Source organism: Mus musculus, chromosome 5 (assembly GCF_000001635.26).
Source record: "Mus musculus strain C57BL/6J chromosome 5, GRCm38.p6 C57BL/6J".
Classification (NCBI taxonomy): Eukaryota; Metazoa; Chordata; class Mammalia; order Rodentia; family Muridae; genus Mus; species Mus musculus.
The window spans coordinates 105,010,921-105,075,813 of NC_000071.6; the positions used below are offsets into that span (position 1 = coordinate 105,010,921).

The 64,893-nt window shown below is 41.8% G+C and overlaps 1 protein-coding gene across 8 annotated transcripts; it reads right to left on the bottom strand.

The window, feature by feature from the left end:
* Positions 1-1,592: 1,592 nt before the first annotated feature.
* On the bottom strand, positions 1,593-42,689 carry Gbp8 (guanylate-binding protein 8). 8 transcript variants are annotated; one of them, XM_011249593.1, is made up of 12 exons: positions 42,581-42,689; positions 39,944-40,151; positions 30,933-31,060; positions 20,290-20,399; positions 19,909-20,105; positions 17,609-17,678; positions 11,001-11,179; positions 7,642-7,922; positions 6,759-6,965; positions 5,626-5,728; positions 5,107-5,300; positions 1,593-4,202 (listed from the first exon to the last, which is right to left on the bottom strand). In XM_011249593.1, the coding sequence occupies exons 2-12, from the start codon at positions 40,125-40,127 to the stop codon at positions 4,029-4,031; spliced, it is 1,827 nt and encodes a 608-aa protein (XP_011247895.1). In that variant the 5' UTR covers positions 40,128-40,151; positions 42,581-42,689; the 3' UTR covers positions 1,593-4,028. The 8 variants fall into 8 exon arrangements, 7 of the variants coding, with proteins under 7 accessions (XP_011247895.1, XP_006535344.1, XP_017176629.1 ...); XR_389295.4 differs by lacking the exons at positions 11,001-11,179; positions 17,609-17,678 and having other exon boundaries at positions 6,784-6,965; XM_006535281.4 differs by lacking the exons at positions 11,001-11,179; positions 17,609-17,678 and having other exon boundaries at positions 39,944-40,133; positions 42,581-42,678.
* Between the last annotated feature and the right edge of the window lie 22,204 nt (positions 42,690-64,893).

The following is a 64,893-nucleotide window of genomic DNA, read 5'->3' on the forward strand; positions in this document are numbered from 1 at the left end:
AAAAGACTGACCAGGCACAGACTAAACTTGAGAAAAAGTATCTAAATCTGAGAGGAGGGAGAGCCTCAGGCTTCTCCCACTAGCTAGAGCTCACTGGAGCTTCAGCACTCCAGCTTCTGCTGCTACTCCTGTTGTCGATAGACAAGAACTCACTTAAAGATCCAGACCTCCTGCATCAGAGACAAGGATGCAATCACACTTCTCAGAGTGGCACTGGATCTTTGCTAACAGCCACGAGTCTCAAGAGTTCAAATCCACTCCCAATGAATTGTTGGATGCCTGTGGCAATCAGTTTTATTTCATTTAAAGTTGTTAAACCTGAATTAGTAAACAAACACCTTTGTTAGACTACGAGTCTTGAGGTGAGGACACTATCATCTCCTGTAGCATAACTCAGTTTAATGTATACATATATCTCATGCTCTCTGTAATCACTGGCCAGGTAGGACATCCTCAAATGCATTCAGTAGCAGTTATGTCTTGAGGTGGCAACAGATGTTTAATTGGATTTAATGTCTACTGAATTCTAACAAAATAAAGAAAAATTCGCTTTCCGATCTGCCAACCTCATTCTTAGAGAAGTCTGCTGAGACTCAGTAGGAGATATTCTCTGCTTACCACACCAACAGGTCAGGTCAGGAATAGTGTGTGTGTGTGTGTGTGTGTGTGTGTGTGTGTGTGTGTGTGTGCGTGCGTGACTGACTGACTGACTTAGATGTGGAGAATATATGTTTAAGAGCTGGTGACATATCAGTGGATACACTGGGGTTCACAATGTGTCCACTTCCTGTGTTTTAAAGACTGATGAGTTGGAAGTCAGGATAGAACTTTCACAATTGCCTTCTCTGCATTTGGGGAAATACTCACCACCAGCACACTTCTTTCTTGTAGACTTGGGCACAATAGAAACTTCTGCTTTCCTTGGTGGTTTTACTTTCTGAAAATTATCTAAAACAGACCCTGGAAATTCTACCTTCCTTCCATCTAAACACGTGGTTGGAGCTTCCACGTTCTGTTTTCTCAGCTCACATTCTTCTCCTTTCCCCCTTGAAGTGTCTCAGTCATCGTAGATATTCATTCTTCTTCTTCATGTTATCCTCAGCAAAGCCACTGTTCTTCTGTTCCTTGTTGGTGATATATATTTGACTTGTCCCATTTTTCCTCCCATAACTATTATTGACATTTACAGTGGCTTCAATGTCCATGTATTGACCAACACAACACACTGTTTCAGCCCTTGTAGTTTCACTCTTCCAAAACCATTTTTAGGCACTAGACTAAAATCCCACATATCAACAAAGCCTGATGTTTAATTTCGCATTAGTGAGGACCACATCTCACATTATATTTGGTCAAAGTTTCGTTTTGTTTTGTTTTGTTTTGCTTTTTCTTTTTCTGAATGTTCCTGTGTCTGCAACTCTCTTTCCCCATCAAGGGATCTACCTTTGACACGACATGTTTCTGGCCACCTCAACAAAGTCACTACCAAAATTAAAGGCTGTTCTTGTCCCTTTAACCCAAAGTCAAGCAGCCTCTGAATGAGGAGTGAGGATGATTCAAGGAAAGTCAGAAAGAAGACTCAGAAACAAAACTTAGAATTGGGAAGGCTGCGGGTGAATACGACATCAGCCTCGAGTTTATTTTATTAGCCTTCTTATATTCCTTAGTACCATGGGAAACAAAGTCACAAGGTAGCAGAAACAATGGGTGATGTACACACAGGACATCTGTTCCCATCCAGAGACTTCCCTGTTTCTTACACCAAGATTCATAGAATGTTCAACCCCTTGACTTGAAACTCAAGTGTATTTCCTCTTATTGTTCCATGAGTCAGCAGGCCAGGAAATCTGATAGCAGACCCTGACCTGCCTTGACTGTGCCTGGCAGGCAGAAGCAAACAAAATGGCTCCCAATAAAACAGCACCAAGATTTCTCCTTTACACAGTTCATCCTTTTGAACCTCCCATCTTACAAGAGATGAAGAGAGAGGAATTAAGCTTCTCCAAGATTCCAGAAATCATAGGAATGTCTATACTTTAATTTTGAAGTAATAAATTTAAGTACTTTTAAAAACAGATCATATTGTTCTAAAATAATATTTTTTTTGGATATGACGGGGCTATGACAGTAGTTATGATTGTTGGAACAAGATACACACGATCAAGCCAGTCAACATCCAGTATGGAGAAGCAGTGAGCTCTTGAGACCCCAACCCTAGCTGAGGAACTACTAGCAGTTGATATCTGGTGACTGGGAAAGGGAGAATGGGTTTTCTATGGGGGTGTGGGTCATAATAAATTGTCCATGGTCTGGTAGATGGTGTCTAATGTCAGGGACATGAGGCCAGCATTAATTTATTCAGAGTAAAAAGAAAGAGGAAGAGGTGCAGGATGAGAAGACATGAAGGTGGGAAGGGAACTGGAGGATGACTTAGAGTAGCTGGGGGTGTGTACACTCTAATTACATTATATTCATTAGTGCACTAATAAGGGTCCTTGTGTCTCTTTACTCATATGGTCCATTATCAATGTTAACAGTATATTCCTTTAAATCTTACTTGTAAGTATGTATATGTGTAAGCTGGGGACATGTGATGGAAGTACCAGGGGACCTTGAGTTTGAGAAAAGGAAGTCACATCCCTTGGAATTAGATTTACAGGTAGTTTTTACCTGCCCCTGGAACTGAGCTACCCTGGATGAGCATTCTGCATTCTTGACCCTGAGCCATCTCTGAGCTGTCCACCTCCCATGTGCCCCATGGATTCTCTTATAAGCTATGCATAAATTGTATTGCCTGCTTCTGGAAATAATATTGTGATATATTGGTTTACATAAAAAGCATTATTTCAATTATTTTTAAAATAGGAAAGCCTCAAAGGAAAACAACTTCAAGCTACAAATGTTATGCTTCCTGGTACTCAAGTCTTGGTCTTGGGGTGACTTCTCTTGGCTTCTCCCATTCCTAGAAGCAGAGATTTCATCGTGCAGTGGTGAGTTTTAATTTACTGTCACTATCTTAACTTTTAAATTCCCTTTTCTGGCACTCTTCATGAAACATGTAAGACTGAGATGTCCTGGAATGCATGCACACCTTCAACTTTTGATTCCAACTTATTCTCCCTAGATGAAGCCAGTAGATCGGGCTTTTTATTAATCTTTCAGAGGGCATTTCATTTGTGTTCTTGTATGTTTGCATGGCATAGTAGCATTTCTAATAATAATCACACAGTTGTATAGTGTTTTGACTTTATTTTTAAGATATATTTTAGCTCAATTTAGATCACTATACAGATAGTTTGACTGACATTTGTTTCTTGACTATACAGTACTCCAAGAACAAGTCATATTAAAATTTATTGCCAATCTAACTCAGGGATGATTAAGTAGTTTCCAGGATTATCACTATTATGATATCAGTGACTTTTCCTCTTGCTGTGATGAAATACCCTCACAAAACCAACTTAATGAATGGTTTGTTGAGCTCCATGTATCATGATGATACATTCGGTCAAGGCTGGATAATGCATTCTGAGAGAAGTCAAGGCTGGCTTGTTGTATGGCATCCACAGTTGAAGCCACAAGTGGTAGGGAGATTGCTTTCATCTTTCTACTGTGTCTTCAGTCCACAGGAATGGTGCTGCCCACACTTAGGATGGGTTTCCTACCATATTAACCTGAGAGAATCCCGTACAACCTATCCTGGGCTACATGGTCCTCATAGGAGTACAGATTCTATATGCAGATTCTATATGTAGTTAAATTGGCCAGCAGTGATCACATCTGATGACTAAATGCATAGCTTTCATAGGAATGGTTTCAAAATATGTTCTCTAAAGGCAAGCATTGTCTGTGCAGACATGTAGGAGCTGTTCTATGTCTTCTGTGTGGGGCACAGATGCCCTCTAATCAGCACTTTTTATGTTTAAACTTCTCTGCGGAGTGAAAATGGAAAACAGGCAGCGTCAAAGTAACACAAAGTGTATATCACAGTCTATCATTTTTACTAAAAAAGGGACCTTATACCCTTTTCAATCATTGAAATGGGAGAAAAAATAAATGAAGCAACTTCTCTTATAATAGTATCGAAAATGGAACCACTGTTTTTTTTTCATATCCTCGATGTTATGTTTCAGTTGCTGTATCTCTCCGTCCATTTCTTCAGCTTTCTTCTTAAATCCTTCCTCAAGCAAAGCCTTTTGTTCCTAAAACAGTGAACATGACAGAGAAGTAAGTATTGTCAAGTGCTAACATTGTACGACTTAAAGTTTCAAAACTTCATCAAGGAATCCTTAGTGTATTTCTAAAAGCTTTCCCTTACCATGAAGAAGATGAACCAAAGTTAGACCTACATGTTATAAGGAAGCAGGGTTGAAACTTCATTAATCTTGATCCACTATGTTTGTTTCAGCTGTGACACTAGCAAAGCTGTGAAGATGTGATCATGCTCATGCCCCAAAAATGCCACTGGCCTGATTGCAGAAAGCTCAATCCATGGAGACTGTATGACAACTACATCATGCAGACAGTGGCAACTCATTGGATGATGAAGAAGCTGATTACAATTTTACTTGCAGGAGGACAATGAGAACCACTCCAATGTCCTGTGCTTCTTCAAGGAGGCTGTCTTTCCTGGGGACAGATGCAGAACCTGCAGAAACTGCCAGTTCACTGTGCCTTTCAGACTGGACATTTCCTTCAGTTTAATATCATCATAGATCATCTTGGGGAGGTTGGGGTGGGGCCAGCAGGGTTGTGGAGGCACTCAGGTGCCTGATGATCTGGACAACCCAGACTGACCAGATTCTGGCATTATTACACTACCTGGCTGGGAAGTTTGTTTAGTTAACCCTAATTATATCATTTTTAAATATCCCAAGTCTATCAGCCAAACTACTGTAGTCATTAAAACCATGAAAGAGCAACAGAAAACCTGATGTCTCCAGAGTCTACCTAACGAGCAAAATTCAGTCTACATGAAACATAACACATTTTGTTGAGAGACTCTAAGCAATAATATATTATGATCATATTCCTCCCATGACCTGGCTGAATACTTTATTCCACTGCCTGGGATATGAGAAACACCAAGAGAATGAGGGGCCCTACCTTCAGCTTCTTCTCCACCATCATGTTATGGTCTTTGATGAGCTGCTCTCTCTCCTGCTCCAGCTTCCTTCTCAGTTGCTCTATGTTTTCCTTGTTCCTTTTCTCTTGAGCCTCCATATACTCCTGCTGCTCCTTCTGCTTCTGTCTTAGCAGATCCTGCTCCTTCTCAGCTGCCTCCTTCTTGGTGCGCTCCTCTGACCCAGGAAGATTCAGGAGAGAAGAAAGTGATGGGTCAAGTAAAATGTCAACATTCCAGAACCCAGAGAGCAATTCAATAATCTGTAAGGAAGCATAGGAAACCAGACTTCCCCTTGGCCCACACCTGGAGAGCATGTTTCTGAGGGTATGGAGAAGACCCTGCCCATGTGGCTGACACACAGCCAGAACTGCCTGTGGCTTCCAACTTTGGCGTTCACAGAAATACAGAAAGCTACTGATCTTGGCATAGATTTACTCTGGCTTCTATCAGAAAGCCAGGAGTCTGACCTCTGCTGAGAGCCAAGAGACATGTTCCTGTACCTGCAATGGCCTTCTGCCCAGCAGTGAGGGCTGTGTCTGCCTGCAGGATGGAACTCTCAATGATGGCCTGCGACTGAAGAAAGCTCTGGAAGACTTCTCTTGCCTGTAGGACCAAGAGGGAGCAAAGAACCCTGATAAATCCTCAGAGGATACCCTTGAGACTCAGTAGAGTCCTCAATGTGCCTCATTGTTAAATGCCATAGTTAAGCATGCAGATGGCCCAAGATCTTTAGTGGCCCTGAATACTTCCTGATCTGTGGTTCCCTCCTGTAACCTCTGCTAGAGACACCTGCATCCACTCAAATGCAGCCTGTCTATATCATGTGCAGCTGTGCATGCTGCAACCTATGATGCCTTCAGATATTTTATTCCACTGAAAAATACTGCATGATTGCATATAAGCCACTTCCTTCTGCTCTTGCTTGGTGTATTCATAGGCAAATCACTTTAGCTGCCCAGGTCTTCTAGTAGAGATGCGTGACTGTGCACAGTAGTGGGGGGCATTTCTTAGTGCATTTAAATAACTAAAGGTCTAGAAGAAGTACTTACAACTGTATCACTGGCAATAGCAGAGTAATATTTTAGCCATGTTACTACACTCACTACTCCATAGGTAGATCATCCTGACAGACTTATAGAGTTATCACTCAGAATACTTTGTGAGAATATTTCTAAGAATTCATAGTAAAAAGGAGCCATTTTGCACCAAACATGCTCCTGGTAAAGCACTTGCATTGCAAAGCAAAGCCCTGGCTTTGGTCACTAACACCAACATAGAGCTAAAGGTGTCAGGCTATATCTTCATGCTTTTTATTCCTCTTAAGCAGTATTGTGTGTTCATGTTTTATGACATGCCCTTCCCTCTGCACTAAGCTTCCGTTTTCCCTTCTCCTCATCTTCCCCATGTTCCCATGTTCCCTGCTCATCTTCACCCCATTCCCAGCATGGGAATGTTCCCAGCTCCTCACCTGCACTTCATCCCTATGCTCCCTGCTCCTAATCTTCATCCCATTCCTGTGCTACTTGTTCCTTACCTTCACCCCTTTCCTACGCTCCTTGCTTCTCACCTTCACCCCTTTCCTACGCTCCTTGCTTCTCACCTTCACCCCTTTCCTATGCTCCCTGCTCCTCACCTTCACCCCTTTCCTGGGAACTTGCCAGTAATCATGCTCAATCTTCTCTCTCATGTCCATGTAGAGCCTGTGTCCCCCAGGAACAGAAAATGTTGAGATATTGTCCATCAAATCCTTTGAAAGTCGATCCAGTTCTTCCTGGCAGTATTTATCAGATGCCTCTTCATTCTTCAACAGGAAAAGCACTTTCGCCTCACCTATTAATTCCTACAAAGGAAGTGTACAGAGATCTGACATAATTGAAGGAAAAGAAGGAATAAAATTCCAAGAAACATTATAAAAGGGCCAACCTATTCCTCATGAGAAAGCATTCCAATGTAATAAGAACTCATGGGAATGTGAAGTGCTAAAACCTGAACTCAGATGCTGAAAAAGCTGTGGAAGACCACAGTAAATGTTCTTGGTGTTCCTGGTCTTCAAGACCTTCTGCAAAGAGATGGGGTACATCCAACCATCTCTGGTTCTTTGTAGGTGTCACATCCTGGAATTCTATCTTCAAGGACACAATGATATAACAAGGGGCAATAGAAGAACACTGGGCTGTAGTGAGACTCCAGTGAGAAACAGTTTCTTAGGAACAGAAGATTATAGCAGGTTCAAGGATGCACTATAGATGCCCTGGGCAGGATCACAGTCCACAAACATTAACTGGGTAAAGGATTTAGGACACTATATACTCATTATTCCATCTGTTAGACATTACTAGACTGAAAGCACCTGAAATTTTTGGAAGGGGACATGTAGTCATTCATAACTGTATTATTCATGATACTCTGAAACACATATCTTTGAATAATAAATGCACATATGGCCAATGAAGGCTCATCAATACTACAGTCTTGAAGGGGTAGAGCCATGATAGTTAATGCCATCAACAGATTACCACCAGCTTCTTCAGGAATTGCTGATTTTCGTCCTTGAAGGAATGCTCCATGAAGACAGCCATGGCTTCCTTCTCGCAGGCTGCATGCACATCCAGCAGCTCCTGGAGCGTGTCTGTGGGAAGGCTCAGTCGCTGGACCATCTGCTCACTGTAGTGGTCAGCTGCCCTCTGCACAGCTACTGAGTTCTCACGCTGGGCCAGAGTTGTCACAGCATCATCCACACAAGGCACTGCTCCACTGTTGATGGCATCTACATAGGTTGTCACTAGAATCCCCAATCCTTTGTGAACCAGAAGTTTTAAGGGATAAATAATAGGTTATAAGTGAATGGGGTCCAAGATGTCAAATCTATATTTCCAAATCTCTCACAACAACACATGCACACTCATAAACACACACACACACACACACACACACACACACACACACACACGTACATACACACACCAAAACCTTCAGCAAGCTATCCGATTCTTATTCGTATTGTCACTTTATTTATTTGGTTTTATAGTTCAGAATGTTAAAAAAAATGAATATCCATTTTACCTAATAAATTCAACTATCTATGAAAAGATAATTCTGCATTTAATACTTTGAAGGAAAACAAATGCATGAAATAACAAGTCTCTGAAGAACGAAATCAAGCCGGGCGGTGGTGGCACACGCCTTTAATGCCAGCACTTGGGAGGCAGAGGCAGGCAGATTTCTGAGTTCAAGGCCAGCCTGGTCTACAAAGTGAGTTCCAGGACAGCCAGGGCTGTACAAAGAGACCCTGTCTCAAAAACAAACAAACAAACAAACAAACAACAAAAGGAAAAAGAAAAGAAAGAAAGAAATCAAAGAAGATCTCAGAAGATGGAACAATCTCCCATTCTCCTGGATTGGCAGGATCAATATAATGGTTATCTTGCCAAAAGCAATGGACAGATTCAATGCAATCCCCATCAAAATGCCCACTCAATTCTTCAACTAATTAGAAAGGATAATTTGCAAATTCATCTGGAATAACAAAAAACCTAGGATAGCAAAAACTATTCTCAATGATAAAAGAACCTCTGGTGGAATCACCATGCCTGACCTCACGTTGTACTACAGAGCAATTGTGATAAAAACTGCATGGTACTGGTACAGCAACAGACAGGTAGATCAATGGAATAGAATTGAAGACCCAGAAATGAACCCACACACCTATGGTCACTTGATCTTTGACAAGAGAGCTAAAACCATCCAATGGAAAAAAGAGAGCATTTTTAACAAATGGTGCTGGCACAACTGGCGGTTATCATGTAGAAGAATGTGAATTGATCCATTCTTATCTCCTTGTACTAAGGTCAAATCTAAGTAGATCAAGGAACTCCACATAAAACTAGAGACACTGAAACTTATAGAGAAGAAAGTGGGGAGAAGTCACAAAGATATGGGCACAGGAGAAAATTTTCTGAACAGAATAGCAATGGCTTGTGCTGTAAGATCAAGAATTGACAAATGGGAACTCATGAAATTTCAAAGCTTCTCTAAGGCAAAAGACACTGTCAAGAAGACAAAAAGGTCACCAACAAATTGGGAAAGGATCTTTACCAATCCTGAATCAGATAGGGGACTAATATCCAATATATATAAAGAAATCAAGAAGATGGACTCCAGAAAATCATATAACCCTATTAAAAATGGGTTACAGAGCTAAACAAAGAATTCTCAACTGAGGAATATCGAAGGGCTGAGAAGCACCTGAAAAAATGTTCAACATCCTTAATCATCAGGGAAATGCAGATCAAAACAACCCTGTGATTCCACCTCAGACCAGTAAAAATGGCTAAAATCAAAAATTCTGGTGACAGCAGATGTGGGCGAGGATGTGGAGAAAGAGGAACACTCCTCCATTGTTGGTGGGATTGCAAGCTTGTACAACCACTCTGGAAATCAGTCTGGCAGTTCCTCAGAAAATTGGACATAGTACTACTGGAAGATCCAGCAATACCTCTCCTGGGCATATATCCAGAAGATGTTCCAACTTATAATTAGGGCATATGCTCCACTCTGTTCATAACAGCCTTATTTATAATAACCAGAAGCTGGAAAGAACCCAGATGTCCCTAAACAGAGGAATGAATACAGAATATGTGGTAAATTTGCACAATGGAGTACTACCCACCTATTAAAAACAATAAATTCATGAAATTCTTAGGCAAATGGATGGATCTGGAGGATATCATCCTGAGTGAGGTAACCCAATCCCAAAAGAACACACATGATATGCACTCACTGATAAGCAGATATTAGCACAGAAACTTAGAATATCCAAGATACAATTTGCAATACACATGAAACTCAAGAAGAAGGAAGACCAAAGTGTGGATACTTTGTTCCCCCTTTGAATGGGGAACAAAACACCCATGGAAGGAGTTACAGAGACAAAGTTCAGAGCTAAGATAGAAGGAAAGACTATCCAGAGACTGCCCCACCCGGGGATCCATCCCATATACAACTACCAAACCCAGATACTACTGCATATGCCAGAAAGATTTTTCTGACAGGACCCTGACATAGCTCTCTTGTGAGTCTATGCCAAGGCCTGACAAATAAAGAAGTGGATGCTCACAGTCATCTCTTGGATGGAACACAGGGCCCCTAATGAAGGAGCTAGAGGAAGTACCCAAGGAGCTAAAGGGGTCTGCAACCCTATAGGAGGAACAACGATATTAACTAACCAGTACCCCCTGAGCTGCCCTAGTCGGTCATCAGTGGGAGGAGAGGCCTTTGGTATTGCGAAGATCGTATGCACCAGTACAGGGGAATGCCAGGGCCAGGAAGCAGAAGTGGGTGGGTTGGGGAACAGGGTGGGGGGAGTGTATAGGGGGCTGTGTGGATAGCTTTTGAAATGTAAAGGAAGAAAAATATCTAATAAAAAAGAAATAAGAAGGAAAGGTGTATCTCATTGTTTCTATGGCTAATTCTAAAAAGTATAGGTTTGTTTAAAAACGAGTATTTATATTGGAACTATTTAAATATTCAAATTACATTTCACATTTGTCATTCCAAAATGTAACATACAACACATCTGCTATAAAAGTAGGTGTCAGCTTTAGTGATTTAAACACAAATTCTATAATAGATTAAGTACCTTTTTACTGGTGATTTTGTTATCATTTGAGAATTTTATACAGGTATGGTGCATCTATAGATACTAATGATGTGGTCTGCATTTTAAAGATTTCTAAACTAAAGTTATAAAATATATGCATTTTAGAGTTGGGATACATTCATACTACCATTGTATATATAATTAAAAACATACATGCTAATAAGTTCAACATATACTACTCTATACAGAAGTGTGATTTAAAAATAAAAAACTCACCATTCCCAGTGACCTTAATTCCCTCTTTGAGGGTCTTAATCTTGGCATAATTGAAGATGTAAGAAACAAAAGCGTTTGTTTCTTCCCGGAACTTAAGATCCAGTTGGTCTTCTGAAATAGTCTCAAGTTTTTGTAAGAGTTCTCTGTCATGAGTTGGCCGGTCAAAGACAAAACACGATCTTGGTCCGGGACCCGCCGAACTTAGGAAATTAGTCTGAACAGGTGAGAGGGTGCGCCAGAGAACCTGACAGCTTCTGGAACAGGCAGAAGCACAGAGGCGCTGAGGCAGCACCCTGTGTGGGCCGGGGACAGCCGGCCACCTTCCGGACCGGAGGACAGGTGCCCGCCCGGCTGGGGAGGTGACCTAAGCCACAGCAGCAGCGGTCGCCATCTTGGTCCGGGACCCGCCGAACTTAGGAAATTAGTCTGAACAGGTGAGAGGGTGCGCCAGAGAACCTGACAGCTTCTGGAACAGGCAGAAGCACAGAGGCGCTGAGGCAGCACCCTGTGTGGGCCGGGGACAGCCGGCCACCTTCCGGACCGGAGGACAGGTGCCCACCCGGCAGGGGAGGCGGCCTAAGCCACAGCAGCAGCTGTGGTCCCGGGACTCCAAGGAACTTAGGAATTTAGTCTGCTTAGGTGAGAGTCTGTACCACCTGGGAACTGCCAAAGCAACACAGTGTCTGAGAAAGGTCCTGTTTTGGGCCTTCTTCTTCGGCCAGGAGGAGGTCCAAATACAAGATATCTGCGCACCTTCCCTGTAAGAGAGCTTGCCAGCAGAGAGTGCTCTGAGCACTGAAACTCAGAGGAGAGAATCTGTCTCCCAGGTCTGCTGATAGACGGTAACAGAATCACCAGAAGAACAATCTCTAAACAGAGTCAACTATAACTACTAACTCCAGAGATTACCAGATGGCGAAAGGTAAACGGAGGAATCTTACTAACAGGAACCAAGACCACTCACCATCACCAGAACCCAGCACACCCACTTCGCCCAGTCCAGGGAACCCCAACACACCTGAGAACCTAGACCTAGATTTAAAAGCATATCTCATGATGATGGTAGAGGGCATCAAGAAGGACTTTAATAAATCACTTAAAGAAATACAGGAGAACACTGCTAAAGAGTTACAAGTCCTTAAAGAAAAACAGGAAAACACAATCAAACAGGTAGAAGTCCTTACAGAAAAAGAGGAAAAAACATACAAACAGGTGATGGAAATGAACAAAACCATACTAGACCTAAAAAGGGAAGTAGACACAATAAAGAAAACTCAAAGCGAGGCAACACTAGAGATAGAAACCCTAGGAAAGAAATCTGGAACCATAGATTTGAGCATCAGCAACAGAATACAAGAGATGGAAGAGAGAATCTCAGGTGCAGAAGATTCCATAGAGAACATCGGCACAACAATCAAAGAAAATGGAAAATGCAAAAAGATCCTAACTCAAAATATCCAGGAAATCCAGGACACAATAAGAAGACCAAACGTACGGATAATAGGAGTGGATGAGAATGAAGATTTTCAACTCAAAGGTCCAGCAAACATCTTCAACAAAATTATTGAAGAAAACTTCCCAAATCTAAAGAATGAGATGCATATGAACATACAAGAAGCCTACAGAACTCCAAATAGACTGGACCAGAAAAGAAATTCCTCCCGACACATAATAATCAGAACATCAAATGCACTAAATAAAGATAGAATACTAAAAGCAGTAAGGGAAAAAGGTCAAGTAACATATAAAGGCAAGCCTATCAGAATTACACCAGATTTTTCACCAGAGACTATGAAAGCCAGAAGAGCCTGGACAGATGTTATACAGACACTAAGAGAACACAAACTGCAGCCCAGGCTACTATACCCAGCCAAACTCTCAATTATCATAGAGGGAGAAACCAAAGTATTCCACGACAAAACCAAATTCACGCATTATCTCTCCACGAATCCAGCCCTTCAAAGGATAATAACAGAAAAAAACCAATACAAGAACGGGAACAACGCCCTAGAAAAAACAAGAAGGTAATCCCTCAACAAACCTAAAAGAAGACAGCCACAAGAACAGAATGCCACCTTTAACAACTAAAATAACAGGAAGCAACAATTACTTTTCCTTAATATCTCTTAACATCAATGGTCTCAACTCGCCAATAAAAAGACATAGACTAACAAACTGGCTACACAAACAAGACCCAACATTTTGCAGCTTACAGGAAACTCATCTCAGAGAAAAAGATAGACACTACCTCAGAATGAAAGGCTGGAAAACAATTTTCCAAGCAAATGGTATGAAGAAACAAGCAGGAGTAGCCATCCTAATATCTGATAAGATTGACTTCCAACCCAAAGTCATCAAAAAAGACAAGGAGGGACACTTCATTCTCATCAAAGGTAAAATCCTCCAAGAGGAACTCTCAATTCTGAATATCTATGCTCCAAATACAAGAGCAGCCACATTCACTAAAGAAACTTTAGTAAAGCTCAAAGCACACATTGCGCCTCACACAATAATAGTGGGAGACTTCAACACACCACTTTCACCAATGGACAGATCATGGAAACAGAAACTAAACAGGGACACACTGAAACTAACAGAAGTGATGAAACAAATGGATCTGACAGATATCTACAGAACATTTTACCCTAAAACAAAAGGATATACCTTCTTCTCAGCACCTCATGGTACCTTCTCCAAAATTGACCACATAATAGGTCACAAATCAGGCCTCAACAGATTCAAAAATATTGAAATTGTCCCATGTATCCTATCAGATCACCATGCACTAAGGCTGATCTTCAATAACAAAATAAATAACAGAAAGCCAACATTCACATGGAAACTGAACAACACTCTTCTCAATGATACCTTGGTCAAGGAAGGAATAAAGAAAGAAATTAAAGACTTTTTAGAGTTTAATGAAAATGAAACCACAACGTACCCAAACCTTTGGGACACAATGAAAGCATTTCTAAGAGGGAAACTCATAGCTATGAGTGCCTTCAAGAAAAAACGGGAGAGAGCACATACTAGCAGCTTGACAACACATCTAAAAGCTCTAGAAAAAAAGGAAGCAAATTCACCCAAGAGGAGTAGACGGCAGGAAATAATCAAACTCAGGGGTGAAATCAACCAAGTGGAAACAAGAAGAACTATTCAAAGAATTAACCAAACGAGGAGTTGGTTCTTTGAGAAAATCAACAAGATAGATAAACCCTTAGCTAGACTCACTAAAGGGCACAGGGACAAAATCCTAATTAACAAAATCAGAAATGAAAAGGGAGACATAACAACAGATCCTGAAGAAATCCAAAACACCATCAGATCCTTCTACAAAAGGCTATACTCAACAAAACTGGAAAACCTGAACGAAATGGACAAATTTCTGGACAGATACCAGGTACCAAAGTTGAATCAGGATCAAGTTGACCTTCTAAACAGTCCCATATCCCCTAAAGAAATAGAAGCAGTTATTAATAGTCTCCCAGCCAAAAAAAGCCCTGGACCAGACGGGTTTAGTGCAGAGTTCTATCAGACCTTCAAAGAAGATCTAACTCCAGTTCTGCACAAACTTTTTCACAAGATAGAAGTAGAAGGTATTCTACCCAACTCATTTTATGAAGCCACTATTACTCTGATACCTAAACCACAGAAAGATCCAACAAAGATAGAGAACTTCAGACCAATTTCTCTTATGAACATCGATGCAAAAATCCTTAATAAAATTCTCGCTAACCGAATCCAAGAACACATTAAAGCAATCATCCATCCTGACCAAGTAGGTTTTATTCCAGGGATGCAGGGATGGTTTAATATACGAAAATCCATCAATGTAATCCATTATATAAACAAACTCAAAGACAAAAACCACATGATCATCTCGTTAGATGCAGAAAAAGCATTTGACAAGATCCAACACCCATTCATGATAAAAGTTCTGGAAAGATCAGGAATTCAAGGCCAATACCTAAACATGATAAAAGCAATCTACAACAAACCAGTAGCCAACATCAAAGTAAATGGAGAGAAGCTGGAAGCAATCCCACTAAAATCAGGGACTAGACAAGGCTGCCCACTTTCTCCCTACCTTTTCAACATAGTACTTGAAGTATTAGCCAGAGCAATTCGACAACAAAAGGAGATCAAGGGGATACAAATTGGAAAAGAGGAAGTCAAAATATCACTTTTTGCAGATGATATGATAGTATATATAAGTGACCCTAAAAATTCCAACAGAGAACTCCTAAACCTGATAAACAGCTTCGGTGAAGTAGCTGGATATAAAATTAACTCAAACAAGTCAATGGCCTTTCTCTACACAAAGAATAAACAGGCTGAGAAAGAAATTAGGGAAACAACACCCTTCTCAATAGCCACAAATAATATAAAATATCTCGGCGTGACTCTAACGAAGGAAGTGAAAGATCTGTATGATAAAAACTTCAAGTCCCTGAAGAAAGAAATTAAAGAAGATCTCAGAAGATGGAAAGATCTCCCATGCTCATGGATTGGCAGGACCAACATTGTAAAAATGGCTATCTTGCCAAAAGCAATCTACAGATTCAATGCAATCCCCATTAAAATTCCAACTCAATTCTTCAACGAATTAGAAGGAGCAATTTGCAAATTCATCTGGAATAACAAAAAACCGAGGATAGCAAAAACTCTTCTCAAGGATAAAAGAACCTCTGGTGGAATCACCATGCCTGACCTAAAGCTTTACTACAGAGCAATTGTGATAAAAACTGCATGGTACTGGTATAGAGACAGACAAGTGGACCAATGGAATAGAATTGAAGACCCAGAAATGAACCCACACACCTATGGTCACTTGATCTTCGACAAGGGAGCCAAAACCATCCAGTGGAAGAAAGACAGCATTTTCAACAATTGGTGCTGGCACAACTGGTTGTTATCATGTAGAAGAATGCGAATCGATCCATACTTATCTCCTTGTACTAAGGTCAAATCTAAGTGGATCAAGGAACTTCACATAAAACCAGAGACACTGAAACTTATAGAGGAGAAAGTGGGGAAAAGCCTTGAAGATATGGGCACAGGGGAAAAATTCCTGAACAGAACAGCAATGGCTTGTGCTGTAAGATCGAGAATTGACAAATGGGACCTAATGAAACTCCAAAGTTTCTGCAAGGCAAAAGACACTGTCTATAAGACAAAAAGACCACCAACAGACTGGGAAAGGATCTTTACCTATCCTAAATCAGATAGGGGACTAATATCCAACATATATAAAGAACTCAAGAAGGTGGACCTCAGAAAATCAAATAACCCCCTTAAAAAAAGGGGCTCAGAACTGAACAAAGAATTCTCACCTGAGGAATACCGAATGGCAGAGAAGCACCTGAAAAAATGTTCAACATCCTTAATCATCAGGGAAATGCAAATCAAAACAACCCTGAGATTCCACCTCACACCAGTGAGAATGGCTAAGATCAAAAATTCAGGTGACAGCAGATGCTGGCGAGGATGTGGAGAAAGAGGAACACTCCTCCATTGTTGGTGGGATTGCAGGCTTGTACAACCACTCTGGAAATCAGTCTGGCGGTTCCTCAGAAAATTGGACATAGTACTACCAGAGGATCCAGCAATACCTCTCCTGGGCATATATCCAGAAGAAGCCCCAACTGGTAAGAAGGACACATGCTCCACTATGTTCATAGCAGCCTTATTTATAATAGCCAGAAACTGGAAAGAACCCAGATGCCCCTCAACAGAGGAATGGATACAGAAAATGTGGTACATCTACACAATGGAGTACTACTCAGCTATTAAAAAGAATGAATTTATGAAATTCCTAGCCAAATGGATGGACCTGGAGAGCATCATCCTGAGTGAGGTAACACAATCACAAAGGAACTCACACAATATGTACTCACTGATAAGTGGATACTAGCCCAAAACCTAGGATACCCACGATATAAGATACAATTTCCTAAACACATGAAACTCAAGAAAAATGAAGACTGAAGTGTGGACACTATGCCCCTCCTTAGAAGTGGGAACAAAACACCCATGGAAGGAGTTACAGAAACAAAGTTTGGAGCTGAGATGAAAGGATGGACCATGTAGAGACTGCCATATCCAGGGATCCACCCCATAATCAGCATCCAAACGCTGACACCATTGCATATACTAGCAAGATTTTATCGAAAGGACCCAGATGTAGCTGTCTCTTGTGAGACTATGCCGGGGCCTAGCAAACACAGAAGTGGATGCTCACAGTCAGCTAATGGATGGATCACAGGGCTCCCAATGGAGGAGCTAGAGAAAGTACCCAAGGAGCTAAAGGGATCTGCAACCCTATAGGTGGAACAACATTATGAACTAACCAGTACCCCTGAGCTCTTGACTCTAGCTGCATATGTATCAAAAGATGGCCTAGTCGGCCATCACTGGAAAGAGAGGCCCATTGGACACGCAGACTTTGTGTGCCCCGGTACAGGGGAACGCCAGGGCCAAAGGGGGGGAGTGGGTGGGTAGGGGAGTGGGGGTGGGTGGGTAAGGGGGACTTTTGGTATAGCATTGGAAATGTAAATGAGCTAAATACCTAATAAAAAATGAAAAAAAAAAAAAAAAAGACAAAACACTTCCGGTTAGGAAAGAAACATCTGATGCATTCCCTGGCTGAATTGGATGCTTGCACTCTGGGATTGTAACCTGGTGTTGGAGAAAACACAAAACAACTGGAGTCTTAGCACAGAGAACAGATGAAGGAGGCCCTGTTCTATGTGAAAAGTTCTGCACTTACAGACTCTTTACCATATAATATGCAACATTTCTTTGCCTGTCAAAGGTATAACAAGTCTGTACTTGGTAGAAGTCTGATGAAATATTTCAGGAGTTATTTGATTCAGTGGAGAAGCCTATGGCTGAAATCCACAGACCTGAACATGGTGTCAAGCATACTGTAGCTGTGGTGTCCTGTTCACTGAACAACAAGAGGCTAATGGTGATTTCTGGCTTAATCACTGCTTGTAAAACAAGAGTTGTTAGGGGGAAAAAATCCACAAATAAAGGGTAATCAAGTATTAAGAATAACAACATTGGCAAATCTAAGACCAATTCCACGATTATTGAAGGAGAACAACTTTAAGGCTAAACAGAATTCATTTTTATAAAAGTCAAATATACACTCATAGAAAGTAAAAGTGAGGAGGAAAGGAGGGGCTATGGACACACGTAGGATACATAAGTCTAGAGAGCTAATGAGTAACATTAAGACAGAACTTCATGAAACTGTATATGTATGTGTTGTGTATGTGTGTGTTGTGTATGTGTGTGTTGTGTATGTATGCATATCTGCTTGTGTGGGAGTGCATGTGGAAAGAGTCATTCTCCATCATATTGGTGAAGGGTCTCTTAGGTGAAGTGGAACTCTCTAATACAGCCAGTCTGGCTACCCATCATGCTCCAGAGCTCTCCTGTGTCCTCAGCCTGTGCACTGGATTGAAGGTAGACCATCATATCCACCCAGCATTGAAGTAATTCTGGAGATCTCACCTCCAGTCCTCACACTTGGCTGACAGTGCTTTAAGCATGGAGGCATCTCCCAGCCCATATATTTGGGATTTTTTTTCTGAATCAATTTTAGTTGTTAGCAGAAAGTTAGCAATGTGAGGTGATAGATGTATCATTTGCTCTACTGAGCAACCATTGCCTTAGTATCTACATGTGTTCTATAGTATCCAGTTACAAAGCACAAGTTCAACAAGGAAGTGTTTTCTGAAAATTGTATAGAGTGCTGTTAACTTTTCATAAAAAATTATGAGGATCTCTACAATTTTGAGGCTACCCTGTTCTACATAGTGTATTCCAAGTTAGCAAAGTCTATACTGTGAGATATTGCCTTCCAAAAATGAAAGAAAAAAAGAAAAAAGGAAGGAAGGAAGGAAGGAAGGAAGGAAGGAAAGCTAGTAGTTTGTGGGACACATCTTTAATCCTGATACATAGGAGGAAGAGGAAAGAGATATGCTGTGAGCTCCAGGCCAGCCCATCTGGTCTACATAGAAATTAACAACGAGCTAGGGCTACACAGTGACATAGTGTTTGAAACTAAAGAATAGTTTAATTGTTGAATTGAAGATCATATGTAAATTGTAAGATTCTGCCTACTCCAAAAATGTTCCACAATGAATAATTGCTCTGATTTCACGGGCTGCTCTCTACCAACTACATGTCCAATGTTTAGAGAAAGCAGACAGAAAATGAGAGCAGCAAGCATTCCTGAATTGGTTTGACTCACAAGGCTCCATCAGCTTCATACTCAGGCTGACAATTCCCATGGAAATGGTTTATAGACCATGAATGTAACTGATCTTGATACTGTAGCATGAATTAAAATGGGTAGCTATGAAAGTCAGACTCGGGATAAACTATAATGCTTATGGAGAAGACATAGCCTGAGAAGACACATCTGTAGCAGCTGCTTTTGCAGACAACACAATCAAGGCAGCATTAAAAACCTATATTCCCCCATAAGGAGAATGATGTATATCTCTGTGAAATATTATTTAAGATGGGCTATTTACAATAAATTCATGAATAAGAATTAGGTAGAAAACAGTTTCTTAAAGGACAATACAAATGAAATACAAATGTCTGGACTTCAGCATGCATACATTGACTCTACATGCTAAAGTATAAACTGAAAAGAATGTCATCTTGAATAATTTTGCTGTGCTATGGGCTCTATTCTTTCCAAATGAAATTAACAGCACTTCCCAAATGTTATCAACCAACTACCTATAAGCACTTCTGCAGACTTCCATCCCATTGGGAATAGGAAGGACTCCACTGAGCATGGGAGCCACTCTACAGATGGCACCTCTCCTGAGCCCTCCCTCCCCAGCCTTCCCTCCCCAGCCTGCCCACCCCAGCCCTCCTGTACCTGGGATCAGCTTCAGGGCATTCTCCAGGTACTCATCACTTGTGATGTCTTCCCCATTTAACTTCAGCTCTAGCATGAAATCCCGAACAGTCCAGACAAAGTCTGGAAAGAAACTCACAAACTCTGTGGAATTCTTTATTCCATCAGGATTTGGTGAAGACTTTGCTCTGATCAGCTCAGTGAGTTCTGTGACATAACTGGCACTTGGCTAAGAAAAAAGGACATCATGCACATGCTCTCATGACTCTCTTATTAAGTTAATCATTCTAAACACTCGGCTTTGCCCCATCAAAAGCCACACAATGACAGAGCAGGACAGCGACTCAATATTCATTCCAGAGCACTCAAAGAAACGTGATGGCTCAGATCCCAGAAGGATACTGTAGTTTCTCCAGGGAATCATGGCTGATGGTGTTCATGCTGTTGTAGATGAAGGTGCTGCTCAGAAGCACACTGAGGGCAAAGATCCACAAGTCGTTCTTAGGATCACCCTGGAAGATATGTGAAAGAAGAGGTCTGAGCAGAGCACTCCTCAGAAGGGACTTGGGCTGGTCCTGTGGCCTTGTTACTCCAGGTACTCTGGGGGCCAGAGCAGGAGGAGCACAAGACCTTTACCTGGTTAAAGAAAGTATGTAAGGTCAGCCTGAGAAACTCAGTGGAATCTCTATCACGCTGTACAGAACAAAAACTTCAAGTGAAGCAAGGACCTCAACATATGATCAAGCACTTTGAATTTCATAGGAAAGAAGAGAGGAGAATAAACTTGAACTCATTTGCACAGGAAGACTTTCTTAACAGGACACAGATCACACAGACTCTAAGAACAACAATAAATAAATAGTGCTTTGTAAATAGGAAAAGGTCTTTAACAATTATAGATCTGATAGATGGTTAGTATCCAGAATATATACACAACTTAAACAAAAAACAAAAAAAAACTTGATAGCATGCACTGCTACAGACCCTCTGGGTCCCTTGTCTGAGTGGAACGAGTCTCTGGTGCAGGTGGGCAAGGAGTCAGCGGGAGTTGACAGACAGACTCAACACAACAGACTGAATGTAATTTGTCAAATTAAGCATCAAACTTTTTATACAGAAGAAAATAGGGAAGTTGGGTGATGCCGGCAAGGTACAAAGAGGTTACTGGATTCTTACACAAAACAAAGGAATACAAACATGGAAAAACTGGCAGGAACCAACTGGGGTAAAACTCAATGTTAACAACTGGGATAAAAAACAGCTCCACCTAAGGTCCACTTAATCTTAGAAGCCAGGGGGCAAGGGCTTCATGCCCTTGCCATAGTTCCTACTCTAGTCTATTGTATAGTCTACCTCCCCCCTAGGCCATTGTAAAAACTTGTTTGTGTATGGGTATAACTCAGCTACCTATAGTTCTAAGTATCTACTCTGGTTCCTCATTAGGTCACAAACATCCTTCTTCCTAGATATTGGTAAATTTCTGTGTAGGGCAGTGACTTAGCTATCCATGCCCAAGGTTGGATCAAGGACTGCCTAGAATCTAACTTAGCTATATGTCAAAATATCAATCCTTAGGAGCACTTGTCATAAAGCAATATTAAGGGAAAGGACACAGATCCATTTACCAACTAAAGCAAGGACATTGGAGCATTCTTTATACAGGATGCCAAGGTTCCAGAAGACTAAGTTTCTATGAACTTTTCACCTTGGCACAGCGCCCAGATTTTTGGGGCCTGTTGTGCTTGTCACTACTGGAGTAGATGTAGCAATGCACTTCTCGGCATCCACAATAGTGTCTGCTTTGGGTGACTGTTCATTGGATGGATCCCTAGGTGAGGAAGTCTCTGGATGGCCTTTCTTTCAGTCTCTGCTCCACACATTTTCTCCTTATTTGCTCCTGTTCTTTTGTTGGTCTTTCTAAGCCTGATATAGCTGTCTCCTGAGAGTCAGTGCCAGAGGCTGAGAAATACAGAGGTAGATGCTTGTAGCCAACAATGGGACTGAGTATGGTGCCCAAAATGGATAAGGTAGAGAAAGGACTGAAGGAGCTGAAGGGGTTAGCAACTCCATAGGAAGGACTACATTATCAACTTATCAAACCCCCTAGAGCTCCCAGGGACTAAATCACCAACCAAAGAGACACATGGAGGAACCCATGGCTCTAGCCACATATGGAGCAGAGGATGGCTTTGTCAGTAATCAATGGAAGAAGAGGACCTCGGTCTGTAAAGGCTCAATGCCTCACTGTAGGGTAATGTGAGAGTGGGGCGGAAGGAGTGGATGGGTGGGTGGGGAGCACCTTCATAGAAACAGTGGTGGGGGGGAGAAATTTGGGGGGAGGAACTAGGAAAGTGGATAGCATTTGAAATGTATATAAAGAAAATATCTAATAAAAACTGAATATGAAGAAAACAAGCAAAAATAAATGTCCCAATTTAAAATTTGGATAGAACTAAACATAGTAGCATTCTCAAATGATGAGACACAAATGGCAAAGGAACACATAAAAGGTGAGCCACTCTGTTGTCCATCTGGGACACATTCGGCAGAGGTGAGCTGCTTGCTGTTCCCTGAGTTCCACTGTCAGGCTGAAGGCTCTGCATGCCTCCCTGCAGAGTCCTATCAGCAGCAGGAACATCCAACTAACTCCCAGCACAACCAGATGGCTAAAGGACAGCATAAGAACACAACCAGAAAGAGCCAGGGCAATATGGCACCACCAGGGCCTAGCTATCCCACCACAGCAAGCCCTGGATATCTTAACACAGCCAAAGCACAAAAAGATGACTGTGAACCCAATCTTATAAAGATGACAGAGGCTTTTAAAGAGGAAATGAGTAAATCCCTTAAAGGAATACAGGGAAATACAATCAAACAGGAAATGAGTAAAACTATTCAAGACATGGAAATGGGAATAGAAGCAACAAAGGAAACACAAACTGACAGAATCCTGGAGATGGAAAACTTAGGGAAGAGAACAGCAACAACAAAGGCAAGCATCACCAGTAGAGTACAAGAGAGGGAAGAGGAATCTCAGGTATAGAAAATTTAACAGAAGAAATTGATACATCAAGAGGGACAGATAGTTTTCATGCAGAATTCTACCAAACTTTCAAAGATGAGCTAATACCAACACTCCTCAAACTAATCCACAAAATGAAAACAGAAGGAACATTGCCAAACTCATTTTATAAGAACACTATCACCCTGATACCTAAAACACACAAAGACTCAATAAAGTAGACCAGTAAGAATTCCAGACCATTTTCTCCTAGTATCATTAATGCAAAAATAATCAATAAAACACTTGAAAACCTAAGCCAAGAACATGTCAAAAATTTCTTCTACCATGGTCAAGTAGGCTTCATCCCAGAGATGCAGGAATAGTTCAACATACAAAAATCCATCAATGATATACATCATATAAACAAACTGAAAGAATAAAAATATTATCAGATCACTGCATGCTAGAAACAGCCTTTTACAAAACCCAACATCACTTCGTGATAAAAGTCTTGGAGATATCAGGGGTACAAGTACCATAACTAAACACAATAAAGACAATATACAGCAAGCCAAAAGCCAACATCAAAATAAATTAAGACAAGCTTAAAGCAATTCTACTAAAATAAGGAACAAGGCAAGGGTGTCCACTCTCCCACATCTATTCAATAGAGTGCCTGGAGTTCTATCTAGAACAATGAGATTACTAAAGGAAATCAAGGAGATACAAATTGCAAAAGAAGATGTCAAAACAACATTATCTATAGATTATATGATAATATATATAAGTGACCCTAAAAATTTCACAAGGAACATACAGAGCAGATAAGCACTTTCAGTGAAGTGGATGGGAAGAGGGTTACCTACAATAAATCAGTAACCCTCCTATAAACAAATGATAGACTGAGAAAAGAAACAGGAAAACACTACCTTTCACAATAGTCTGACAGAATATAAAATATCTTGGTGTAACTCTAACCAAGCAAGTGAAAGGCCTGTATGACAACAGTGTCAAGGTTTTGAAGCAAGAAATTGAAGAAGGCATCAGAAGATAGAAAGGCCTCCAATGTTCATGGGTTCTATACGGTTAAGAAAGTGAAAATGGCCAGCTTACCAAAAGCAATCTACAGATTCAGTGCAGTTCCCATCAAAATTCTAACACAGTTTTTACTATACCTTTAAAAAATAATTCTCAAATTCATATGGAAAAACAAAAACCCAAGATAGTGAAAAGAGTTCTGTACAAAAACGAACTTGTGGAGATATTACCATTCCTAATTTCAAGCTGTACTACAGGGTAATTGTAATAAATCGACATGGTATTGCCATAAAAACAGATTGATCAGTTGAATAGAATCAAAAGCCCAAAAATAAATCCACACACCTACAGACACTTGGTTTTTGACAAGGATTCCAAAATCATACAATGGATAAAAAGAAATCATCTTCAAGAAAAGGTGCACTTAGAAGAATGCAAATAGTGTACAAAATTCAAGTCCAAATGGATCAAAGTCCTCAACATAAAACAAGATACACTAAATCTAATAGAAGGAGGGATTATCCTTAACAAATTGGTTCAGGAGACAACTTCCTAAACAGAACACCAATAGCTCATGCAGTTAGACAAACAATAAATGTGACCTCAGGAAACTCAAAAGCTTCTGTAAGGTAAAGGACACCATAAATAGGACAAAATGGCCCCCTACAGAATGAGAAAAGATCGTTACCAGCCCTACATCTGACAGAGGGATAATATTCAAAATATATAAAGAGCTCAGGAAACTAAACAGAACAAACCAAATAACCTAATTTAAAAATGGCATACAGACTTAAGTAGACAATTCCCAACAAAGGAATGTCTAATGGCCAATAAGCACTTAAAGAAATGTTAAATGTCCTTAGTCATCAAGAAATGTAAATCAATATGACTCCGAGATTTCATCTTATATTTGTCAGAATGGCTAATATCAAAAACACAATGGATAGTAAATGCTGGTGAGGACATGCAGCAAAAGGAACACTCCTCCCTTGCTGGTGGGAGTATAAAAATGCACAACTATGTCACAAATACGGTGGTTGCTCAGAAAACTGGGTATAGTTCTACATCAAGACTCAGCTAAAGCTCTCATGGGCATATACCTAAAAGATGATCCAGTATACCACAAGGACCCTTGCTCAACTATGTTCATAGGAAATTTATTCAGAATAGTCAGAGACTGTAAACCACCTACATGTTCCTCAAACAAAGAATAGATAAAGAAAATATGGTTGGTTTATACAATGGAATACTCTTCAGCTATTAAAAATAAGGGCATCATGAAATTGCAGTCAAATGAATGGAAATAGAAAATGCTGATGTCCATGGAATCATCTGACAAACCACACGAACACTGCTCTCAGTCTGACAGGATAGTTTATTGAGCATATGGCCCAGGACTGAAAACCAGGACCATGGTCCAGATTTGGGAACTAAACCATGATCCCAAGTAGGATCCTACAGGACTTTTTAAGCCAAAGACCTAGGAACATCTGTGTCCATGTTATTGCACTGATCAGGATTTAGGAACAAGGGAATTTCCTTAGGATAGATCATTGGAGCCTGGTGCAAAATGGAAGACTTCTTTTACCAGCAGGGCTTTCCCTTCCCTGACATTGTCTGGAGATCCCTACTCTCCACACCCTCTACCTGGGGAAGGTTGAGCAGTCCTTGGCAGACCTACAAAATTCCTCCCTGCCCCATCAGAACCCACCCAGCAAATACCTGGGATTCCTGACTGCCTCTCCATGAAATGTGGTAATCAAAGAACTTTACACCTTAGCCAATAATTTTTATTGTCTCTGAAAACTCCTTCCCACTCTCCATGGTCCACATATATCCCCTGGTTCACCCTGAATAAAGTGTATGCTTTCCAGCCCATCCCCAACTTGAATAATAGTATGTGTATAAGCTAAAATTGTGTAAGAGGTATTTCATCAAAGACCATCAGAGAAGGCCTTCACCTAAAGAGCTCTAACACTAAGATCCTTGGAGAAGGCCTTCTCTTCCCATGCCCTCACTCCCAGCCAGTCCAGGATCCTGCAGAACTCCACCTATTCTGAACTCCCCTTGATTTTTCCAGCCGAGTGTACAAGTCTGTACACACTGAGGAGGATCAATCAGAGGATGTGGAACCACAGCTGTTCCCATAGAACACACCCCACATTTAACAAAATTAATGTTTAGCAAGAACAGCAACATACATCCTGATTTAAAATAAAATATCAGGAAAATGTTGTGGGGAATTGCAGGCTGGTCTTCAGTCTAGCTGAGGTCTGAACCCCGATGGTCATAATTCACCTACATGATAAGGTAGGCGTTGCCTCATACTCCTGGAACTCCAGCCCCTGCCTAAGGTACCACCCCCCATAGCCCCCACAAGAGAAGCATGGTTAGTAGTCACATAAGCCATGGCCCAAGCTTCTGACCTTCAGGCTAAACTTCTCCCCAGTTACCTATCAACAATGAAGACCATAAAATGGGGTGCTCAGCCCACATTTTGCTCTCTTATTCCTTTGTCCTCTCACCTCTCTCTTCTCTCACTTCTCTCTCCTCTTCCCTTTCTCTTTGTCTTCTTTCCTTTCTTCTCTCTCTCTCTCTCTTTCGGCCTCTCTCTGTCTCTCTCTGTCTCTCTCTGTCTCTCTCTGTCTCTGTCTCTCTGTCTCTGTCTCTCTCTCTCTCTCTCTTTTCCTCCTTTCTTCCTTCTCTCTTTCCCCTGCATTTCTATAATAAAGCTCTAAAACCATAGAGTCTCTTCTTTGCTCCTTCAAGTCCCACTGCACACTCTGGTCAGTGTTGGCAACTTCTTCCCTCTTCCCTCTCTCCCACAACTCTGGTGTCTTTAGCAAAGTAGCTCTGGGGGGGGGGGTCCCCAGGCAGGGCTGCCCCTTGACCACCCTCTGAAGAGTGGGATAGAGGAATGCCCACCCAGGGATGAGTGGATAGGGTAGATAGCAGCCCTCCCACGCCTGACTGACCAGAGAATAGGGAAACTCTGGTGGGGTGTGGGCATCTTTTTCCTTCTGTTCTTCACCAGGGCCCCAGGATCCCCCCTTTTTTTATTTTGTTCCCAACAAAAAGTAATCAGAACAGTATGGTTTATATGAAAAACTTTCTCAAAGTGCTATTAACACATAATACAAGAGGAGCAAAAAGAGATGGCAGTGTATACTCCCTGTCTTGGAATATCATGGTGAATCCCATTCGCTTGTACAATTAGCATGTATCAATGAGTATTTTTAAAGTATGATAATAACAAAAACAAGGATATATACTAATGGGGCAGAATAAGAGACCCCAATGTAAATCCATGAGTTAACTGTCCACTGATCTTTGACAAGGTGTCAGGAACACACAATGCAGGAATACAGTGTCTTCAACAAAGAGTACTAGGGAACGAGGGCATTCATACACAGACAGCAAAATTAGATCCTATGCACATATACCCAAATCAGCAAAAATAGAGATGAAAAGGCAAGATATGAGACTATGCCCAGCAACCCCAACAGTGTATAGATTCAAAGGTAGTGAGAGCAGCACTCAACAGACAAGGCGTGGACTCATCAAGAAGTAGGTGTAGATAGAGAAATGTAACAAACATGTGTAATGGACTCTGACATGGACATAGGAAGGAAGGTAGGATGGAAGGAAGGAGGGAGAGAGGGAGGAAAGAAAGGTAGGAAGGAAGGAAGGAAGGGAGGAAGAAAAAAGAAGAAAGAAAGAAAGAAAGAAAGAAAGAAAGAAAGAAAGAAAGAAAGACAGAGGGGAGGGAGGGATGAAGGGAGGGAGGGAGAGAGAGAAGAAGGAAAGAAAGATGACACACGGGAAGACATGAAGCAAAAAGAGACAGGTAGGTAGGAAGGAAGAAGGAAAAAAAAGGAAAGAAGGACAGATGCACAGGGATGAACGATAGACAGGAAGAAAATAAAGAAAGGAAGGACAGACAGGAAGGGAGGGACGGAGGGAGGAGGGAGGGAGGAAGGAAGGAAGGAAGGAAGGAAGGAAGGAAAGAAGGAAGGAAGGAAGGAAGGAATCTTGTGGTGGAAATGTGTGGATGAGCATAGAATGCATCTAGGAAAACAGAATGACCAGGCACAGAAAGGCAAACGCCACAAGACCCAACTCACATACAAATCTTAAAACATTGAACAGAAATAACACAGTGCTGTTTACCAATGTCCTGAGAAGGGCAGCATTTCAGAAGTTACTAGACAAAAATCTATTCAGTTACTTAATAAAGTTAACAGAAAGCATGAAACATTGAGAAGAAAAATTGGGTTTCTAGTCATTAATATTATAACATCAATGTTAGCTATGACACCAAAAAGTACGAGAAACAAACTCAAAATTTGACAAGTGGGGCAGAACCTGACCAAAAAACTTCTTTCCAGAAAACAAAATAACCAATCAAAAATACAGAGCAGAACAGGAGAGCAATGTTTGCAAACCACATGTCCTCCAGGGGACATTCAAATCATATAGAGCCAGCATGCAACCCAACAGCAAAACAAATCCAATGCACCTAATAAATATGAGGAAGACCTTGAACATATGTTTCTGAAATGAAAGCACACAAGTGGTTGATAATCTTAGAACAGACGGTGAATTACATTGACCCTCAGGGAACTGGAGTCAAATTGAGAAGGGCATCATCACCATCTTAGGGCCGCTGCCACTAAAAAGGACAACAGATAACAAGTTTTGAAGGGTGTTTAAAAACAGACCCTGTGCACTATTGGACAGAACACCTATTGTTATAAACACTCTGGGTTGTGTTAGAACATTTCCTAAAATAATAAAAGTAAAAGTCTGTAATGATCCAGAGATCCTATTTCTATGCATAACTAATGGTTAATCTTCATTGTTGACAGGATGGAACTTTACATCAAATCTCTGGTCATTTCTATGAGGGGTTGTCTAGATGATGTAGCATGGGGAGACCCATCCTAAAGAAGAGTGGTCCTATTCCACTGGCTGGGTCTCAAGCTGAAGAGAAAGGAGGAAGAGAACTGAACACAGCTGTCATTCCTCGGCTTCACAGTAGTAGAGGAGATGTGACCAACTGCTTCACGTTCCTAATGACTGCCTTGATGGACTCTTCAAGAATCTCTTAGTAAGCATCACCGGTCAATAAAAAAAGCCTACAGTCAATGAGCTGAGGCAGGAAATAGGAGGTGGGGCTTCTGGAAGTGAGAGAGTCAAATCTGGGCACTAGTCAAAGGATGTGCTTGGAAATCTAAGGAGGAGATATATGTTGACCAGCTACTTAGCTGAACTCAAGTTAGAATAAGGGCAGATACTTCCTGGGATGCTGAGGAGAGGGATGGAGACAAGGACAGGTAAGATCAGCCATGTAGTTGAATGTAGGTTAGAATAATAGAGACAATAAATTAAGAGCAAGTTGGAGAACAAGCTTTGGCTTGTGACCCAAGCATTTATCAATAAATAATTAGTCTCAGACTTGTTATTTCAGGGAATAAAGAAGCCAGGAGAAAAAAACTTGGATTATTTTATATAGGCTATATGTCTGGAACACCACACTCATGTAGATTGTTTTGTTGTTGTTGTTGCTGCTGTTGTTGTTGTTGTTGTTGTTGTTATTGTTGTTCATTGGGGTTGTGCTGGTGATTCTTTTACAGCTCTCCAGGACTAAACCACCAACGAAAGAGTACATATGGAGGGACCCATGGCACCAAACACATATGTAGCAGTGAATGGCATTATCTGAAATCAATGGGAGGAAGGGCTTTGGTACCGTGAAGGCTCAATGATGCCCAGCTTGGAAGAATACCAAGGCGGTGAGGTGGGACTGGATGGATGGGTGGGAAGCACCCTCATATAAGCATGAGGAGAGGGAATAGGATAAGGGAATTGCAGGGAGGAAACCTGGAAGGGGGATAACATTTGAAATGTAAATAAATAAGATAACCAATAAAAAAAATTTAGAGTAAATAAATAAATAAATAAATAGGAATTTCCAGCATGCCCTCCCTATGGACTGTTTATAAGTTTTACCATTTATTTAAAAAATGTAAATCTGAGGGTTGTTCAGATGTCTGAATGGTAAGAATACTTGCTGTTCTTCCAAAGGAAGGAGTGTGGTTCCCAACATCCATGTCAGGCAGCTTCTAACTTTCTGTAACTGCAGCTGTGGCCTCTGACCCCCAAGGATGTCTGTACTCACATGCATAAACCATAGGTAGAAACATACGCTACACATAATAAAAATAACAAAAATACATTTTTCAAAAATACAACCCCATTAACCCCAAACCCAAAATGTACCCTTGGTATCTCACAAGACAGGCCAGAGCCATTCTTCACCCACACGGATGGGCAGATGCCACCCACCTTCTCAGTAAAGCATCCTTACACCTCACTGCTCCTAGTAGAAGTGGCACTGTGCTGCCTGGATCACCTTTCAAAACAGAAGTGCTTGTTCCTCTAGCAATGAGTACTGGCAGATAGCAATACTCACAAGCCAGCACTTTCAATGACAAAGGCTTCCAGAAAACACTTCCAGGAATAGAGAGGCAACAGGGATGGAGACCCAGCATCCTTGACCAAACATAGGCTAGCTCAGAAGTTCTAGCCACAGCTCTCCCTCTGGAGATTAACAGAAAGAGGTTGGCCCCTGATAGCTCTTGCCTCTCTCCCTACCGATTCTTTCTAATTCCTGGATTATATCAGAGTAAACCCACATGGGATTCTTGGTGACACTAGGAACTTGTTTGGATGGAAGAACCTTTATTCTGTTCACTAAAATCTAACTACTATTCCTTAAACCCAGCAATTTTAACTGTTGAATAAACTTCTATTAAACAGAATCAAATCATTCACACAAATAGCAAGAAATAAAAGCGTGCTTTGCCTATTAAGATACAGGTAACTTTATCTGAGAGTGAAGTCTAAGTAGAGCTCTCTTTATCTCACTGGTTGCAGTTCAGTCAGAATTCACACACAGATCAGAGTTAGATAACAAGGGCCATTCCTAACCTCCTCCTACCTTTTCCACATCCCCCAGGCCCTCGGTGTCCAGGAGGACCAGGGTGTGCTCTGGTTTAGTGGGGTGTGGCATGCACCACATCCAGATGCCCTTGGTCTGAGACTGCACAGTGGAGCCCAGAGGGAAACCTGAAGGGAAGAAGGGAGGATGAAAGTCAGGATGTGAGTGTCCTGCACAGGTAGCCTTGTGTGCTAAAACCTCAGTGCCCAGCTGCCAGCATTATTGTGAGGGATTCTGAAGGTTTTAGGACTTGAAGCCCAGTGAAGGATGCAGGTAACTAGAGAAGGGATTTTGAAGGTTATAACTCAGTCTCCATTTCCTCCCTCAGTTTCTGCCTGCCTCTTTTGTGAAGCCAATCCCAAGATCAATGAACCAAGAACTATAGAGTAAAATCTAAGTCAGGATAAGTGCCTCCTCATTAAGGTTTCTTCTTGAGTGTTTTGGTCACAGCCTTGAAAAAGTACAAAGAGGGAGCTATGCCTGTGAAGATCAGATGTAAGCAGCAGAATGGAGGGAGTGTTGTGAGTACCTCAGCACTTGAAATGGTGCCCCATCTCCCCTCAAGAAGGTCTTCCTATTTAAGTCATGGTTTCCAAGCTTTAAGCAACATTTAATCGGAGAATGAAGCCACACAAGGGCTCCAGATGGAAACAAAGAGGCACCCATAAGGCAGAAAACATGGATCTCTCTGGCAAATGCAGGGAGTGTTTGGAGAACCCACAGTTGTACACACCTGCAATTCCTATAGGCAGGACACACATGGGAATGTTGCTGGTAGTTTGAGAGCCAGTAGGACCCCATGGCTTGAGACAATCCCACCAAAAAGACTTCTCAAAAGAGAAAGAAAGAAAGAAAGAAAGAAAGAAAGAAAGAAAGAAAGAAAGAAAGAAAGAAAGAAAGGAAGGAAAGAAGGGAGGAAGGAAGGAAGGAAGGAAGGAAGGAAGAGAGAGAGAGAGTAAGAGAGAGAGAAAAAAAGAGAAAAGAAAATAGAAAACAAAAAACAACCAAAACAAACAAAAATGAAGCAAGCAAGCAAAGAACAACTGCGCAACACCCAAAGGTACTTTCTGCAAATAGTGGGGAAATGGCATGGGCTCCAAGACAGAGGTAACAAAACAAAAATAGAAAAAGGAAATAGTCACCATAGTTTCTGCATTAAGAATGATTAAATACAGAAGTGTACAGCTATAAAAGGATATAAAGTACTTTTCAAAGTTTTTTCAAGGCTTATTTATTTCTAAATGAATGATTCTTAAGATTTACTTATTTCGGCTTCTGGGCGGCGCCATCTTCAGCTCCAGACAGCCGGCCACCTTCCTGGTGAGAGCACGGGGGTCTGCCTGGCCTGAGAGGTTTGTGGCACAGGCGCCGGCGGGAGCCTTCTTGGCTCCGGGACTCCGCGGAGGGCAGGCTGCACGGGTGACCGTGTGGAATACAGAGTGCCAGCTGTTTCTGGGACGGGCGAGAGAGTCGCAGAGCTTCTGGGCGGCGCCATCTTCAGCTCCAGACAGCCGGCCACCTTCCTGGTGAGAGCACGGGGTCTGCCTGGCCTGAGAGGTTTGTGGCACAGGCGCCGGCGGGAGCCTTCTTGGCTCCGGGACTCCGCGGAGGGCAGGCTGCACGGGTGACCGTGTGGAATACAGAGTGCCAGCTGTTTCTGGGACGGGCGAGAGAGTCGCAGAGCTTCTGGGCGGCGCCATCTTCAGCTCCAGACAGCCGGCCACCTTCCTGGTGAGAGCACGGGGTCTGCCTGGCCTGAGAGGTTTGTGGCACAGGCGCCGGCGGGAGCCTTCTTGGCTCCGGGACTCCGCGGAGGGCAGGCTGCACGGGTGACCGTGTGGAATACAGAGTGCCAGCCGTTTCTGGGACGGGCGAGAGAGTCGCAGAGATTCTGGGGCGGCACCATCCTCAGCTCCAGACAACCAGCCACCTTCCCGGCAAGAGCCACAGAGCTTCTGAGGCTGCGACATCTTCGACTCCAGACAACTGGCCACCTTCCTGGCCAAAGCAACACAGCTTCTGGGAAAGATTCTGTTTTGGGCCTTCACCTTCAGCCAGGAGGAGGTCCAAACACCAGATAACTGTACACCTTCCCTGAGAGAGGAGAGCTTGCCTACAGAGACTGCTCTGACCACTGAAACTCAGAGAAGAGAGCTTGTCTCCCACGCCTGCTGATAGAGGGTAACAAAATCAACAGAGGAACAATCTTTTAACAAAGACAACTATAACAACTAACTCCAGAGATTGCCAGATGGCGAAAGGTAAACGTAAGAATCCTACTAACAGAAGCCAGGACCACTCACCATCATCAGAACCCAGAACGCCCACTTCGCCCAATCCAGGACACCCTAACACACCTGAAAAGGTAGACCTGGATTTAAAAGCATATCTCATGATGATGGTAGAGGACATAAAGAAGGAATTCAACAACTCACTTAAAGAAATACAGGAGAACACTGCTAAAGAGTTACAAGTCCTTAAAGAAAAACAGGAAAACACTGCTAAAGAGTTACAAGTCCTTAAAGAAAAACAGGAAAACACAACCAAACAGGTAGAAGTCCTTATAGAAAAACAGGAAAACACATCCAAACAGGTGATGGAAATGAACAAAACCATACTAGACCTAAAAAGGGAAGTAGACACAATAAAGAAAACCCAAAGTGAGGCGACGCTGGAGATAGAAACCCTAGGAAAGAAATCTGGAACCATAGATGCCAGCATCAGCAACAGAATACAAGAGATGGAAGAGAGAATCTCAGGTGCAGAAGACTCCATAGAGAACATCGGCACAACAATCAAAGAAAATGGAAAATGCAAAAAGATCCTAACTCAAAACATCCAGGAAATCCAGGACACAATGAGAAGACCAAACCTACGGATAATAGGAGTGGATGAGAATGAAGATTTTCAACTCAAAGGACCAGCAAACATCTTCAACAAAATTATTGAAGAAAACTTCCCAAATCTAAAGAAAGAGATGCCCATGAACATACAAGAAGCCTACAGAACTCCAAATAGACTGGACCAGAAAAGAAATTCCTCCCGACACATAATAATCAGAACACCAAATGCACTAAATAAAGATAGAATACTAAAAGCAGTAAGGGAAAAAGGTCAAGTAACATATAAAGGCAAGCCTATCAGAATTACACCAGATTTTTCACCAGAGACTATGAAAGCCAGAAGAGCCTGGTCAGATGTTATACAGACACTAAGAGAACATAAATGCCAGCCCAGGCTACTATACCCAGCCAAACTCTCAATTACCATAGATGGAGAAACCAAAGTATTCCACGACAAAACTAAATTCACCCATTATCTCTCCACGAATCCAGCCCTTCAAAGGATAATAACAGAAAAAAAACAATACAAGGACGGGAACCACGCCCTAGAAAAAACAAGAAGATAATCCATCAACAAACCTAAAAGAAGACAACCACAAGAACAGAATGCCAACTTTAACAACAAAAATAACAGGAAGCAACAATTACCTTTCCTTAATATCTCTTAATATCAATGGACTCAATTCCCCAATAAAAAGACATAGACTAACAGACTGGCTACACAAACAGGACCCAACATTCTGCTGCTTACAGGAAACCCATCTCAGGGAAAAAGACAGACACTACCTCAGAGTGAAAGGCTGGAAAACAATTTTCCAAGCAAATGGTCTGAAGAAACAGGCTGGAGTAGCCATTCTAATATCGGATAAAATCGACTTCCAACCCAAAGTTATCAAAAAAGACAAGGAGGGACACTTCATACTCATCAAAGGTAAAATCCTCCAAGAGGAACTCTCAATTCTGAATATCTACGCTCCAAATGCAAGGGCAGCCACATTCATTAAAGACACTTTAGTAAAGCTCAAAGCACACATTGCACCTCACACAATAATAGTGGGAGACCTCAACACACCACTTTCATCAATGGACAGATCGTGGAAACAGAAACTAAACAGGGACACAGTGAAACTAACAGAAGTTATGAAACAAATGGACCTGACAGATATCTACAGAATATTTAATCCTAAAACAAAAGGATATACCTTCTTCTCAGCACCTCACGGGACCTGCTCCAAAATTGACCATATAATTGGTCACAAAATAAGCCTCAACAGATACAAAAATATTGAAATTGTCCCATGTATCCTATCAGACCACCATGGCCTAAGACTGATCTTCAATAACAACATTAAGAATGGAAAGCCAACATTCACGTGGAAACTGAACAACACTCTTCTCAATGATACCTTGGTCAAGGAAGGAATAAAGAAAGAAATTAAAGACTTTTTAGAGTTTAATGAAAATGAAGCCACAACGTACCCAAACCTTTGGGACACAATGAAAGCATTTCTAAGAGGGAAACTCATAGCTCTGAGTACCTCCAAGAAGAAACGGGAGAGAGCACATACTAGCAGCTTGACAACACATCTAAAAGCTCTAGAAAAAAAGGAAGCAAATTCACCCAAGAGGAGTAGACGGCAGGAAATAATCAAACTCAGGGGTGAAATTAACCAAGTGGAAACAAGAAGAACTATTCAAAGAATTAACCAAACGAGGAGTTGGTTCTTTGAGAAAATCAACAAGATAGATAAACCCTTAGCTAGACTCACTAGAGGGCAAAGGGACAAAATCCTAATCAACAAAATCAGAAATGAAAAGGGAGACATAACAACAGATCCTGAAGAAATCCAAAACACCATCAGATCCTTCTACAAAAGCTTATACTCAACAAAACTGGAAAACCTGGATGAAATGGACAAATTTCTGGACAGATACCAGGTACCAAAGTTGAATCAGGATCAAGTTGACCTTCTAAACAGTCCCATATCCCCTAAAGAAATAGAAGCAGTTATTAATAGTCTCCCAACCAAAAAAAGCCCAGGACCAGATGGGTTTAGTGCAGAGTTCTATCAGACCTTCAAAGAAGATCTAATTCCAGTTCTGCACAAACTATTTCACAAGATAGAAGTAGAAGGGTACTCTACCCAACTCATTTTATGAAGCCACTATTACTCTGATACCTAAACCACAGAAAGATCCAACAAAGATAGAGAACTTCAGACCAATTTCTCTTATGAATATCGATGCAAAAATCCTTAATAAAATTCTCGCTAACCGAATCCAAGAACACATTAAAGAAATCATCCATCCTGACCAAGTAGGTTTTATTCCAGGGATGCAGGGATGGTTTAATATACGAAAATCCATCAATGTAATCCATTATATAAACAAACTCAAAGACAAAAACCACATGATCATCTCGTTAGATGCAGAAAAAGCATTTGACAAGATCCAACACCCATTCATGATAAAAGTTTTGGAAAGATCAGGAATTCAAGGCACATACCTAAACATAATAAAAGCAATCTACAGCAAACCAGTAGCCAACATCAAAGTAAATGGAGAGAAGCTGGAAGCAATCCCACTAAAATCAGGGACTAGACAAGGCTGCCCACTTTCTCCCTACCTTTTCAACATAGTACTTGAAGTATTAGCCAGAGCAATTCGACAACAAAAGGAGATCAAGGGGATACAAATTGGAAAAGAGGAAGTCAAAATATCACTTTTTGCAGATGATATGATAGTATATATAAGTGACCCTAAAAATTCCACCAGAGAACTCCTAAACCTGATAAACAGCTTTGGTGAAGTAGCTGGATATAAAATTAACTCAAACAAGTCAATGGCCTTTCTCTACACAAAGAATAAACAGGCTGAGAAAGAAATTAGGGAAACAACACCGTTCTCAATAGTCACAAATAATATAAAATATCTCGGCGTGACTCTAACTAAGGAAGTAAAAGATCTGTATGATAAAAACTTCAAGTCTCGGGCTGGTGAGATGGCTCAGTGGGTAAGAGCACCCGACTGCTCTTCCGAAGGTCCAGAGTTCAAATCCCAGCAACCACATGGTGGCTCACAACCATCTGTAATGAGATCTGACTCCCTCTTCTGGAATGTCTGAAGACAGCTACAGTGTACTTACATATAATAAATAAATAAATCTTTAAAAAAAAAAAAAAAAAAAAAAAAAACTTCAAGTCTCTGAAGAAAGAAATTAAAGAAGATCTCAGAAGATGGAAAGATCTCCCATGCTCATGGATTGGCAGGATCAACATTGTAAAAATGGCTATCTTGCCAAAAGCAATCTACAGATTCAATGCAATCCCCATCAAAATTCCAACTCAATTCTTCAACGAATTAGAAGGAGCAATTTGCAAATTCATCTGGAATAACAAAAAACCTAGGATAGCAAAAACTCTTCTCAAGGATAAAAGAACCTCTGGTGGAATCACCATGCCTGACCTAAAGCTTTACTACAGGGCAATTGTGATAAAAACTGCATGGTACTGGTATAGAGACAGACAAGTAGACCAATGGAATAGAATTGAAGACCCAGAAATGAACCCACACACCTATGGTCACTTGATCTTCGACAAGGGAGCTAAAACCATCCAGTGGAAGAAAGACAGCATTTTCAACAATTGGTGCTGGCACAACTGGTTGTTATCATGTAGAAGAATGCGAATCGATCCATACTTATCTCCTTGTACTAAGGTCAAATCTAAGTGGATCAAGGAACTTCACATAAAACCAGAGACACTGAAACTTATAGAGGAGAAAGTGGGGAAAAGCCTTGAAGATATGGGTACAGGGGAAAGATTCCTGAACAGAACAGCAATGGCTTGCTCTGTAAGATCGAGAATTGACAAATGGGACCTAATGAAACTCCAAAGTTTCTGCAAGGCAAAAGACACCGTCAATAGGACAAAAAGACCACCAACAGATTGGGAAAGGATCTTTACCTATCCTAAATCAGATAGGGGACTAATATCCAACATATATAAAGAACTCAAGAAGGTGGACTTCAGAAAATCAAATCACCCCATTAAAAAATGGGGCTCAGAACTGAACAAAGAATTCTCACCTGAGGAATACCGAATGGCAGAGAAGCACCTGAAAAAATGCTCAACATCCTTAATCATCAGGGAAATGCAAATCAAAACAACCCTGAGATTCCACCTCACACCAGTCAGAATGGCTAAGATCAAAAATTCAGGTGACAGCAGATGCTGGCGTGGATGTGGAGAAAGAGGAACACTCCTCCATTGTTGGTGGGATTGCAGGCTTGTACAACCACTCTGGAGATCAGTCTGGCGGTTCCTCAGAAAACTGGATATAGTACTACCGGAGGATCCAGCAATACCTCTCCTGGGCATATATCCAGAAGATGCCCCAACTGGTAAGAAGGACACATGCTCCACTATGTTCATAGCAGCCTTATTTATAATAGCCAGAAGCTGGAAGGAACCCAGATGCCCCTCAACAGAGGAATGGATACAGAAGATGTGGTACATCTACACAATGGAGTACTACTCAGCTATTAAAAAGAATGAATTTATGAAATTCCTGGCCAAATGGATGGACCTGGAGGGCATCATCCTGAGTGAGGTAACACATTCACAAAGGAACTCACACAATATGTACTCACTGATAAGTGGATATTAGCCCAAAACCTAAGATACCCAAGATATAAGATACAATTTCCTAAACACATGAAACTCAAGAAAAATGAAGACTGAAGTGTGAACACTATGCCCCTCCTTAGAAGTGGGAGCAAAACACCCTTGGAAGGAGTTACAGAGACAAAGTTTGGAGTTGAGATAAAAGGATGGACCATGTAGACACTACCATATCCGGGGATCCATCCCATAATCAGCTTCCAAATGCTGACACCATTGCATACACTAGCAAGATTATGCTGAAAGGACCCTGATATAGCTGTCTCTTGTCAGAGTATGCCTGGGCCTAGCAAACATAGAAGTGGATGCTCACAGTCGGCTATTGGATGGATCACATGGCCCCCAATGAAGGAGCTAGAGAAAGTACCAAAGAAGCTAAAGGGATCTGCAACCCTATAGGTGGAACAACATTATGAACTAACCAGTACCCCGGAGCTCTTGACTCTAGCTGCATATGCATCAAAAGATGGCCTAGTCGGCCATCACTGGAAAGAGAGGCCCATTGGACACGCAAACTTTATATGCCCCAGTACAGGGGAACGCCAGGGCCATAAAAGGGGAGTGGGTGGGTAGGGGAGAAGGGGTGGGTGGCTATGGGGGACTTTTGGTATAGCATTGCAAATGTAAATGAGCGAAATACCTAATAAAAAATGGAAAAAAAAAAAAAAAGAAAAAAAAAAAAAAAAGATGGCCTAGTCGGCCATCACTGGAAAGAGAGGCCCATTGGACTTGCAAACTTTATATGCCCCAGTACAGGGGAACGCCAGGGCCAAAAAAAATGGGAGTGGGTGGGTAGGGGAGTGGGGGGGGAGGGTATGGGGGACTTTTGGGATAGCATTGGAAATGTAATTGAGGAAAATATGTAATAAATAAATAAATAAATGAATAAAAAAAAAAAAAAAAAAAAAGATTTACTTATTTCATTTTATTAACATGAGAATTCTGCCTGTCTGTATGTAACTGCACCATGCGCATGCCCATTCCCATTAAAGGGAAAAAAATAGCACTGGATCCTCTCAGGCTGGAGTTACTAAAAAATTTAAGTCACTATGTGGGTGCCAATAGTCAAACTTTGCCTGCATGAGCAACCAGTGCTCTTAGCCACTGGACCAACTCTCCAGTTCTACCTATCAGAGATTTTTCAAGTCTTAAGTATTCAAGGACTTTCTATCCTGATGGAAATATCTTATTGAGAAAGGAGAACCTGCTGTAGGAGACAGGGGACTGAGGTGTAGGATCCCATTGTTCTGGGCATCAGAAAAGGCCTCATCTTGAGCACTGAGAAGGGAGATTTTCTTTAACAGAATGGAAGGGAAGAGCACAGGAGAGATTATTGGGGAGCAGCAATGAAGGGATTCAATTTAGCATGCGAGGGTGGCTTTGCTAAAAAGGAGTTCTGCTGTCCATTGTTATAATTGGGAATAAGAATTAAGAAAATGTGACAGACACAGTCAAACATTTGGCTGGTACACAGCATGCCACTCACCGTGATTCTGTCCTGCCAGACGGTTCATCAAATAGGACTTCCCTGTACGGTACAATCCAACAATAGCCACGACTACCACTGGCTGAGAAATCTTCTCCAGAATCTCTATGGCTTCATGGTTCACGGACAGATGTTCATTGTGGTTTTCCACAAGACAAATGGGAGCCATTTGTGGTTGGGTCATAGCAACCTGCCAACGTAGATGAATCTATAATAGGAGAAAGAGAGTAAAGTCATTCTCTGCCTCACTGACACCCAATGGCTCAGCAGCTAAGACCAGTTGGTGACCTTTGTAGGTTTCCTGTTGGCATTGTGTAGCTTCATCTGGCAGCATGTATCCTTGAATCTGCAGTCCAGATGGCCTCCTTCTCTTCATTATTCTTCAAAGTTCTAAAGAAGCATTTGTAACAAATGGGCTGCTCTCATCTATAAAGCTTTAATTCAGTATAATAAAATCTAAACCATAGTGATATTCATCAAGGTCAACCCAGCAAACAACCAGCAAAGTGGCAGACTAGTAGTCTCACAGGCCTTGGTATATCCATGAATAGATTTCTATATGGCTGAAAATATGTAGAAACTGTGAGCAATACCAATTAATTACACTGAGATGTACAGCTGAATAAAAGGTGGGAATTACATGTGTCCTTGTTAGACTTTTTAGTGCCTACCTGCACCCTACCTGACACAGGTCCTGTCTGCAGGAAGCAACACAGAGCTTAATTGCAACAGGCTAACCTGGGGCTAACCTGATCTCAGTTTTACCTAACTTGTGTTTCAAGTAAAGATTATTTCTTGAACATGAAAATAAAACCTCAACATGAGCAAATAAATAGAGAAAACAGACTTTGTAAGATTAAGAACCGTTGTGCACCAGAGCATTCTATAAAGAAAGTAAAAGGGCAACTCAAGAATGGGTGAAGACGACCTGTAAATCACATGTGTAATAAAGTTCCTTTACAACTCATCATAGACAAGTCAGTTCTAAACTGAGAAAATTGCTGAGGAGATGGATATATCTGCAGAAAAGGCCTGCAAACATCCAAGAGCACACAAGATAATATTCAATATTGCTAATCATCTGGCACAAGAGAACTATAGAAGTTAAGAAAAAATTATTTGAAAAAGATGCAGTGTACAAACAGGGAAGTACCATAGTGAATGGTTTAGTGTCTTTAGTTCCTAGGATAGAATGTCAATCAGGCTATATTAGGGAAACATTGGATGCAAAATAAACTTTTCTTTACATGATTTCTGCTTTGCCAGGCTGGAGAACCTGGTGTCAGAGTCTAGAGTCACATGATCGTGTGTGATTTGGCTTCTTATAACTCACTGAGGCTGAGGTTTGCTTTGGGCTAACATATATATCATTTGAAATTAATTGCTTAGTTTTGCTGATGTTTGCATCAGCACGGACTAGGTTATTTTAAGAGCTACATGATATTGTTCCTCAATAATTCTTCAGACCCTGTGACAAACATTGAGGAAGTCCCAATCAAACCACAAGGCATCACTTCATACTCATCAGGATAGCTACCACACAATGCAAAAATGAATACATGTCACCTGGAATTTAAACAACTCAGGTGTCTGTACTCTGCAGCTAAAAACACAGAATATTCCCTCAGGGAAAACAGTCATGGCTTCTGAGAAAATGAATAGTTTCATATGATCTAACAACTCTTATTTGATTACAACACAAACAAACTAGCAAACAAGGACTTGGATGGACCTTTGATCTGTGTTGTTCATCGCAGTTGTGTTTACAATACCCACAATGTGGAAACAGCCCAGTCTCCCATCAACAGATCACCAATAGATGCATACATTAACACAGTCTGATAGCACACACAATAGAATATTCTTCAGCCAGAGAAGGGAATACAATTAATTACTTTACCCAACTTCATAGACCTTCATAGACTTAAAGCCAGCCACAGACCCCTGCAGGCCAGACAACACATAACCTGCCTCCCCTGCCCTCAGTCCCAGATAAGCAAGAGGACATTATGCCAAGGGCAGAGAATGTGTACAATCCCCAGAAGTCACTTGATTCCACAAGACAGTCTCTCTGCAGCTTAGACCCATTAATGAGATAAGAAGAGCAGCCCAAACAAAATGCATAGAGCCCATGGGATCTCTATATCTCCCCCACCCCCTCCAAAAAAAGAAAACAAAACAAAACAAAAACTAAATATCAAGAGACAACTTTGCTATCTACTTACTAAACTTAATAAAAAGTACGTCAGGAAGAAACTAAGTTTATGTCCAAATAGATGTTTGCCAAGCCCTTTTGCTGAATTTTCTTCACAAGGTTCCTCCACAGAAAGACATTCATCTGGCTGTGAACCAGGGCAGGAGCTGTAGCTGTGGTCCCAGCTGAGGCAGGACCAGGGCTCTTCCCACAGCTTCACCAACAGAGCAGGGCAGCCAGGAGTGTCAGGCTGCCACTTTGTATCTGTCCTTTGTCAGAGGAAAGAAACTCACCTCCTAGACCTAAAGCCAGCCACAGCCCCCTGCAGACCAGAGAGCACAGAACCCGCCTCCCTTCCCCCTCCCTCAGTTGCCACTTTGACTTGGAAATCAAGCTGGGGTCCAGACTAAGTTGCTCCTTAAAGAAAGGAAAAGTAAATATACCTGGTCCCACAGCACAGGTCCAAGTGCAGTTCTCAGCTGCTGCTGCCTCCTCAGGCTCACTTCTGCTCTCCTCACTTCCTGCTCTCTTTGCTCCTCCTTTATGTGAGCTGACCACACACACACACACACACACACACACACACACACACACACACACACACACACACTCACACAGGCAGCAGCAAAAACAAAATTGAAAGTAAAGTAAACCAAGGCATTGTTAACTTGCCCAAGACTGGAAGGGGAGGTCAGAGGATGCTTAGTGTCAGAAAAAGCCAGTGAGAAACTGTGTTGCAGCCAAGGGACAGCAGGCCTCCACTGTGGAAAGAGTTTACATTCTCTTTCTTTGGAACCCATCTCCAGTTTCCTCCAGCCTTCTAGGCACAGATAAAGCACAGTAAACCCAGGGCCCCATCAGTGGAAATGACACAATCTGGGAGGATTGCAAGTGTGCTTCTCTCAGGGGAAATTCCAGGTGCTTCTTGAGCGAAGAGCTTTAATGTTTTAAACCTGTGTTTTCTAAAACAGGAACCATCACTGTTGCCATTTCTTCTGGACTCTGCCCCACAGTTACCTGGCAACAGCCAGGTGGACATGACTCACTATAAAAAGGGCTGCTTGTCCACTCTGCCCCCCCCCCCTCAATCTCTCTCCCTGAAATCTTCCTCTCTTCCTTTCTTACCCTCTTTCTTCTCCATTCCTCTCCCTGCTTCCTCCCTTCCTTTTTCTCTGTCTCTACTACCCTCTCAAATCCCCTCTTCATGTCTAAAATAAACTCTATTCTATACTATACAATTGTGTGGCTGGTACTTCAGGAGGACAGGATTCCTCAGCATGTGCCCTCTGAGACACCACCTACCACCTCAACATACCACGCCTCCACCACACATATCCCTGGCTTCTTTTTCTTTTTCAGAAAACACAACAGTTGATCTAAAAACTGATTTTAAAGAAGTAATTAAAGAATAGTAAGTAGGAGTTGTGTTCAGGGTAGAAGCTAAGAAAACTCACTTCTGAGATGGAAGCTTAAAAATGAAAGCTTTATTTTCTGAGCCCTTAGGAAGGCAGCCAGTTTGGGATCTGAACTTTGTCTCTGATGGGAGATTGAACACCATTTGTAAAGGATGAAACACAAAGCGGGGGGGGGGGGGGCAGGGAGCTGCAGAGCGATCCATTGTGATTTCACAGGAAGGATTAAACAAGGGAGTACCCCTCAGAGACTGGGCCATATCCAGGCACCTAGCTTCAGGGTCCTTAATTTACTCTCCTAGACATTTGGTGCAGAACTCAGAGTGATAAAGGGACAAAGGAGCAGGTCAGCAGCATGGAGGTAAACTGGTACCTTAATTCTACTTCAGTGAACTCTCCCCCTATTCATCTGTTGGGTCCACATGGCCACCCATTTGCAGGCCCAGGTAGAACACACACAGAGTCCACACCAGGACTGGGAAGAAGTTCATGTCAGCAGGTTCTTGGATTCCACTAAGGCCAGGGGAGTCTCTGGTCTGGAACAGAGCAGGGATGTGTCCAGTTCTTGTCAGTTGAGTGGCACTGCTGAGACAGGATTGAGGGGAGCAGCAGGAGCAGGGCTCTCTCTAACACTTGCTAAAGCCTTTTGTTCACTTCAGCACTCAACTGAATCTACAAAACATCAGGATAAACCTGTGTGTTCCTTTCCCTGTGTTTCTCTTCTGTATTATATTGAGAAAGAGAGAGACATGTGTTTGTGTGTGTGTGTGCACATATGTGTGTGTGGGTATTTGTGTTTGCACATGTGTGTGTGAGCCTGCGTAAGTGCACCTCTGCATATTTGCTGATGTCTGCAGTTGACATTGGGTGTCTTCCTCTATTGCTCTCTGATTTTTTGGTTTTTTTGAAATATCTTTTACAGAATCAGGACCTCACTGCTTTGCTATACTAGCTGACTAGTGAGCCTCAGGGCTTTGCTGTCTCTGACCTCACCCCAGCCTTGGGATTAAGAGCGCACATTGCCATGCCCAGCTTTTCACTGCAGATCCAAATTAACACCCTCATGCATGCATAACAAACAGTTCATGAATAAGGCATCTCCTTAGGCCCTGAATTTGAATTTTTTTTTTGGTTGAGAACTAGAATATTTTTATTTGTAAAATATTCTTAATGTATTGGGAAACAATTTATTCTATTCTGCCTTAAGGTTCTTTTTTTTTTCCTATGCTATTTTTTATTAGATATTTTCTTCATTTACATTTCAAATGCTATTCCCAAAGTCCCCTATACCTTCCCTCCATCCTGCCCTGCTCCTCAATCCACCCACTCCCGCTTCCTGGCCCTGGTATTCCCCTGTACTGTGGCATATGGTCTTCGCAATATCCCAAGAGCCTTTCCTCCCATTGATGGCTGACTAGGCCATCCTCTGCTACATATGCAACTAGAGACATAGTTCTGGGAGGTACTTTTTAGTTCATATTGTTGTTCCTTCTATAGGTTTGCAGACCCCTTTAGTTCCTTGGAGACTTTCTCTACCTCCTTCATCAGGGGCTCTGTGTTCCATCCAATAGATGACTGTGAGCATCCACTTCTGTATTTGCCAGGCATTGGCATAGCCTCACAAGAGAGATCTATAACAGGGTTCTGTCACCAAAACCTTTCTGGCATACACAATAGTGTCTGGGTTTCATGGTTGTATATGGGATGGATCCCTGGTTGGGGCAGTCTCTGGATGGTCCTCCCTTCCTTCTCTGCTCTGAACTTTGTCTCTGTAACTCCTTCCGTGGGTATTGTGTTCCCCATTCTAAGGAGGAACAAAGTATCCACACTTTGGTCTTCCTTCTTCTTGAGTTTCATGAGTTTTGCAAATTGTATCTTGGGTATTCTAAGTTTCTAGGCTAATATCCACTTATCAGTGAGTGCATATCCTGTGTGTTCTTTTGTGATAGGGTTACCTCACTCAGGATAATATCCTCCAGATCCATCCATTTGCCTAAGAATTTCATGAATTCATTGTTTTTAACAGCTGAGTAATACTCCACTGTGTAAATGTACCACATTTTCTGTATCCATTCCTCTGTTGAGGGAAATTTTTATGAGTCCATAAGGTGTCATAGATGTACAGGCAGCTTGCGCTGTCTAGTGAGCTGCTTTGGAGAGGGCTTGGCAAGGGTGCCAACAGTTATTCTCATACTGAGCTGTGTTTGTTTCTGATAAATTCTGGAAACTCCCTTCTCCTCCCAGCTCTCTCATACTCAGAGAACCTTAACCATGGGATCCAACAAGGCTTTCAGAACTACAAAGCAAACAGAAACCTCAAAAGAAGTTGAGTCTACACAGTTAAGGAGATTTCTATAAGGTTGTCAGATGGAAGGCTTGGATGTCCCTTCCAGACTTTCACAGAAATAGCTCATTGTTGCAGAAAGAGAATCTTTCACTTTTATTTTTTAATTGTTTCAGGCATAGTTTATTTTATCCCTTTTGTAATAAGGTGATATATTCTTTGGTTTGAAAGCAGATACTGATGTGTTTTATAAAGCCAAGGACATGTTTTATAGAGCAAGGTATGATATGGTGGGAAGGGGTACCTCAGCAGGCCCATGCTGAGGCATCCCTCCATGTTGTGATTATAAAAAGATGAAGATAAAAAAAACTCTGTTCTCTGGGGTATGGTGAGGTGTGGGGGAAGGGGATTTCTCAGGGAGCCCATGCTGAGACATCCCTTCCCCCAGAGGGACCAGCCACAGGACAGTATAGTAGAGTTGTTTCTGGTCATGGGAAGGTGGTTAAGAGGGTAGTAGAGACAGAGAAAAGCAGAGAGAAGGGGATAGTAGAGAAATAGAGGCTGGTCATGTCCATAGGGGGTGGGGGGAGAAGAGTCTAAGAGGGCAAGAAAGAAATAAGCAGGAAACAGGAGAAAGAGAGTAAGAGAGACAGAAGAGGGGGAAAACAGCTGGAAACTGGTAACTGTGGGGAAGACTATACCAAGAGGAAGGAGAGTGGGTCATGCTTTCTGGTTGTGGACCAAGACAGCAGGGAAGACCAACAGTGGAAGTCTATAAGCTCCAAATCGGGGAGGTATGTTTCTTCAGAGAGAGAGAAGGAGCATGCCTAGCACCTCACATCAGGACAGCAGGCTGGCGATTTGGACTGGTACCCAAGAAAAGAAAAATCAAGGGAAACAAGAGTTCCACGTTCCAACTAAGGGTCAGTTAGCAACTACACTAATAGAGCCCTGTGTATCTGTGGTTCAGCATAACATGTGTTTCAAATTACAACTTTTTGAGGGGTATTTTCCTGTCCAGGTGACTTGACAGGCTCCTTTGGATGAACTCTTAAGGACAGAAACAATATAGCATGTTTTTGTAACACTACACTCTTTGGAAACATTTACAATGTCATATCTGCTCCAAGGGTTAATTATATGACCCAAGGTCTAATTGTTTTAAGCAAAACTCATGTGACAGAGTAGATGACAATAATTTTAAAATAAATTAAAAAATATAATAATAATATAATATAATATATAATATAAAATAGCCATGCTTCACCAGGAAGAAATAACCTTCCCTACTCTGCCTCATCAAAAGTTTGTATCTACACAGTGTCTACCTCAACAAGTGCCTCCTCCACATCTGCTTCCTCATACCTGCCAACTCCACACCTGAAACTTCCACATCTGCCACTTCCACAAGTGTCCTCCACACCTGCTTCCTCCATCCCTGCCACTTCCACATCTGCCTCCCTTTCCTGAGATAATTTCATCATATGTAAGGTTAATCATGCTGCTTCTTCCCTCCCTGCCCTGGGGTTTGAAGTTCTTATGGCGGAAACTGTGATACTTTCCTCAGTTCTCATGGTATTTCAAATTCTAAACAGACATGTGGGAACAGGAGGCAATCACACCCTTTCTTAATATTAGAGATAGGAGGTCCAAAGCTGGTTATAGGAGAGTCCAATCTCAATGCCCTCAAACCTGCTTATGTCTGAGTAAAGTAACTTCTAACTGTACACTCAGTAAGTAAAAACTTTACACAGGTTTCTATTCATTGTATGCCAGGTGGTGTGGATACATGTGCGGTGCAGTTCAGAGCAGAACACAAGGCCTGTAGAAGTTACCTCTCTCTTCCCATCGTAAGTCCCCAAATGGCTCACATTATCAGGCTTGGCAAAACACAGAGTAATTTTTACCACAGAGGGAGAGCTTTTTGGCAGTTCAGACACAATGAGCTGTGTGATGTTACTGGAGTTCTCTCTGAGAACCATGGCATCTTAAGGGAGGACTTATATTGACTCACACTTCCAAGGATTCAGTCCTTCCTGAAAGAAAAGTATAGTGGCAGGAGCAGGGTGGCTGGGTGGGGAGGAAGAGAGAGGTTTCCTTGCTTGTGCCCAGCTCACAGTTGCCTTTCTGTGTAGTCCTGGATCCCAGTTGTGACTGGAGAATAGGAACAAGAGGTAGAGTTGTCAATCAAGAGATAGATCAGCAAATGAGGGAAGCAACTTCAAAAGGATGACTGAGCACTGGTGTGATAGGACTTTGGAATGCTAGTGGGAGAGGCAGCTGTTCCATGAAGGCATACAAAGAGCGTCATAGCTCATACCAAGGAGTCCAGCTCTTTCCTGACTCACTGCCTACTCCCTCTCCTTGGAGTGCTTCTGTTTTCTTTATAAACGGTTCCATGTCTGTTTCTAACCATATGCCTCCAGTGCACTGCATTGTCTTGGGAACAAGAGCCTAGAGCATTTTCCCTCTGAACCCAGATCTGGGATGGGAAACTAACCTGCTTTTCCTCCTCCTGTTCCTCCTCCTCTTCCTCCTCTTCCTCTGCCTCCTCTTCTTCTTCCTCCTCCTCCAGCTCTTCTTCTTCCTCATCTTCCTCCTCCTCCTTCTCCTCTTCCTCCTCCTTCTTCTTCTGTCCCTCTCTATTTCTCCCCCCCACTTGTGTATGCCTCTCCCTCTCTATTTCTCTCTCCCCCACTTGTATATGCCTCTGTCTCTCTGGTTGTCTCTATCTTTCTGTGTTTCTCTCTGTCTCCCTGTCTTTCTATGTGTGTCTTTCTGCGTGTCTCTCTATGTCTCTCTCTTTCTGTGCCTATGTCTCTATCTCTCTGTCTCTCTGTGTGTCTCTGTCTCTCTGTGTGTGTCTCTCTGTGTGTTTCTCTCTCTCTCTGTCTCTCTGTGTGGCTCTCTGTCTCTCTGCCTTTATGTGTCTCTCTGTGTGTCTTTCTGTCTCTGTTTGTCTCTACCCACTAAGCCCCCAACATTTTACTTTTGTAGGCTTTTAACTGAGTTACTTCCCTTTCTATGACTACATGACTGACATAACTCAGCACGCACCATCATCCTTCTCACAGATGAGAAGTAGGAAGGAGCACATTCAGCATTCGGCACATCACTAGGTTTTTCTGTATCCCTGTTGAGTTGATTCTATCAACCATGATTACAATACTGTGGGTTGTGCACTTAGGAGTCACCATTTACTTTCCATTGGATTTAAGGCCTACTCCATGATATGGAGCCTTCACATGGCATTACTAAAGAGACCCGAACCTGAATTGTTATGCCATAGGCCTATAGGAAAATCAAATTCTGATGCTCTGACAGAAGTCCACAGCAATAAAGTGACTCCTTATGACATACTACTTTGCCCATGGAGCAAAGTACCTGTGGGCTACCCTTGATCTTTTCGGTCTACATCAGAGATGCTTCCTCTTGCAGTAGATGAAATCAACACAGAGGCCTACAACTGGTCAATGTACAGACAAGGAGAGAGTTTGGAACTCTCAGTCTTAACTGGGACATCTTCTTCATGCCTCTCTTCTCCAGGCTCAGGGAACTCCATGGAAGAGGAGTCAGAAAGATTGTGAGAACCAGAGGTGATGAAAGACACCAGGAAATGAATGTCCTTTAGGCACAAGACTGACACACATAAACGCACAGAGACGGTTGAAGCATGCACAGGTGTAAATCAGAGGGGATCCCAGTGCTGAGATGGGACATGAACACAGGCTCTATGCCTAACCAAGAAGGTATCTCCAACTGACAACTGCTTGCAAAGGAAACATCTGTTTTCTCTAAAGGAGTCAGTGGGTAACAAACCACACTTATGAGTAGAACCCATGCCCAGCATATGATGGCTAATACAAAAGCAGATCCGTGCTATTTGTGTAGACATTTTACCTCAAGTTGCTTTGTTTGTTGTTGTTGTTGTTGTTTTCATGGTGTGGATGGGTGGAGTGCTTTTTCCTTCCTTCCTTCCTTCCTTCCTTCCTTCCTTCCTTCCTTCCTTCCCCTCTCTCTCTCTCTCTCTCTCTCTCTCTCTCTCTCTTCCTTTCTCTCTTTCTTTCGACTCTTTTTTTTTTAATCTTTTTATTTTTTTAAGACAGGGTTTCTCTGTGTAGCCCTGGCTGTCATGGAACACACTTTGTAGACCAGGCTGGCCTTGAACTCAGAAATCCACCTGCCTCTGCCTCCCAAGTGCTGGGATTAAAAGCTTGTGCCACCACGCCCAGCTGCTTTGTTTTTCTTATCTTTTATTTATTTTTTTCGTTTTTAATTCTGTTTTGTTTCCAAGAATTCTGTGAGAACACAAGGAGACCAGAAAAGCACTTTTCCCAACAGGCAATTTCACCCCCTCTATGCAGCCAATTACAAGCACAGTTAGCATCCCTGTGAATGGCTTTCCCTCCCCTTCCTGGGATGTTTCTCTCAGAGCTACACTAACACATTTGTCTCCCACAAACTCTCTCACCAACTGAGTTCAAGTTGGTTCTAACTTGAACATGCAGTCTCAAAGTACATGCCCACCAAAAGCAAAGGCAAATCGAAGGCTCCTCCATTTTCCTGTGGTGCTTGAGTGAGCTCAAAGGCTGACATAGAAGCTGCTGGGTATAAATCTGAAGCCTGCTGCAGCAGACAAGATGCTGTGCTCAGGAGTGTGGCCCTGGACTTGGGAACAGTGGTGTCACCTGATATAGAACTGGGTTCATTACTTTGTGGGAACCTCACTTCCAAATGGAGACCCCAAAACTCAAAGACTAGTGTGGAGATCTCACTGAAGATCTAGAATGCCATTTTTTTCTAAAGACTCTGACTGTCACAAGTGAGGGAACCCACAGGCTCTCAACCCCTTACAATTGACTATATCCTTTCCTTTACCTTATTCTCCCACTCTTGGTGACTGCGAAAAAATTCTCTAATGGGATTATGGTTTCACTCTTTCATTGTTCAGGTCTCTTCTAGTATTTATATTCTTATTTATGCCTCTTCCCTGCTCTGAATGTATGTTGAGAGATTTTAAAAATCTCTTTTTTCAAACATTTATCAAGAATTTTCATTGGGTCTTAAAATAATTATCTTATCCTTTTGCCTTTTTACTATGTTTTCCCAGTAGGTATTCTCTGACAGATGACAGGGAGACTGTGGAAGAACACAGACAGCTCAAAAATCACACAGCCACACTGACTTTGGAAGTTTTGTGGGAGGCTTTCACTATGGAGGTCAGGGAGACAGCAGACACTGAAGGGTCACAATGATAGTAGTGAGACTTCAGTGAAGTTTTCAACCCAAACCACCACCCATGCCAGGAAGCCTTTCTAGATGTGACACATAGGTATGACAGTGTAAAATGCAGTGTCTACAAGCACTCTGCAGAAGTGCCCGGGGTGTGGAGACTTGGCTTAGTTTGTAGATCCCTGGCCATTCAAGCCTGAGGACCTGAGATTAGATCCCCATGTGAGGCCATGTGAGGCTGCAGTGTGCAGATGCAACCTCAGTGCTAGTGTGGCAAGGCACGTGACAGAGGCAGAAGATACTGAGAAACAAAAGAGGTGCCCTGCCTCACACAGCATGGAGAGCAAGGAGCTCCACCACAGAGAGACACACATGAACATGCACGCATTCATACAAATGTGTTGTGCACACAGCATGCACACACACATAGAGACAGAGTCAGGAAGAAAGAAACTGAGAGACAGAACAGAGAAAGAGAGACTTTTTAAAAAATAAGAAAAATGCCACAGGAGTAAGTAGCTCAGTTGTCTTTGTACTTTAATTTTGTAGTTAGGTACCTTGTTTAAAAAAATCACTTTCCTATTTTGCTGACACAGAAAGCAACTGAGTTCCTAGAAATGCCTCAGTTACGGAAGAGCTCAGTTGCTTTCAGTTTCCATGAGAATCATGTTCCAGGAAATGCCTTTCAGGGGCTGAGCTTTGTCAGGGTTGTCTCTCTGGCTGCCCAGCAACTCTGCTAAGCTGGAAGTGCATTCAGTTTGGAGGGTGAATCCTCATTGGTCAAACCCCCAGACTCACGATTTCATAACAGGTGAATGTATGCACTCTTTATTACTTTCTGTACTTCAACTGGATGTAGACAGGCCTGCTGCACACACAAGCATGAATATGCATACACACACACATGCACACACACACACATACACATGAACACACAATGCACACACAGTACAGTGCATAGTTATGCACACGCACACATGATGTACACATACATAAACACACAAGCACATACATGACCTTCGGTGGTATAATAGGTCATCATTGCAGGTCCCTGAGTTTGGTTCCCAATTCTCAAAACAGACTAAGGTGCCTTGGTTCCTTCGGATTTTCAAGTGCTGTAGTGTGCCAACACCATCAGACACCAGCTCATGCTCACTTCATAGCTTCCTTGCACCCTACTTGTTGAAAGCCAGCCTAAGGCTAACATGAACCGGAATTCACCTAGGAGGCAAGCTGGGGCTGAAAAGAGAGGGGAAACTAGGGGAGCAAGAGAAATAGGAGCCAAGACAAGGTTCCTGATCAAGGCTCAAATGTTTACTAAAAGTCTGTGCTTATTAAGGGGGAAACCCATCCTCTTCCATGCCAAGTTTCTTGATGTTGTGATGCTAAGTTGTCAGCACAGCCTTTTAGCAGTAAGTCCCCAAATTCACAGGTTGGATTTAACTCCAGAAAGTCTCTGAGAACCAGATTGGCCTCATGGTAGGTGGTAGGCAGTGTCACATCAAAGGAAACTAGCTGAGTCTGAGGAGCTGCACCACAGGTGGCCCTGCCTCAGTGGCTTAAGGTCTGAACAAGCCTGCCTAGGCTGGAGGAGGTTACACCTACTCCTCAACCTTACACCTCCATTGTGCTCCCTGTTCCTCACTCTTATTTCTCCCCCATGCTCCCAGCTTCTTACCTTCGCTGCTTTCTTGAACAGCCTCCAATAGTCATGCTCAGTCTTCTCCCTCATAATCGCCAGGCATTGAAACCATAGGGGCTGAATTCTCTCTGTTAGAGTCCCTGAAGCTGCCCAGCTCTCCCTCGGTGATCACAGATGTCTCTTCATTCTTCTGTACAAATCACCTCCTTATCTGCTACTGATTCCTACAAGGAAAATGTACAGAGATGTGACCAAATGAGGAAAAACAGAAAGGAACTTTCAAGGAACCTAGTAGAAAAGTCAGTTTAACCACATCTCATGAGAAGCATATTCTGGTGTATTAAGACTTGGAATAAGTCAAAAATAAAAAATGTGACTTATTCACAGCTAAGAAGACAGTAATGACTTCCTTCTCACAGGCTGTGTGAGCATCCAAAGCTGCTGAAGCATGTCTGAGGGGTGCCTCAGTCACTGGCCTTCTGCTCACTGCACAAATGCTGAGTTCTTATGTGGGACCAGAGGTGTCCCCAGACAAGGCACTAAATATAGTTTGCAGCCCATACACCCTTGGGTGTATAACATTCACTGGATGGTGGTCACCCAACCAAGGCCTGCAACACTGAAAAATAAAAACATGACTCCCAACCCCCACCAGTAGCTATGACTCCTTAGCTAGAAGTGGAGTTCTGTGTCCCCTTCCATCTGGTCTGGATTAACAACACTGATAGGATTTGTACCATTTGTGTGATAGAATTAACTTTTTCATTAAAATTACTCCACTGTGATGATATCCACCTAGGTTGTTACCTGAGTTCACAGACCTTTGTGAATATTGTGAAAAGAGAGGTAAATTCAAATCTCCAACTCAGTAAGATCCATGGCTCTGAGATTGAGTCTAAGATCACAAGCACTCACTGAAATGGAGTAAACCTTTGACTTCCTCAAAAATTCTGTCCTTGGACTCAACTCTACAGGATGTGGAGTCTTTCATGAGATGTTTCAATGGCAGGTGCAGAGGTCATGTGGCTGTCACTGCTGTTCTTACAAAATCTCCCCAGACAACTCACGGGCCCTCCCATAATGTGAGGAGACACCATAAGTCAGTGCTCATTGACCTAAATGACAACTCCCCAGACACCAGCATGCTGGCACTCTGATTTTGAAGTCCCGAGGTCCAAAGCTAAGAAACAATTTTCTGTTATTTTTACATTTATCCTGTTTGTGGGATTTTTAATCCTAGCAACAAAAGACATGAAAACGTGCATAGCTGTACTTATTCTGACTGTCAGAGCCTGCATGTTCAGCTTTAAGCTTCATTGCAGTCTTCCGTGGGGTCTATCATAAAACATAGGTTATCACCTCTGTTGGTCCAGGCCAGAAGGAATTCCAGGGTGGATAGGAAACAGGGACACACAGTTTCACCCTAGCTAAGGAGTCATAGGTACTGGGGAAAAGAGTCGGATTTTTATTCTTTAATGTTGCAGCCTCTGGTGGGATAACCAACCTCTAGAGAATCTTTTACACCCTGGAGTACATGGGCAGCACAATCTGTCCTTCATGGGTTTGCAAGAAAAGGTAGGAACTTGGGTGTGTGGATAAAAAGGGAAGGTTGGTGGAAATGGGATAATGGATTGTACGAAATTCTCAGAGAAGTAATAAACTGATAGAAAATAAATTATCTACTTTCTTAAATCATCAAAGTTGTTCAAAAAACAAAACAAAACAAAACAAAACAAAACAAACAAAAAAAAAACACTTCCACATTATCATGAAATTTGGGAGGTAAAGACAGAGTTGGCAGGCTAAGCCACACTGTGTTGTTTTAAAGTCATGAAGCATATGAATATTTTCAGGACCTTGTAAGTTGGCACTTCCTTTGGCTTGGTTAGAACTCCCAGTGGTCTTCTTAAGAAATAAGTTCTGTATTAGAGGTACAGAGATGGTCAAAGGTTAAAAACACTGTGTCTGGCAGAGGACATGAGTTCTGTCCCTAGCACACACATGGAGGCTTACAACCATCTCTAATTCCAATTCCAGGACATCTGAAGCCCTATGGGACTCCAAAGGCAATACAAGGAAAAGTTCACATCTACAAAGAATAAAAAGCAAATTTCAATAATTTGTAAAAGGGAATCACTTATGTGACTTCACTGAAGAAAAAATGTATTCTGATATTTTTTTTAGTTAATGCTATTTAATCAAATATGGGGTCCTTCATACATGTGGAGATACATGATGCCAGCAGCATATATCACATGTTCTAAGCATGAACACACATTTCAATATGATATACCAATTGTGGTGATTTAATCCTTAAGCTAATGAATTTGAGTTCTTGATTCCCAGTTGGTAAAACTGGTTGGGAAGGATTAGGGGTGTGTCCTTGATGGAGTTGGTGTCACTGGGGAGGCCTTTGAGGTTTCAAAGACTCCATTACTATATAGCTCTTTCTCTTTGCCTTATACTTGTGGATCAGAGGTAAGCAAGACCTCAGCTACTGCTTCAGGGCATGCTTGCTCACCTGTGTGCATGTTCCCTGCCATCATCATCATAGAATCACCCTCTGAAACCATAACTCCAATAAATAATTTCTTCTGTACATTGCCTTGGTCATGGTATCTTAATACAGTACTAATAAGTTACCAACACATGAATATTATCAAATACCTACTTCTGTATAGAAAGAAACCAGAGTACTGAATAATGTGTTACAATACTCAGTGTACAGTACCACACAGAAATATCATTTAAAAAGAAGGCTCACAAATCCCTGTGTCCTTGAGTCCCCATCCTGAGCCTTGTGCTAGTGAAGATGTAAGAACAGAAACCAATGAATTGCTCTAGAATGTTTGTATCATGTTTGTTTTCAGATAACTATGCCATAGAAATTTTTTAAAAAAATACTTGGTTGTCAAAGACAGAAAGCTTCCATTAAAAGAGTAAAAATTTATACTCTATGGAAATGTTGAAGGTTTCAGCTTTGGAGTTGCCTACTGAGGATCAAGGGAAAGAAGTTACACTGTACATTCTTTTTTTTTTTTTTTTTTTTTTTTTTTTTTTTAAAGATTTATTTATTATTATATGTAAGTACACTGTAGCTGTCTTCAGACACACCAGAAGAGGGAGTCAGATCTTGTTGCGGATGGTTGTGAGCCACCATGTGGTTGCTGGGATTTGAACTCTGGACCTTCGGAAGAGCAGTCGGGTGCTCTTACCCACTGAGCCATCTCACCAGCCCTACACTGTACATTCTTAAAGTGTTATATGTACACTCTTTTTCTTCATTCTTAACCAGGAAAACACTCTTTCTACCAGTGTGATGGTTTCTAAATGATAGGTCCAGGGACTGGTAATGTTAGGAGGTGTCACCTTGTTGGAGGAGGTGTGCCCTGTGTGTATGGGCTTTAAGATCCTCAGTCTAGCTGTCTGGAAATCTGTATTCTGTTAACAGTCTTCAGATGAAGATGTAGAATTCTCAACTCCTCCTTCATAATGCCTACCTGAATACTGTAATGCTCCCACATTGATAATGGACTGAAACTCTGAACCTGTAAGCCAGCCCCAAATATATGGTGTCATTTATAAGACTTGCCTTGGTCATGGTGTCTGTTCACAGCAGTAAAACCCTAAGGCAGCCAGCAAGTATTTGGGGGTCCATGAGATACTGAAGATCCCCGAGGGAGAATGTGATCCACCAGCACCCACAGAAGTGATGTCAGGTCATTGGTTTCATTATATGAAAGGGTTTTCCAGAGTCTGCTATGGACTTCAGTTTTGTTTGGGCAAAACAAATATTAGCTTAGAAGTCGACCTTTTGGGCAAATGGCTCTTGACACTTCCAATTTCTGTCTGAGCTGGATTTGCATGCTCTTCCATTTCAGGAACCTTCATGTTTTCACACAGAAAGTCAGCAGAACACACTCAAGATAAAACAGGAAATCTGGAGTAACTATGCCAAAGAAAATCAATGTAGATTTAGCCACTCAAGACACTTAGTAGGATATAAGTAAGACATAGCTCTGTTGTGGCTATATCTATGATAGTGAAGGTGACTATATGCACATTGGCATTGTTTGAAATGGGTAGAATTAGCTTCCAATGTAGTTTTGACCCGACCTCGGGAAGTATTCAGCTGATACTTTGGTACAATTATTATGAAAAAACTCAGTGGTTCAAATATATTGAAGTCATGTGTTATTTCTAATGACTTGAGACCTCATCAATTCTTGTTGCTAAGAAGTTACTGATTTATCTTGAAGACAAACTCACTGTATTCAAAACTTCAGTCCAAAAGCGGTCAGTATAGCTGCCAAACACCAACAAGTAAGGGAGGAAATTTTATTCTGGTCAGGCCATACTTTGATCACTGAGGCATGCTGTCAAAAAAAAAAAAAAGTCACATACTTTGGGACTTTTTGCAAATTTTTCCTCAAAAATTTGCAAGAAATGACTAGAAGTCGTTTCCATAGTTACTCTAAAGGATGTCTTTCTCTGAGGGATATAAAGACACATCTGTGTGCATGTGCACATGGGTATGTGATGTATCGAGTCTATTTGGTATTGCTGTATGTATATGTATTTAGAGCTGACCACTTATGACTGGATAATCTAAGACCGGGCTCCTGCTTGGAGAACCCTGATTCTCCCTCTCAGCAGCATTGATTGCCTATAGATATTCATCTAGGTGGTGGGCTTGTGAAATTCCCTAATGTGGCAGTCTTCCCTGTGAGGATTTCCTCCCATAGTGCTATGTACACTGCCAGGGATAAAAGCAGTCAGTAGTCCTACCCTGAGCTTGCTAACATCTTTCTGACAGCTGGAAGACAGACTGGAGCTCCTCAAACCAACCACAGAGCACCATCAGTACAATAGCAGCAGCCACAGCAAAAGAAACAAAAGCCCATGCTGAGCAAAATCTTGCACTACAGAAGGAAGGAGCAGGCAGCAGGCTGCAAAGACTACAGCAGCACCCAGAACTGCTAGAATCCTGTGACAAGTATCTGCAGAAGGCTTAGGCTTGGGCAGTGTTTCCTGCTTAGTCTTACTTTCTTTGTATGTTCACATTCAGACAATCTGGACCCAACTGATCCTGCAATCTGTCTTCTGACTGGAACATCATACCCTGTGGCATGTGTATACATGTGCATGACCACGACTGAATGAAAACATATAACTTTTTGCAGGAAAAAAAGAATGACGAGGCATTGGCTAAACCTGAGAAAAAGTACCTCGAAGCCTAGAGCTTCTCCCTCTATCTAGAGTTCACTGAAGCTTTGGGACTTGTCCTACAATTGCAGGCCAGGGGACAGGCTTTGCCTCAGCCTCTGCTGCTATTCCTGCTGTCTACTAACAAGAATTCATTTAAAGATCCAGACTTCCCGCATCAGCAACCAGGGTTGCCATCACACTTCTCACAATGGTACTGGATCTCTGCTAACAGCCACAACTCTCAAGAATTCAAATGCACTCCAAATGTATTGGTGAATGCCTGTGGCAATCAGTTTTATTACACTTAAAATGTTAAACCTGAGTTAGTAATCTAACATCTTTTTTAGACTTTCTATGAGTGGCAGTGGAGGCATTATCATCCCATGTAGCATAACTCAGTTTATTTATACATATATCCCATCGTCTGAGATATATGTATATAATAAACTGGCCAGGTAGTATATCCTCAACTTCTATAAGTAACATCTATGTCTTGAGGTGGCAACAGATGTGTAATTGGACCTAATATCCATAGAATAATAACAAAATAAAGTAAAATTTGATTTGATATCTGCCTACCTCATATTTAGAGAAGGCAGCTGACATACTCCAGTAGGAGATAATTCTAACCACTCCAGCAGGTCAGGAAGTGTGTGTGTGTGTGTGTGTGTGTGTGTGTGTTACTGAGAGTATATGTTTGAAGCTCTAACATCTCAGTACATACACTGGGGTACACAATGTATCTACCACCTGTTTTTTTTTTTATTATGAATTTTCCTCAATTACATTTCCAATGCTATCCCAAAAGTCTCCCACACCCTCCCCCCCAACTCCCCTACCCACCCATTCCCTTTTTTGGCCCTGGCGTTCCCCTGTACTGGGGCATATAAAGTTTGCCTGTCCAGTGGGCCTCTCTTTCCAGTGATGGCTGACTAGGCCATCTTTTGATACATATGCAGCTAGAGTCAAGAGCTCCAGGGTACTCATTAGTTCATAATGTTGCACCTACAGGGTTGCAGATCTCTTTAGCTCCTTGGATACGTTCTCTAGCTCCTCCATTGGGGGCCCTGTGATCCATCCAATAGCTGACTGTGAGCATCCACTTATGTGTTTGCTAGGCCCCGACCTAGTCTCACAAGAGACAGCTATATCACGGTCCTTGCAACAAACTCATGCTAGTGTATGCAATGGTGTCATCGTTTGGAGGCTAATTATGGGATGGATCCATGGATATGGCAGTCTCTTGATGGTCCATCCTTTTGTCTCAGCTCCAAACTTTGTCTCTGAAACTCCTTCCATGAGTGATTGTTTCCAATTGTAAGAAGGGGCAAAGTGTCCACACTTTGGATTTCATTCTTCTTCAGTTTCATGTGTTTTGCAAATTGTACCTTATATCTCGCTATACTAAGTTTCTGGGCTAATATCCACTTATCAGTGAGTACATATCATTTGAGTTCTTTTGTGATTGTGTTACCTCACTCAGGATGATGCCCTCCAGGTCCAACCATTTGCCTAGGAATTTCATAAATTCATTCTTTTTAATAGCTGAGTAGTACTCCATTGTGTAAATGTACCACATTTTTTGTATCCATTCCTCTGTTGAGGGGCATCTGGGTTCATTCCAGCTTCTGGCTATTATAAATAAGGCTGCTATGAACATAGTGGAGTATGTGTCCTACTTACCAGTTGGGACATCTTCTGGATATATGTCCAGGAGAGGTATTGCAGGATACTCCGGTAGTACTATGTCCAGTTTTCTGAGGATCCACCAGACTGATATCCAGAGTGGTTGTATAAGCTTGCAATCCCACCAACAATGGAGGAGTGTTCCTCTTTCTCCACATCCTCGCCAGCATCTGCTGTCACCTGAATTTTTGATCTTAGCCATTCTGACTGGTGTGAGATGGAATCTCAGGGTTCTTTTGATTTGCATTTCTCTGATAATTAAGGATGTTGAACATTTTTTCAGGTGCTTCTCAGCCATTCGCTATTCCTTGGGTGAGAGTTCTTTGTTTAGCTCTGAGCCCCATCTTTTAAGGGGGTTGTTTGATTTTCTGGAGTCCATCCTCTTGAGTTCTTTATATATATTGTATACTAGTCCCCTATCTGATTTAAGATAGGTAAAGATCCTTTCCCAATCTGTTGGTGGCCTTTTTGTCTTATTGACATTGTCTTTTGCCTTGCAGAAGCTTTGCAGTTTCATAAGATCCCATTTGTCAATCCTCGATCTTACAGTACAAGCCATTGCTGTTCTATTCAGGAATTTTTCCCCTGTGCCCATATCTTCGAGGCTTTTCCCCACTTTCTCCTCTATAAGTTTCAGTTTCTCTGGTTTAATGTGAAGTTCCTTGATCCACTTAGATTTGACCTTAGTACAAAGAGATAGGAATGGATCAATTTCCATTCTTCTACATGATAACAACCAGTTGTGCCAGCACCATTTGTTGAAAATGATGTCTTTCTTCCACTGGATGGTTTTAGCTCCCTTGTCGAAGATCAAGTGACCATAGGTGTGTGGGTTCATTTCTGGGTCTTCAATTCTATTCCATTGGTCTACTTGTCTGTCACTATACCAGTAACATGCAGTTTTTATCACAATTGCTCTGTAGTAAAGCTTTAGGTCAGGCATGGTGATTCCAAAAGAGGTACTTTCATCCTTGAGAAGACTTTTTGCTATCCTAGTTTTTTTGTTATTCCAGATGAATTTGCAGATTGCTCCTTCTAATTCGTTGAAGAATTGAGTTGGAATTTTGATGGGGATTGCATTGAATCTGTAGATTGCTTTTGGCAAGATAGCCATTTTTACAATGTTGATCCTGCCAATCCATGAGCATGGGAGATCTTTCCATCTTCTGAGATCTTCTTTAATTTCTTTTTTCAGAGACTTGAAATTCTTATCATACAAATCTTTCACTTCCTTACTTAGAGTCATGCCAAGATATTTTATATTATTTGTGACTATTGAGAAGGGTGTTGTTTCCCTAATTCCTTCCTCAGCCTGTTTATCCTTTGTGTACAGGAAGGCGGTTGACTTGTTTGAGTTAATTTTATATCCAGCTACTTCACCAAAGCTGTTTATCAGGTTTAGGAGTTCTCTGGTGAAATTTTTAGGGTCACTTATATTATCATATCATCTGCAAAAAGTGATATTTTGACTTCCTCTTTTCCAATTTGTATCCCCTTGATCTCCTTTTGTTGTCGAATTGCTCTGGATAGGACTTCAAGTACTATGTTGAAAAGGTAGGGAGAAAGTTGGCAGCCTTGTCTAGTCCCTGATTTTACTGGGATTGCTTCTAGCTTCTCACCATTTACTTTGATGTTGGCTACGGGTTTGCTGTAGATTGCTTTTATAATGTTTAGGTATGGGCCTTGAATTCCTGATCTTTCTAAGACTTTTATCATGAATGGGTGTTGGATCTTGTCAAATGTTTTTTCTGCATCTAACGAGATGATCATGTGGTTTTTGTCTTTGAGTTTGTTTATATAATGGATTACATTGATGGATTTTCGTATATTAAACCATCCCTGCATCCCTGGAATAAAACCTACTTGGTCAGGATGGATGATTGCTTTAATGTATTCTTGGATTCGGATAGCGAGAATTTTACTGAGTATTTTTGCATCAATATTCATAAGAGAAATTGGTCTGAAGTTCTCTATCTTTGTTGGATCTTTCTGTGGTTTAGGTATCAGAGTAATTGTGGCTTCATAAAATGAGTTGAGTAGAGTACCTTCTACTTCTATTTTGTGAAATAGTTTGTGCAGAACTGGAATTACATCTTCGTTGAATGTCTGATAGAACTCTGCACTAAACCCGTCTGGTCCTGGGCTTTTTTTGGTTGGGAGACTATTAATGACTGCTTCTATTTCTTTAGGGGATATGGTACTGTTTAGATCATTAACTTGATCCTGATTCAACTTTGGTACCTGGTATCTGTCTAGAAATTTGTCCATTTCGTCCAGGTTGTCCAGTTTTGTTGAGTATAGCCTTTTGTAGAAGGATCTGATGGTGTTTTGGATTTCTTCAGGATCTGTTGTTATGTCTCCCTTTTCATTTCTGATTTTGTTAATTAGGATGTTGTCCCTGTGCCTTCTAGTGAGTCTAGCTAAGGGTTTATCTATCTTGTTGATTTTCTCAAAGAACCAACTCCTCGTTTGGTTAATTCTTTGAATAGTTCTTCTTGTTTCTACTTGGTTGATTTCACCCCTGAGTTTGATTATTTCCTGCTGTCTACTCCTTGGGTGAATTTGCTTCCTTTTTTTCTAGAGCTTTTAGATGTGTTGTCAAGCTCCTAGTGTGTGCTCTCTCCAGTTTCTTCTTTGAGGCACTCAGAGCTATGAGTTTTCCTCTTAGAAATGCTTTCATTGTGTGCCATAGGTTTGGGTATGTTGTGGCTTCATTTTCACTAAACTCTAAAAAGTCGTTAATTTCTTTCTTTATTCCTTCCTTGATCAAGGTATCATTGAGAAGAGTGTTGTTCAGTTTCCACGTCAATGTTGGCTTTCCATTATTTATGTTGTTATTGAAGATCAGCCTTAGGCCATGGTGATCTGATAGGATGCATGGGACAATTTCAATATTTTTGTATCTGTTGAGGCATGTTTTGTGACCAATTATATGGTCAATTTTGGAGAAGGTTCCGTGAGGTGCTGAGAAAAAGGCATATCCTTTTGTTTTAGGATAAAAGGTTCTGTAGATATCTGTCAGATCCATTTGTTTCATAACTTCTGTTAGTTTCACTGTGTCCCTGTTTATTTTCTGTTTCCACGATCTGTCCATTAATGAAAGTGGTATGTTGAAGTCTCCCAATATTATTGTGTGAGGTGCAATGTGTGGTTTGAGCTTTACTAAAATGTCTTTAATGAATGTGGCTGCCCTTGCTTTTGGAGCATAGATATTCAGAATTGAGAGTTCCTCTTGGAGGATTTTACCTTTGATGATTATGAAGTGTCCCTCCTTGTCTTTTTTGATAGCTTTGGGTTGGAAGTCGATTTTATCCGATATTAGAATGGCTACTCCAGCTTGTTTCTTCAGACCATTTGCTTGGAAAATTGTTTTCCAGCCTTTCACTCTGAGGTAGCGTCTGTCTTTTTCCCTGAGATGGGTTTCCTGTAAGCAGCAGAATGTTGGGTCCTGTTTGTGTAGCCAGTCTGTTAGTCTATGTCTTTTTATTGGGGATTTCAGGCCATTGATATTAAGAGATATTAAGGAAAAGTAATTGTTGCTTCCTTTTATTTTTGTTGTTAGAGTTGCCATTCTGTTCTTGTGGCTGTCTTCTTTTTGGTTTGTTGAGTGATTACTTTCTTGCTTTTTTTGGGGCGTGATTTCCGTCCTGTTATTGGTTTTTTTCTGTTATTATCCTTTGAAGGGCTGGATTCATGGAAAGATACTGTGTGTATTTGGTTTTGTTGTGGAATACTTTGATTACTCCATCTATGGTAATTGAGAGTATGGCTGGGCATAGTAGCCTGGGCTGGCATTTATGTTCTCTTAGTGTCTGTATAACATCTGTCCAGGATCTTCTGGCTTTCATAGTCTCTGGTGAAAAATCTGGTTTAATTCTGATAGGCCTGCCTTTATATGTTACTTGACCGTTCTCCCTTACTGCTTTTAATATTCTCTCTTTATTTAGTACATTTGTTGTTCTGAATATTAGGTGTTAGGAGGCATTTCTTTTCTGGTCCAGTCTATTTGGAGTTCTGTAGACTTCTTGTATGTTCATGGGCATGTCATTCTTTAGGTTTGGGAAGTTTTCTTCTATAATGTTGTTGAAGATATTTGCTGGCCCTTTAAGTTGAAAATCTTCATTCTCATCAACTCCTATTATCCGTAGGTTTGGTCTTCTCATTGTGTCCTGGATTTCCTGGATGTTTTGAGTTAGGATCTTTTTGCGTTTTGTATTATCTTTGATTGTTGTGCCGATGTTCTCTGTGGAATCTTCTGCACCTGAGATTCTCTCTTCCACCTCTTGTATCCTGTTGCTGATGCTCGCGTCTATGGTTCCAGATTTCTTTCCTAGGGTTTCTATCTCCAGCGTTGCCTCACTTTGGGTTTTCTTTATTGTGTCTACTTCCCTTATTAGGTCTAGTATGGTTTTGTTCATTTCCATCACCTGTTTGGATGTGTTTTCCTGTTTTTCTATAAGGACTTCTACCTGTTTGGTTGTGTTTTCCTGTTTTTCTTTAAGGACTTGTAACTCTTTAGCAGTGTTCTCCTGTATTTCTTTAAGTGAGTTATTAAAGTCCTTCTTGATGTCCTCTACCATCATCATGAGATATGCTTTTAAATCTGGGTCTAGCTTTTTGGTTGTGTTGGGGTGCCCAGGACTAGATGGGGTGGGAGTGCTGTGTTCTGATGATGGTTAGTGGTCTTGATTTCTGTTAGTAGGATTCTTACATTTGCCTTTCACCATCTGGTATTCTCTGGAGCTAGTTGTTATAGTTGTCTCTGGTTAGAGCTTGTTCCTCAGGTGATTTTGTTACGCTCTATCAGCAGACCTGGGAGACTATCTCTTTCCTTAGTTTCAGTGGTCAGAGTACTCTCTGCAGGCAAGATCTCCTCTTGCAGGGAAGGTGCCCAGATATTTGGTGCTTGAACCTGCCTCCTGGCAGAGGTTGTGTTCCACTCACCATAGGTTTTAAGATCCCGTGGAGGGTCCTGTGTGGGTCCTTGCAGGTGTCTGCAGACTCCTTGGGCCAGGGACCCTGGTACTGCAGTGGATTGAAAGGAACTTGTGCCCCGGATCAGGCCGGATTATCTGCTTCCTTAATTAATGCAGCCTCAGGTCCTGTGTGATTGAATTGGAGCAGGCGCTGTGTTCCACTTACCAGAGGTCTTAGGATCCCATGTCGGATCCTGTGTGGACTCCCCGGGCCAGGGACTGCCACCACATGTGTTTTTAAAGACTGAAATGTTTGAATTTATCAAATATCTTTCACATTTGCCTTCTCTGTACATTTAAGAAAATACTCACAACT

Coding starts and splice junctions, on each gene's coding strand:
- Gbp8 (XM_011249593.1), bottom strand. CDS start 40,127: ATGACCCAACCACAAATGGCTCCCATTTGTCTTGTGGAAAACCACAAT. Junction 31,061..39,943: donor TCTGGCAGGACAGAATCACG/GTGAGTGGCATG, acceptor TCTTCCCTTCAG/GTTTCCCTCTGGGCTCCACT. Junction 5,301..5,625: donor TGGGCAGAAGGCCATTGCAG/GTACAGGAACAT, acceptor TTCCTGGGTCAG/AGGAGCGCACCAAGAAGGAG.